The following is a 60,948-nucleotide window of genomic DNA, read 5'->3' as shown; positions in this document are numbered from 1 at the left end:
CCTGAATATTTTAATTAGACGGGAAGGCTCAGGGATTGAGGCCTGGAGATGCTGGACTTAATGGACACTTAAGACGTCTCTAGTACAAAGAGGTTTTTGATGCTGTTTTAAAAGGCCATTAAGTCAAGTTAAATTTCTTAACATAGAAAATGACCGATGTCTTTTTTTTGAGTTTTACTTCATCTGAATTAATATTTGCGTTCAGGTATTTTGGCTCTGGTAAATTAATATCGAAGTTCTTAATGTTGGCCTTCTTGACTTAGTTTTTAACTCCATGGACTCTGAGAGGTTTTGACTTCGCAACTGAACTGTCACATTAGATGCATGTCAACATTTAAATCTACTTGTAGATGAGGCTGGTAGGAAAGGATTGGTCCGATTTGAACCCTGGTCATAAAGAACAAGCTGGAAATTGACTAATTGAAAACGTGGTTGCCTTTAACATCTCGAGACGGTTACATTGGTGAGATGTACTTGAACTTCAGAACTTAACAGATTTTTATTACTTTTTATTGAAAACTGCACTGAACGCTAAATGTCCACCTTTACAATAAACAAATACAGTAACGGTAACTCACACTAAAACAAAACATTTCTGATAGCCATTATTATTCTGTTTGGGACAGTTTTAAAGGTTTTTTTTTTTTGTCACAAAAACAGGAATGTACCTCTACAAAGGCTCAAAATAGGCCATCTTTTAAACAAAAAGGCGATGACTCACAAAAGACTATGAATATAACATGAAACTAGTTGATACAAATCTAATAGGATTTGTTAAAATCAGTCACATCTAATAACACACCTGAAGTGTTCTTGTATAAAATATCACGTGAAGAAAAGAACTTTATCAATGTCTAAAAAAGTGGGTTTGTTCATAGACAATCTGACAAGTTACCATAAAAAGTGTTTCCTGAGACATAAGGAAATGCAACATTATTCTTCTTGAACCCTTTCAAGTTCAAGACTCTCCACTCAATAAAATAGCTGAGGATCTGAAACTGAGAAAATATATTTGAGTACAAACAGCTTGTGAAACTTAATACTTTTTTTTTTTTTTTTTTTTTTTTTTGCATCATCAGAGGGTGTTACTGAACTCACAGCCAACTCGCCCGCTCAGTACGCAGTTCAGGTGGGGAGTTTCTCTGTGCGAGCCCGCACCGGCGCCAGTCCTGTGCTGCCGGAGGTCTAGAACACAGGCAAACAGTTTGCTCCCCATTTCATAGTAATTTTATCTTCCTATTAGCAAAAGAGGTCACCAGCCCCCGTGGACTGAAGGGACTCAAGTCACAGGATGGGGATTTCCTCTTAATATTTTTTATTTTGATGTTTGGAACTCTTGATGCAACATTCTAGAGCAAGGTGTTCACCTGCTGTGCCCCAGGGACCGGTAAAGGAAAAAGATCTATTTATTCTTTGTGATTTGATGCACAGATGAGAAACTTAACACACAATAACAGAAGTTGGTCGTTAATAAATCACGTCCTAGTCTTTCAGCTCTTCAGGAAGCAGACGCCACCTTCAGTTTGCCCACGTCACGGCTTCTAGCTCTCGTAGTTCTAGCACTGCAGCGTCAGTGATGCGTATGTCCAGAATCAGGTAAAAAGCCTGTCACGTTCCTTCCTTCCTCTTCTAGTAGTTCATCTCTTTTCACCGTCTCTTGGTCCCAGGTTTATCTGAATGATACCTTTTGTCACCGTCTGCTATTGCTCGTTGGGGTGCTCCCGATTGTCCCCGTGTTTTGTGGGCTGGTTGGGCGAGGGGGCTTGGGAAGGGTGTGCCACGGTGGGGAGGTTGTGAGTCACCGGGATGCCTCCGGGGATGATCCCTTCCATGGCGGCTGGAAGTCCTCCCGGAGCCACGCCCACGATGCCCGGCGGGTATCTGAGGAACAGGGAGGAAAGGCCGTGACTGCCCTGGCGGAGGAGCAGAGGACTCCAGCTTTTAATCTAAAGCAGCGCCTGCTCATCACAGATGCGACTAGTCCAGTCAGAGTACTGGGCCACCCCCGCTGGCGGGTGCCGTGGCGCCTGGCGGGAGGCACCCCTGCAGAATGACCCGGTGTTTCCGAGTTGCCAGAGAAAAGGATCAGTTCTCACACCGACTGCCCTCATGACTTCCCTAAATACTCAGGGAGGCTTCTCCCCAGGCTGGCGCGCCAAACCACCTCATGCTGCAGCCGTGACAGGGTGCGGGGCTCGGAGACCACCTAGGATACCTGGAGGGGCCCGTGCGCCTGTCTTCTCTCTCAGGCAGAGGCGTCGCTGTGTGTGAGCAGTGGCAGCTGCCACCTCCAGAGCACAGGCTTCCGTGCACCAGTGTGACTCCGTGTGTGGCAACATTGTGGGGAGGGAGCGGTCCTGAGGCAGGTGCTTTGGAATCGAAGGCACCCGGCTGTTTACAGAGGGTGAGGAGATGGCGAAAGCCATCCCGGCCTGTGAAAAACTCAAGCCCTCTCCAGGAGAAACACGGCCTCGTGCATGAGCAACCCAGGGGCCTCTAGAAGGTCACCAGCCTCCCTGAGTGGGACTGGGGCGCTGGCTCCAGGAGCGATACTTGGGAGTACCCAGAGTGGGACCGTCACAGAATGTGCCAAAGGAAGCCACAGCATGGCTTCCTCTGCCGTGGCTCCGTCACTTAAAGTGCACGCCGCCACCCTGCCCAGCTCTAGGTCCAGGTGGCACTGGGCTATGGGCCTGCCTGGGGACGTGGGCAGCCCTCACAGGTGTGAGGTGCAATGGGCAGCGGTGGCTGGAAACTGCTAACAAGTCTACAAAATGCAGGCAGCCCTAGCACCAGCAAGCGCAAGCAAAACTTCCCTCTGGGGCTCGGGCTGCAGCTTCTCCCCTCAATACAGGAGGATCTAGCTCCCTGGCACCCAAATGTGAGAGGAGAGACCCCCGGGAACCAGCAGAGCATCAAATCCAGCTCTGCCCTCCCCTATCAGGGCACCCTCCCGAGATGGGCGAGCTGCATGGAAGCAAAGGCGAACCCTGGCATAATGTCCCGTCCCATCGGAGAGGGGGCACGGCACGCCTCACCCACCCCCTTTCCAACAGGAGCTGATTCCGGACTATACCCCCAAGAGCATATCTGCCCTTGAGCTGAGGCACTGGAAGAACCGCAGTGAGTCTAACTCCCAGACACCGGCCCGGCTGGCTCCCGCCCGCACCTCACCTGTACGTGGCACCATTGAGTTCCGGATGAATCGCTTGCTGGTCTATTACTGACCAGGGGGCTGTGGTGACAAAGAATTCCTTGTTCACACAGTTCCTTAAGCTCTCCGGGATGCGACCTGGCGAGGTGATGAAAAGGCATCCTGTGTGTCTGGACTCCAGGAGCATCGGGAAAGCAACCTTTACGTTTACCCTGCCGCCCGTCTAGCGGCCAAGCCCCTGGCCTGTGAGAAGGGCTGGCCCTTTGATTCTCGAAAAAAGCGAAATATTCCAGGAACCACTCCAACGAGCACCGGGCTAATTCTGCACTAGAAGAGCAGAGGCCGTTGGTCCTCACTCCCGGCCCCTAGCCCCTCCCTGGCTCAGGCGTAAGTTACCTTGTACCTGGGGGAATTGGTTTCCATCAAAATTTAGTCAGGGCTCCTACAAAACCAACTCATTCAAAATTTAAGGTCACCCTTAAAAGGCCTGCCCACAGCAGGCCCCGGGAGCAGGCTAGCCGAGCTGCGCGGGGGCTCACCTGTGATGGCCCGGCGGATCTCGGTGGCGGCGGCCTCCCTCATCTCGAGCGAGGCCTGCTCGCTGTACCAGGCCGTGTGGGGCGTACAGATGAGATTCGGTGCGTCTTTCAAGGGACCCTGAGCAAAGCTAGAAAAATGTAAAGATCACAGTCAATGACAAAAGTCGCGCGCACGGCCACCCCCAGGGAGTGCTGGACCCCGTAGGCTGGTGCCTGGACACGCCCGCGCGGCGGCTCCTTGGCTCGGGAACTTAGGAGCATGCTTGTCAGAGGTGTGATGAGGGGCAGGAGGAATCAGACTCAGAGGAAGTAAGGAAAGTGCTGAGTTGGGGGGAGGGTCCCCTCAGCCTGCAGGCCCACCTGAAAGGCTCCGACTCGTGCACGTCGAGGGCCGCCCCCCGTATCCTGCCTTCCTTGAGGGCTTGGGCTAAGGCCTTCTCGTCCACCAGTCCCCCGCGGGCGGCATTCACGAGGAAGGCGCCTTGTCTCATCTGCGGGGGGAGAGGAGCTGTTACATGGGAACGCTCGCACCCACGTTTGAGGAAGACAGGCCAGGTCTGTCGGTGCGGATGTGTGTTGCGGTCTGGGGGCGTCCGTGCCGGCAGGAGGCCGGGGATCCCGGGGCCGCGTGGCGGGAAGGTCCGCCCTGTGGCCCGTCCCCTGCTTGTGGTTTCTCGGCAGCCAGGCTGAGGCCGGGCCCCTGGCTTGACTCAGCTCCCACGTCTTCCTGGGGCCTTCCTTCTGCTCAGTCATGTGCAGGGGGGCACTTCCCATTCCCTGGGGTCTCCACAGTGGCTTACTCGCGCGAGGGCTTGCGCTGCAAGTTACCTGCTTTATGGTAAAGTCGTTGATGAGGTGGTGGTTATGCTCGTTGAGATTACAGTGCAAGGAGACGCAGTCGCTCTGGTACAGTAAGTCCTGTAGGGTGTAGACCCTCTGCACGCCCAGGGACCGCTCGATCCCATCCTGCAAGTAGGGGTCATAAAAGATGACGCTGAATCCAAAGGCCTTGGCTCGAACAGCGACTGCCTGCCCCGTGCGACCTGTGCAGAGAGAGAGCGTCCAGGTGAGCGCGGCCACAGTCCGTCGCGGGCACTCGGGGCCCCGTGCCCGGCGGTGTGAGGCGCCCCAGCTCTGGCCCTCTGCTTCTGGTTCCTGGGACGCGGAGCCGGCGCCCGCCGTACCGCTGGCTGTGCGCTTCAGGGGCCACGGCCAGCGCCTCTCCCAGTTCGCTGGGCTGCAGCCAGGCCAAGCGTCCTGGTGAGGCCTGCGATGCCTGTCTTGGCCACCTGTTTTTTTCAAATGCAACAGAAAAGTTTGCTGCTCCACCATCCCCAGAAAGCCCCCTTTGTAGCCATTTCTGTGTTTCTGTTTATGCCGCAGGCCCAGTGTGGGCCTGGTTTCCAGACCACGCCCACAGGGAGCCTTCAGACGGGCACACCATGTGCTGAGGGGCGGAGGATAGTGGGTAGAGCACACAGCACATCTTTACGCCAAAGTGCTGCCCACAGGACGCCGCGGAAGGGTCCCCTCTGGCTGGACGGCAGTTTAATGGTGACTTGCTGAGGGCCACGGTCAGTTGTCCAGAGGGCCAACCTAGCCAAGAGGGACAGCTGCAGGAGACCTCCAGCCACGCCCCTGGGAGGGCAGCTGGTGGGCGGGACAGGGAGCTCCTGCTCGTCCCTCATGCACCCTTGGCCGGGGCCTGACGGCTCTGAAGCAAGAATGCGAGCCGCCTGCTGAGCCCTGCGGGTGGCGAGTCTCTCAATTTAACAAACCCTAGTCTTGTCACTGGGTGTCCTCTTCAGACACTTCCTGATCTTAGGCGCCCCAGTGACGGTCTGTGACCTGCTAAGTCAGCACCCAGCCTGGGAGGAGAACCGGCTGTTTCCTTAGACACTGTCACCACGGCTGCCTTTTCTTCAGACGTCAGCCCATGCGCTTGACTCGGAGGCTGTCCTGAGGGCCACCCATCCCCGGCCCCGCCACTGCAGCCTGAGCCAAGCTCGGAGAAGCCAGCACCCCCGGGGGGGCAGTGGGACAGCCAGGACCTCTCCTCTCCCCGTCCCAGCTCTGGCTGTGGAGAGACCAGGAGGAGACACGCACAGCTGGATGGATGGAGGGCCGGGCCGGGCCTCCGGTCCCCAGTGAGCAGGGTGGGAACAGCAGGTTGGTGCTTTCCATCTGCTGAAAAGGTCGCCACAGGACAGATGACAGGGCCTGGCTGAAGGAAGGACCCTATGGGGTTCTGCCTGTGAGCTGCCACCAGGTGGCCAGACCCCTCACAAGCTGAGTGTCTGCATCCTGAGATCACCGGAAGCCAAGGAATGTTCTAGGAATCGGCCTCCATAGTGAGGGGAAGCGTGGGCACCAGCAGAGGGCGCTGTGGCCCCCCCACAGCCCTGCTGTTCTTAATTGCTAGTAAATACTCCATCCGTCCTTGTCAAGGAATCCTTCCCTGGCACCCTAACGCCGGGCACCACCTTCAGAGCACAGAACGACCTGCATGCCTGAAGAAAGCCAGTTCCCCCTCCCTTGGTCCAGTGGCCCCCCCCCGCCTTATGGGGTACTTGTGGGAAACACCTCTGGAGCTTGGCTGGAAGTCCAGCACTTACTGTCCACCCATTTTTCTCAGGCTTTTTGAATCTGGAGAGGCGGCCACGAGGGCCCTTCCCAGTCCCGAGTTACAGCTCGCAGAGAGCAGTCCAATGGCTTCCTCGTGCTCTCGAGCCGGTGAGGGGCGGGCCTGAGATACTGCGGTGACCCCGCTTCAGCCCCTGCCGCCCCCCGCGTCCTGTGGCTTTCCAGCCCAGCCTCCTTGGTATCCCCATCCAGAAGCCGCCAGCTGCTTCTCGCCTTGGGTGACTGACCCACTCCCACTCCTGGCTGGAGGGAGGGGGGCGGTGGGGGGTTGGGAGGGGTTTCAAGCCAGGGACCTCACTGTGCCGCCACCACCCGGCTCCAACCCGGCCGTGATTCTTGCTGCCTCTCCAGCCTGGGCCTCTGCTTAACTGCCAGCGCCTGTGTCAGCCTCGCCCCGGGCAGCCAGTGGGCACGTAGCTAGGCCTGACGGTGAGCGGACAGCAAGTGTCCCAGAGACACTCCTGCAGGCGACGGCGGCGCCCGGGGATGGGCCACCCTGGCGAGGGGGGCCGCGGGCTGCCGTCGCTGCACATACCGAAGCCGATGAGGCCCAGCGTCTCCCCACGGATGCGGGCAGCTCCCGAGGCCACCTCCCGGATCTGCTCGACGCTCTGGACCCGGGTGCCCTCCCGCAGTGCCTGGTACAGCCACGTGTTCCTCCGGTACAGGTTGAGGATGTGGCAGATGGTGGAGTCGGCCGTCTCCTCCACCGCCGCGGACGGGATGTTGCACACGGCGATCCCTGGAGAGGAGGGGGTGAAGCCAGGTGATGAGAACCCCATTCTGTGTGGGGGGACAGCTGAGAGATGCAGGCAGAGTTGGGCTATTCAGTCCCGAAGTGGGGGGGTGGCGCTGGGCAGGACAAGCTCCAGGGGACACGGCCCCTCGGGCTGCGTGCTCAGGAGACTCGGCCCCTGCGTGCATCCCCGGCAGGGTCTCCGCGCAGAGGCCGGGAGCGACGCTGAGGCTGTAAGCAAAGCTCGGAGGAGCGGGTGGGGGGGGAAGCCACCGCCTCTCTGGATGCTGCAACTGGCCTGGAGTCTATGCCACCCCTTCACCTGCCGGGGGCCAGTCACCCCAAGGGGTGGCAGTGGAGCCCGGAAGCACCAGGCTCAGAGCCGGCCATGCACCGTGCAGCTCCTGGAACGACCTCCTCCCTCTTGCGTTGGGGCTGTGTGGGGGCCGCCCACCGCCCACCCTGCACCCTGTACCACTGTGAAAATCAAACCAGACAGCATCACTTAGGCCGCCTCCCACTCCCAGGGTGTCTGGATGGCCCCCCATGCAGCTGGGGAAAGAAACCATTAAAGCAAACCCGGGACTCCCAATCAAAATCCCCGACAAGGCCCGAGAAGCAGCTGGCCGCTGGTCCGGAAGGGCGGCAGGGTGGGGCGTGGGGGCTGCAGCCGGGGGGCTGGATGCCGGCAGGTGTGACCTGAGCTGACCCAGGGGCCGCGGTGGGCGCCCGACTCAGAGTGGGGTGGATCACTTGGCTCCCGGGCCCACCAGAGCCTCAGCACAGTTGGGAGCATGGAGGACCCCCTTACTGTCCCCTCAGGCAGACCCCCTCCCGCCCGTGCTCAGGGCTGGCGGTCAGAGAGGCGTTACCCTAAAAGGGCCTTCTCGGCCCCTCTGGGGTCAGCAGGGCAGCCCGGCACCCCCCCTGCCCCTCCCACCAAGGCTCCGGTGCACGGGCAGGGGCGCAGGGTGACGGGTCCCGGCTGGCCCACAGCGACAGGCGGCGATTAGCTGCGCCCCCCCGCCCCCTGCTGGGACGGCCCCCCGGCACCTGGTTCTGGAGCTGGCCGAGCGTGATGGCCCCGCAGGCACCAGGTGGGGCCTCTGAGTCCAGCAGGGCAGGGGCTCTGGGGTCCACTCACTCCCCGGCGCCGCACTCACCCAGCTCGCCGGCCGCCTTGATGTCCACGTTGTCGTAGCCGCTGCCTATCCGCACGATCACCCGCAGGGCCTTGAACTTCTCCAGGTCCTCCCGGGTGAGGGTGATGGTGTGGTACATCATGGCGCCCACGGCTTCGTTCAGGACCTGCCGCGGGGCCAGAGCACAGGGTTGGGGGCCTGTGGCCGGCCGGGGGGCCCGGGGGGAGCGGCGTGGGGAGCTGCCGGGCGGCTGGGGCCCACCTTCTCGTGGATCTCCTGCGTGGACTGGGCGTCACAGAAGGCCACGGTGGCCAGGTCCTTCAGGATGGGCATCTCCACGGTGCAGTCCCTGCCGTCCAGCAGCGCCACCAGGGGGCGGGGGTGCAGGGGGCCGTTCATGATCTGGGGGCGGATACCTGCAAGGAAGGGGGACTCAGTGGGTACCCCGTGGGCCGCCCCCATATGCTGAACCCGCAGGGCTCCGGCTGAGGGGGCGGCGGGGCGCCTGTGCAGCCCACCCGCACGGCAGACAGCAGGCGCAGCTTGCTGGGGGGAACCTGGGCCCCAACTGCGCCCCCACCAAGAACAGCAAAGGGGCCACCCGCCGGCTCCCAGACCTGAGAGGCCCGGCCCCAGGCCCCGCCCCGCCCTGCCCACACCGGGTGCCCGCCCGACATACGGGGGTGCGGGGCATGAAATCAAACCACACCCCTGAAGGCACCTGTGGCGAGTGAGCTTCCTGGGGAGAGCCCTGGTGACAGGTGCCCCAGGCCAGCTCAGGGCCCCTCATCGGGCCCAGGCGAGGAGTTGGGGGCTGAGGGGTGGGGAAGGGGCTGCCGCAGAGGCTGGAACCCGGGAGAGCTGCCGGGACCGGGCAGGGGCCCGGCTCATCCGGATGGACGTGCTCGGGCAGTGAGACGGGGACCCGGGCCGCTCCCCACGGCGGCACCGTGCGGACCAGCCCCGCCGACGCACCGCGGCTGCGGGCTGAGCGGTGGGCGCGGGGACCCTGCCCCGGGCGAGACCAGGCGGCAGCACGAGCCCCTGGCGGGAGGTGCTGCCGCCCCCTGCCCCGGCGGAACCGTTCCCGTCTCCACCGGCTGCCCCGACGAACGCGCGCCCGCTCGTACCAGCCCGTCCTGGGCTGCGGGAGGGACCCGGGCACTGGCATGGCCACCAGTGGGCGGGGGGCAGGAAGTGTGCGGGGCCATAGAGCACACATGAGATGGCTTTCCGGGCACCCCAAGTTTCCGACAGGCCCCGTACCACGTGCCTGCAAGGTTTCTCAGCAGACGCCCCTGGCGTCTGGACGGCCCCGCCTCCACAACCAGCCCCGTCTTGCCCCCTGCACCCCACACAATCTACTGTCCTCTTCTGTGGCCACCCGGGCCGCTGGGCTTGATGGGGCTCCCATGGCCCCGTGTGGCCACCAGGAGGGGAGGCCCTTTCCGGGCTGCGCCCACCTCGGCTCCTCTCCCTCCGCGGACGGCCAGCCCGGGTCCAGGCGAGCGAGGCTCCTCGTTGGCCGCCAGCCTCATTACCCAGGACACCCCCGCCCCGCCGTGGCCATGTTCCCACCAGCAGTGCACATGGGGGGCGCGGCGAGGTGCCCCCATGACCCGGTTCGGCCCCGCCCGGGGCCCGTGCGCGTACACAGCTGCCGCCTCTCAGGACAATCATCTCTTTGAACTTGGAGCAGAGAAAAGGCTTTTGTCCCAGCCTCAGAAGGAAGGGCAGGGAGACGGGGACAAGTGACCTCTGGGGGCCGTCTCCATCCTGGGCTGGGGCTCGCCAGTGACCTTGGTCCATCCCTGCCCGTGCGGGCAGCTAGGGCCCTACTGCCCACACCCTGATTCCCAGGGCAGGCGTCGGAGCAGGCTGAGCCCCACTCTGGGCGGGGGACACGGCCTGTCCACCCCCTGTCCTTGCTGGCCAATGGTCCCCTGGGTGGGCAGGAGCAGGGCACGGAGGCCATTTGCCTGCTGGCTGGGCTGGCCAGTCCACCCCAAAGGTGGTCCGAGGGTGTGCATGCCCCGCCCCCCACCCTTCCACCTCAGCGGGCACAGGCCAGAGAGGGCGCCCCAGAGGCCGAGGGCGACACGGCCAGAGAAGATGCTCCCTCTGCCCAGCTGCATTAAGGGGATGAGAAACTTCACAGAGTCGCACCCCCGAGCTGTGTGGCCACCCCTGCCAGTGAGGACACGTGCGCAGGGCTCCACCTCTCTCCCCGGGGCCTCTCCTGCCACCCCTTGACCGCGAGGCCCCAGGTGGGCCCCGTGGGGGGTGGTCCTGGCAGTAGACACGCTCACTTGTCCCGCCCGCAAGGTGAGGGGCGCCCAGCGTGACCCCTGGGGCCGGCAGGAGGCAGAGCTCATGGCTGCCGCAGGAGACCCAGGTCGGTCTTCGAAAGCAACAGGGCAACCGCGGCGCAAGGCAGGCCTCCGGCGGCCGGGCCTCCGCAGGGGCCAAGCAGCCACCGGCCGTCCGCAGCCTCTGCGCAGGGATCCCCGTTACCTGGGAAACAAACTCCAGGTTGCCTAGCGATCGCCTCCCTCCCTGCCAGGGTGGCCTTTCTCGCCAGCAAACCCCCCCTTCGCCGGGTCCAGGAGGGCCGAGGCCCCAGGCAGGCGGGAGCCGGGCCGAGGAGCTGGGTCTGCCCTGGGGCCGGGGGCGCACGTCCTGGGGCGGCGCGGGGCCCACCTCCAGCAGCCCCGAGGATGGGCGCCCCGCCGGGCGGCCCGGGACACACCAGCAACTTGGGGTTCCCACTTCACCGCACACGAACGGACCCGTCCTTCGTGTGTCTGCAAATGTGAACGCAAGAAACCTGACACGGCAGCCCCAGGTCCTCCAGGTTAATTAAGAGCAAACGACCCTTCCAGGGAAGGGAGGACCCGGGACTCCCCCTGGTGAAGGCGGGTCACGAGCCTCGAGATCACATTCCCCGGCCCTGAGGTTCCCGTCTCTGCTCAAGCCCTAGGCCCGGAGCCCACGACCCCGAGCAGATTCTGCACCAGCCGCCGCTGCTCCCACGGCACCGTCCAAGGCGGCAGCGAGGGGCGCCCGCGGGCCGGCTGCGGACAAGACGCGGAGGCCGGAGGGTCGGGGGCCCGTGGCCCTCCGGGGGGGGCGACTCCTTTTCCTTTCTACAAGACTTGCTCCCCGTTTCAGCAGCCTTGCAGCTGCCCAGGCCACGGCGGGACGCTCCCTGCCGGTCTGGACCGCGCGCCGGCCCCCTCGCCAGTGCCCTGGTGCCCGCAGCTCCTGGCTGCGGGGAGGCTGAGCGCCCGGCCTGAGGCCGGCTCCCGGGGCGCCCCCGCCCCCCATTGGGAAGCAAAGACAGAACAGAGCAGGGGCCAGACCTTTCAGGGGTCAGTTGTCTGGGAAGGCCGAGTCCAAAGGCCTCTCAGACCCCCAGGGAGAAGGCGGGGTCCCCAGGGGGTCGCTGGTGGCTTTCTGCCTTCTCTGGAGAGGACACCGGATTTCTTCCGGGGGCTCCCTGCTTCCCACCCATTTCCTGGCCTGCCCTGACGTCCCTCACAGAGACCCCGGCTGTTCCGGAAGGTCTGTTGCAGCTTAAGAGCCAAACCGCCTCAGCTGTGACCCCGCTGCCGCCGGCACCCCGGGAGTGGCTTCATCGTCACGCGAAGTGGCCGCGCTGGGGCCAGTGGACAGACCCTGTCCTTGCCATCGCCGGCCGCCCGGAGCGGCAGAGCTCCAGCCCTCAGGACGACGGTCAGGGTGCGCGCGATCCGCTTGAGCAGGGTCGCCCCTCCCTGCCTGCCGGGAACGGGCCCGTGCCGGGCCACCAAGGGGAAGGACCTGCCAACAGGCCGGGGTTGGGGGGCAGGACGGGCAGGGAGGGCTGAGGCACGTTTACGGCGCAGGGCGCTGCGTACTTTCCAGCAAGAGGCCGCGGGGCCCACTGAGCCAGCAGGCGGTCGGCTCCCAGGCCCTGCAAGGTGCCTGAGGTGAGGGGGGGCCTCGGGGCTTCCAACTTCCCACCCGCGGCCTCTCCAGCCTGGACCCCATCGCAAGGTCTGATGGTGTCTCCCAATCCCCCTCAATGCGGCCGCTCCCCAGCTACGAGACTACTTCCCGGAGCCCGCCCCGTCCAGCCCTCACGGCGGGCTCAGCTGCTCTGATTTCTAGAGACACAGAATCAGATCTGGGGGGGCGCGCCGGCTCCAAGCTGACCGTGGGCCAGGGCCTCACGGGGCCTGGACGCAGACCTTGGGGCCCAGCAGCCCCGCCTTACCCCAGACCGTTCACCCCGCAAACCCAGCTGCGCTGGGGCTGCCCGCGGACCCCACTCGGGCCCGGGCAGCCTCTGGTGGCGACGCGCCTGCCGCGCTGTAGCTCCCGGGCCGTTGGGAAAGCGGATGCGGACCCGGGGCCGGGCGCGGTGACCCACCCGCTGCGGGGAGGTCGGGGCCACGGCGGCGCCCTAGGCTTGTGGGACGAGCCCCCGGAGCCGGCTGCCCACGGAACGGCTTCGAGGCCGCGGCTGCTCCGAGCCCGTGGGGGGCTCCGCGCGGCGCTGTTGGAAGCGACGGGCATTTCGGGGATGATTTTACTTCCCGAGTGACTGGCCTGCAAGTGACTCGTTCCTTCCGAGCGGCCACAGTCCGCGGGGCGTGCGGCTCCGGGAGCGACGATGAAGGGACGCGGAGACGCCCCCCGCAGTCTGTGCCTCCCGGGCTGTCCCGGCAAAGGCTGCTCTGCCTCCCCCCGGCTCCCTCTCGGCGCGCAGGCTCCGGGTTCCAGGAAGCCGCCGCCTCCCGGGCCCCCTGCTCGTGGCGGGTCGTGGGGGGCTGGGAGAGGGACCCTTTCTTTCTGGTCCTGTAGCCTCAGCAGCAACGGCCCCCGGGGGCCAGCACTGGACACCTGGGGGCTGAGGGGTGACTGTGGGGCTCGAGGTCTCCAGGGATCCGGCCGGCGCAGAAACAAAGGTCAGGGATGCGAGGTGACCGCTGGCCTCTCTGGAGTGGCCCCTCAGTCCTGGAGTCGCCCGTACCCCATGGGGTCTGGCCCACAGGGACCCCAGAGGAGCTACACTGGCCTCGCCCTGAGAGCTCTCTCCCACCCGAGGGTGCTGGTGAGCGTCGTAAAGGCAGCGTGTATGAGAGTGTGAGAGTGTGTGTGTGTGTGTGAATGTGTGTGCGTGTGCATGTCTGTGAGCGGCGTGTGTGTGAGCGTGTGTCTCCCGATCACTGCGGCTGTGAGAACCACTCGTCTAGCTGGACAAACAAGCATGGTGGAGCCCGCTGTCCTCCGGCAAGACCAGCGCCTGCCGCCCCCTGACCAGCTCCAAGGTGCCGCCCCTGGCTATGGGGTGGCCGTGGGGTGGTCCTGGCAGCCTGAACTGCAGACACCCCCGCACCGCGACCTTGAGCTGAGGAACAGGACACACTTCCCTTGAAATCGCCTGGGTGGAGTTCGGGGGGGGGGGAGCTGGGGTGCTCTGCCCGCGCCCTGATGCTGAGGGAGCCTCTTGTGTCCTGGCTGCATGGAAGCAGCACCCACCAGGCCCCACGAGCAGAAAGTTCCGGCAGCACCAGGTCGCTGCCACCCACTCAGACCGTCCGGACTGGCCGGGCCTGAAGAGCCGCCCAGGACGTCACCACGCCAGGCGGGCCCGGAGCGCGCCGCTGCTAGTTCTGGTAAAATGTGATGGACGCGGCGCGTTTCCGAGGCCCGGCCTCACTCGGTGGTCCCGGAGCACCAGAGGGAGGAGCGGCTGCGCCGAGCGAGCCCCCGGGCAAGTCTAGTTGGATAAACTCGCCTCCCGCTGCCCACGGTGGGCCGAAGGCCACGCCAGGAGCGGGCTCCCCTCCGGCCCGCCCCTCAGCCAGCAGCCCCGGAATCCCCGGGAGCTGACTCTGCTCCCGCCGGGCGTGTCGGGGCCCAGACAACACCCCGACAGTAGCTGAGCTCGCAGCGTTCCTGCTGCTGGCGGCTCCTCCAGAGACGAGAGCTCGGGAAGCAGCACCTGCCGGGACGAGGGGGGCTCCAGGTGACGCGCGGAGGACCCTGCTGGAGGACAGTCGCTGGCTCCGGTGTCACCGGGATTAGCAAACCAAGCCCCTCTGGGAACCTCCAAGCTGACACCCTGCCCAGCGCCCCGGCCCCCAGGGCCTCCTGAAACGTGAGAGGTCGGGGCCCCACCCAGGGGTCGAGAGGACCTTCCGGTTCTCGGCCCAGCCCTGGCCGATGGGCGCTGCACGGCGAGGGTGGTTCTTCAGAACAAAAGACCAATGACCCTCCACGTGCCAGCAGGGGCTGAGAAGGGGCTTTGGGGGGTCTCACCTCATGGGACTTTGGGGACAGGAAACAGGCCCTGGCCCTGAAGCCCCTCCTGTGGCTCCGCAGCTACAGTCCGGGACCAGCCCGCGGCCCGCAGGAGCCCGGAGCCCCAGCCCGCCCTTCTCCAGCAGGCCCTGCCGTGGGTGGGGGCGCCTGCGGGCATCTTTGGGGTCTTGTGGTAGCTTCTCCAGCCTGCCTCAGTTCGTTGGGTTTAGGGTTATCACCCTCAGACCCTGACTCACCCCGTACCTCCCCGCACCCATGGAGGGACACCTCCAAAAAGTGAAGGCTGTGGGGGAGTCCATAGGGATGTGCGAGGCGCAGGGGAAAGCCTGTTCCGATTCGGCAGGACTGAAAGCTGTGGGGGGCTGGGAGGTGCGTAAGAGACTTCCTACCCAGAAGCCCCGGCAGGGGTCCTGGGAACTCGAGCGGCCTGCACTGTTGGCAGGGACAGCCACGGACCCCACCCCACCAGCCAGACGCCCCAGCGACTCGGAGGGGGTCACAGAGGCACGTGTTGCGTTCACTGCATCTGGAAAGTGCCCGGGAGGAGGTGGCGTGGGCGAGAAGGCAGGGCCAGGCCCACACACGCACCTCTCCCCCCGCCAGCTCCTGTGCTCTGGGGACACAAGACCTGCAGTGGCTGCAGCGCTGCGGTTCGCAGGACTCGCCAGCGGCTGGCAGCGCAGGGAGGGCTCGGCCGCCCCGGGCCCCGGCTGTGGGCGGCACCACGTGACACGGGGTGGAGGCGCTGGAGGGTTCATGGAGCATGTGCCAGGCGGCCCGGCCAGCGTGTGGGCAGCAGCCCAGCCCCTCTCCGTGCAGCCCCCCATGCCACGTCCCGCGGGGCTGGTGCCAGGGAGGGGACGCTCCTCGCGGGCCTGCGCACGAGCTAACATGCACCCCTGACTGACACCAGCGCGGCCAGCCAGCACGAAGTGGGCAGTTCTGGACCAAGACGCAAATGTGTTAAAATGCCCCAAAGCACATAAAAATAAAACCAGCACAACAAACACCGTAAACACGCAGACGGCCGCTCTCGAGGCCTCGGGGTCACAGGAGCGCTCGTGTCACGCAAAGACCAAAAGTGAGGATCGTCGCGCACGGTGCGCGTGGCCAGGGCCGCTGGACGAGCGGGCCTCTCCCGCAGCTCAGCTCGCAGCCTGGCCCGGGGGCCGGCACCTCCGGGCTTCAGGTCTGCGGGCTCTTCTCTGGGGAGAGGCCACTGCCCGGAGCAGGACCGGGCTGCAGCAGGCCACGTCTGGCGGCGGGGGGCAGGCCTGCCGCACAAATGCCATTTCCACACAGGCTGGCAGCTCTGGGGAAGCCGCGCTCCTGCCTGGCCCGACGCATCGCCTGGTGGGGGGGGGGGGCGAAGGGGGGTGGGGGACGCGTAACGACGCAGGGAATGTGCTAGGAGGAAAACGGCTGCTCCGGGATCGATCATTCGACAGAGATATTTATTTCCTGGCAGCCTTCCGAGGCAGCTTCCTCGGCACCGGGCGCACTGCCACGCAGAGGAAACCAGAATCCACACTCCCGGGTCTGCAGCCCGAGCGCCCACGGCAGGCTGCGAGCCCCGCTCCCCAGGACCCCGCGCCCGCCCCGCAGCAGCGCGAGGTGGAGCCGCAAAATCAACAGGAAAAGAGGAGAAGAGGCCGTTCTGCAGGCCAGCCCCCAAGACCTTTCCAGGACTTCAACCGGGAGCCGCGCGCTCCGTGATGATGGCCAAACCCTCCCGTCGCCTAGCAACACATAATTAAGGAATATGTTTTCAGATCCGCTTTGCAAGCCCGGCCATTATCAGATGAAATTACTGGAGCAACAAATGTCATTGCCATGCAAATTAGTTGGTTGCAAAGAAAGTATGTTTGACGGGGAGAGAAGGCGCAGGCCTTTGGAGAAATGATCCGACTTTTCTCCTGCCGCACATTAACACAAGTCAAAGAAATTGCACAATCAGACTTAAAAAAAAAAAAAGAGATCCACTCAGGAGACAGAACCAGAACCCACAGCGAGACCAGATAACGCCACCGCCCGGGTGCCTTGGGGTTAACCAGGGAAAGGACAATGGACGTTCGGGTCAGCTAGTGCCCAGGGACCCCCAGCTCCCCCGCCTGCACCCCCGGGGCCACGGCGGGCTCCCAGGACCCGCCGCAGCCGGTGACGGGCTCTGAAAAAACCCACGGCTTGTTTTTCCCAAGATTTCCACCTCGCCGCCTCTACCCCACGGCACTAATTATGAAAAAAAAAAAAAAAAAAGACGATTCTGTTTTCTAAATTGCGTTGGGGAACAGAGGGAAAAAAACAAAAGGCAAAACGGATCCGCAGCTGACCTATCAGGAAAAGATCCCGGAGTGAAAACTTAAAAATCCTGCGTGGCTGCCCAGACCCGCACCCTCTGCAGCACACCCCGAGCCTGGGGGGACACCGCCCCCCAGGACCGTCCCAGGCAGGGCCAGCGGGGATCCCGCTACGAAGGCGGCGCCCCGGCCACCTGCAGTTGGAGACGCTGTGCCGTGCTCTGCGGGGCTTCGGCACACAGGTGCGGACCCCGCCCCCACTCTGCTCTGCACAGGGACCCTCGGGTGCGCCCCCACGCGGGAGGCCGTCTCAGGGCACAGTGGCAGGAGCGCAGGAGAGGCCTCGGGGGGTCTCCCTGCCCCATGGCTGGAGAGAACACAGGCCTCGGCCCCGGGGGTCCCCGTCTGCTCCGAGTGATTCCTGGGTTTACCCCAGAACGGTTGTGCTTCATCACCACAAAGGGGAACCCACAAATCTAGTGAAGCCCAAGTAGGAACGGGGGTGGCAGCGCCGCCCCAGTGGGTCAGCCAGAACCGCAGGCCGCTGTCCCCCAAGAGAACCAGTCACCTGGCAGGCCAGGAGCCGACACCAGGGCCCCCCGTCCCCCCCGTCCTGTGCGCGGGCCCGCCCCGCAAGCCCGCCCCGCCCGAGCCAGGGACGGCGGGGAGGGCGCGTACTTGGTTCCGGAGCGAGCATGGTGGACACGATGATGGGGGCCCCCGTCCTCCGGGCCACCTTCTGGTAGGACGAGGGAGGCGTGTGGAGGTTCTGGTTGGCCGGCAGCAGGGGGGACGGCTCCATGGGGCCCCCGGGCTTCCGGAGGAGCTGGGGGCTGCCGTGGGGGCTGGGCAGGGGACACGCGGCCACGCTGCGCCCCCGCTTCAGCAGCTCCATGGGCACCGTGTAGGCTGTGGAGTAGGCGGTCCTGGGGCCAGGGTTCGTCAAGGCCACCCCGGCTGGGGCGGGGTACGCGGGGCCCAGCCGAGTGGTCAGGGCACAGGGCGAGGGAGAGCTGTACCCAGAGCTGGAGGGCAAGTGCGGGGCGCCCACTCCTGGAGCGGAGTAGGTGGCCGTCTCTAGGAGGTGCTGGGTTGGCGCACTGGAGGGGCGGCGCCCCAGGTCTCCAGCTCGGGGGGCCGCTGCCTGCGGGGGCCCCACAGGCTGGGGCGGGTGGGCCGAGGCACCCAGAGCAGACAGGGTCCCCTGGAGGTCGCTTCGGTGGCTGAAGCTGCTGGAGCGAGCCCGGGGCGCGGACCCACCCTGGCCCTGCCTCCGCTGCTGCAACTCGGCCCTGCAGCTGCTGGCCAGGTGGCCCAGGACGCGGGCCTGGCCCAGGTTGGGAGCCACACACTTGATGTCCGCCTCTTCCATGGTGGCCAGGATGGCCGGGGAGTCGAAGCCTTGCTGCAGCAGGGCCAGCAGCGTGGCCTCCGCCACACCCTCGGCCCGCAGGAGGGCCAGGAACTCGGGCTGCATGCTCCTCTTGTCACCCGGGCCCTGCACGGCGGCCAGGTCCACCTCGAAATTCTCATAGGCCCCCTTGGAGGGGCTGCTCTCCGGGGCAGGCCCGTAGCCTCGACTCAGCGATCCTGGGGGTGCCCCCGTGCTGCCCTCAGAGGCGGCAGCTGCACCAGGGTCCACGACCAGGCACGTGGGGGCTGCCTGTCTGGCGGGATCCAGAGGCTGCAGGCCCACGTCGTCGTAGACTTGGCCGGGGGTGTAGGCGGGTGCCTCTGCCCTGTACCTGCCGCCGGGCAGCTCCCCGGCATAGCGTGCCGGCAACGGGGCCCAGCTCTGCGTCCGCTGTCCCAGGGGGCTCGCTTTACCTCCATCGTCCCAGTACAGGGGGCCGGTGTCCGGCAGGGCAGGCATCCGGCTTGGCACTGGGCCCCAGGTCATCCTGCTGCCCGGCATGCCATAGCCGGGCACTGGCCGGCCTGGCACTGGGCCCCCGGGGGGGCGCGGCTCTCTGGGCACCCTGGTGGCTCCGGCCGGCTCGCAGTAGTAATCCCGCTGCAGCAGGGTGCCCCGGGCAGACATCACGGCCTGGCTGTTGTCGTGAAGGGTAAAGTCGGGAGCGGAAGGCTTCCTTCCCGCGGCAGCCCCCCAGGGGAGGCAGGGCTGGGCGGCGGCCCGCAGCCCGGGGCCCGGGGGATCATACCAAGGCCCCTCTCCGTCCATCAGAGAGCTCCTCCTCCCCGCCGGCCGCGGCGCCTCGGCCAGCGCCCAGGGGCCCTCGTGCCCCCCGGCGGCATCCCAGCTCTGGGAACGGCCGGCACCGAGCTGCCTGCCGCTGGGGATCGGCATGGGCAGGACAATGGCGGCGGCGGGGCTCGGAGGACGCCTCTCGCGATCAATCTTCAGTCGCACTCGGCAGCCCGGCCCGGCTGTGCGGCGGATCCTCCCGGCCAGCAGGAAGAACCAACGGTGGGGGGCCGGGGGGGGGGGTTTTCTATTTCAAAGTGCGGCCTAAATTATTAATCCTCCGAAACCTTAGTAGACAAAACCCAACACTCACGGTAACTTTGCCGCCCTCGCCCGCGGCGGCCGAGGTCTCTTCCTTGCGGCTCGGCCCCAGAAAGGAAGCCGCGCTCCAGCCCCCTCTCCGGCTGGGAGCTCACATGGACCTCGGCTCTCCAGGCGTGCGGATTAGGAGCTAAATAAAACCCCGAAAGCTTTTGTTCCATGTGACATCTCGTTATGCTGATGGAGCGGCTGCGGCTCCAGCCAGGCCTCCCCGTGGCAGCAGGGGCCTGGCGACCGGCCCCCATCCTCGCCGGGTCCTGGGGGATGAGCCCGGCCACCCCCGCCCCCGCCCCCTGTGCCGAAAAGTGACAGAAGGGAAATAGAAAAAGGCCGCTTTAATGTCAGTTCGATCTTAATCCATCCCGATGAAATGTTAATCCATTGCACACGGCTGAGAACACGAGAACAAATTAAATGTGAACAGGCAGGCAGGATAAAGAGGAAAAAAAAAATCTCGGGCAGGGTTCTAGAACCCGCGGGCACCCTGAGGGAGGCCCAGGCCTCCGGCCGGAAGCCGCGCCAGCCCTGCGATCTGCGAGACGCCTTGGGTGAGGAACCAGACGCGCGTCATCACTCAAGTCCAAATGGATTCTTTGTGCTTTATCAGAAAACACAGGTCCCTTCCAGCTGCCAGGGAAAACCCCACAAAAAACCAACCGGTGTAACCTGGAGTCTGTCACTGGAAGCCTGCAGCGGCGGCCGGAGACTGACCCTGGACACTAGGCGGCAGGAGCAGGACGGCGGCTGCGGCTGCAGAGCCTCGTCCCCTGGGTACGCAGAGGAGGAGACCCGGGTCCCGGCAGGTCCTGGGGACAACGCACGGTCCTTCGGGTGAGGGCTTGACAAGGCCCACTAGGGACCTCGGGTGCAGCAATGCTCAGACAGCGGCCCCGCAGCCCGAGGAACACCCCACCGGAGGCCAGGGTCTCCCGGCACACAAGGATGGCAGCCGCGGGTGGGCCTCTGAGCACCACACAAATGTGCAGTCGCCAGCCTCACGCACAGTCTCTCCGTTTTTAAGATTCCATTGGAATAAAAAGAAATAATTTTTTTGATGGGAGAAATACTTAAGATTTACATGAAGGGCCTGGCTGGGCGGCTCCCGCGTCCTGATCGACACCTGCCGGCCTCAGCCGCCAGTCCTGTTGAGCAACCCGGCAGCTGCCCAGAGTGCTCCAGCCCAGGCCTGGAGGACGGCTGAAGACGCAGGACACAGCCCCAGGCCCCCATTTCTGGGAAAATGTCCTGGTAGGTAGTGAAGCAACTTAAATCTGCCCTCCTCCACCCCAACTTCCAAGGTTACAGGGAAGGGAAAAGTTTTCTAGAATGATGCAATTTCTCCAGAAGCAGGGCCTGCCGGCGCGCGTCTGCAACTCCCCTGGCATCACGGCCACGGGGCCCGGCGCAGGAGAGCGAGAAGGCCTCACAGCAGAAACAGCGGGGTCTGGTTACAGCTGGCTGGCCCCTGGGCTGCTGAGAGTGGTGGGCTGGGGGCCAGGCGGGCGTCTCAGGGGTGCCCCTTCAGAGAGGCAGGGCTTGGTGCCGCTAGCCAGATGGCCCTGTCCCACCGCGCCTGCCACCTCCGTCTTCCAGTCTTTTTTGGCCAAAAGGGTCCTTCCAGGACTCCCCATGGGGGTTCAACAGCTGGCCGCTCCCTGGACAGGCTGGCCAGGTTCCTCGGGGCGGGCCGCCCACGCCTGCCAGCACATCTGTTGACTGTCCGGCCAAGGGCCACCCCAGATGCTGGGGACAGGCCAGGGCGACAGGGTGCGGGCCCCTGAAGCCAATGCCCCATTTGCCCAGAATCCCCAGCTGACCCGGGTGACTCCACCTGGTGCTGAAAGGGGCCTTTTTAAATGGAACAGCTGTTGTCCCACGTCCCCGGCCCTGTCCCCGGCCCTGTCCGTCTTCCATTATGTCACTTACAAAACAATCTATTTGAGCATCAGAAAGCAACTGCTCCACGCCCTCAAAACGGGGTGTCCTGGGCTCCTCTCAGAGCTGGGGTGCCCCTTCCAGCCTTGAGCAAATGAATGACCACACCCCGGATCTCTTTCCTTCGTATCACATGCTGGTGGCAACACTGCGAGACCGGACACACCGCGCGGGGTGGGCCGAGAGTCTCCACTCCGTCTTTCTGCAGGGCCGGCTCTGGGGGACGCCCCCTCTGTTCATGCTCTTGGTTTCAGTTCGAATTCTCCAACAGAAACAGGACCACGTAAAGACTGTCCACCCAAGAGGGCTAAGAAACCAGAATCGGGGTTCTGACAGGCACCGGAGGTGCAGGGCTGGGGAGGGGCCCCATTCCACCCAGTGCCAAACCCTTCTGCTTGGCAGCCACCCACACTCACGCAGCCTCAGCTCTGCAATATTGTGACAGATGTTTTCCCGTGTTAGGTAAAAACACCTGTAACTGGACTCACATTTTCCTAAACATTCCAGCATTAAAAAAAATTTTTTTTTTATCTTTTAGCACATTGCCGTCTTTTAGAAAGTGCTGCTTCTCTGAACGTCTTGTGTTGACTAAGAAAGTGTGGCAGGACCCTGTTCTGGGCCTCTCAGACCTGACCGTCTAATCCTGCAGGAAATACTCCAGAAAAGCCACCGGGTTGGAATGTCACGTTCGCCAACCCACACTCAGTCGATCCACGTTCTCAGGGATGAACCCGAGAAGAAGGTGACTGCGGAGTGAATGGCAGGGATGCCCCAGAGCAAACCCACAACTGAGACCTGCACTGGAGCGGCGAAAATTGAGGGGGACGGCTGGGGAGCCCCTCATGGAGCAGCCCTAGGCAGAACACCAGCAAGGCTGCACGGGCTGCCACGGGGGCTGGGAACCGTAAGGCTGGCCTGAGGGTGGTGTGGGGCCGGCCGGCTTTGCAGTGCTGCCAGGCCAGCTTTGCCCACCAGGGCCCTGGGACTTTGAGGTCACGGCAGCTCTGGGAGTGAAAGGGTAATATCCCTCCCTCCTCCCCCACCAATGCTCCACACCCCCTGTGCCCTGAATCCCAGGATGAAGCCACTGCCAACCTCTACCATGTCGGGGGCACTGCCTGGATCACACATTTTCAGGCTGCCACAAGGCGCGCACAGGCCCAGGATACGCCGCTTCTGACCTTGAAATGCACCCACAGCCGCAGGGGCTGTGCTCCTGTCCGCGAGTTGGGGGATGACAATCACACCCCCCAGTGTCTTTCCTGCCTCCCCCAGAGCTCCTGCCAGAGCGACTGGCTTGGGGAGCATGCGGCGCGCATGGCAGGGTCTAAGTATAAAGGGGTGATTTGCAGAATCGTCCAGGCATCATTTCAGTCACCAAAAGCTTGACGTGGCTCCAAACACCCTTGGGTGCACACAGCGGGGTCCCCATCTCTGAGCTCAAGCCCACCCTTGCCAGCAGACACGGCCCAGCACTCCTGTCACTCAAGATTTAGTCACTGTCAGTGAAAACAAAGACTCACACGCTGCCCCCGACTCAGCGTCTTGACTGGATGCAAAAACACAAGAGCCGAGTTAAGAAAATTAGGTCTGATTCCCACGTGTTATGGGGCTAAAACCAAAATCAGAACAACCCCCAAAAGCCCTTTTCCTTTTAGTGCAAATTTTTTAACATGCCCGTGAGGCAGAAAGTGAGAGCTGGGTCCTCGCTGGGACGCAGGGCCTGGGGAGCCCGGGGACAGAACCCCGGGGCGGCCACCTCCTTGCCTGCACACCCGAGAACAGCTCTTCCTGCCAGGTCTCAGCGTCCCTGTGGCCCCAGGTCACCCGGAGGTTGCCATGGCCCCATCACACACCAGTCTTACGTCTCCTGATCTGTACTGAGCTAAGAATATTCCAGAAGTCCTTCATCTCCCTTGGTTCAAGATGCCCCAGTCACTGCCATCACCAGGCTCCAGTGCAAACAGCGTCCTCCCGAAGAGTCCTACGCTCACCCTGTCACTTGGTCCTGGTCCCTGGCAAGGTGAGAGGAACACCATCCAAATAAGCCGGGAACACACCGTCTCCAGGCAGCCCTCCCTCCGGACACGTCCTCCCCCGTATTTAGCCTGGGGGCTGTGACGTGACTGGTCAAGTCCGACACTGTCGGGGGCACAGGACTTGAGGTGACAGCCCTTCCCTGCCACCAGGCATCTTAGCCATGACCCTGGCCTTGAACCCCGCCCACTTGCAGGGCCCTGCGTGCAGCGGGCTGAGCCCAGGCAGGGAGGGTGCCAGGCTGGGCCCCCGCATGCGGCCCTGCACTGTGCCACCAGACCAACGGGCAGGTGTGAGGGCGAAGGGACAGCGCTCGGGCATGGCTGAGTCCTCCACGGCACTTGGGACCGAAGCTATTGCAGGCTCCAGCCCCAGTGGGGAGCAGGAGACACGGCAAGGGCTGAGGGAGGCGCGGCACCCAAGTGTGCAGGACACTAGGGCCCACAGGGCCACCCCCGGAGACGGCACCCGGGACCTGCACCCAGGACCCAGCTGGGCTGGATGGGCCCGAGTCCACCCAGAGCCTCATAAGACGCGGTGAGATGGACCGAGAGTGGCCAGTGAGCGACGGCGCTCTCGTCCCCAGCAGGTCACATGCAGGGCAGACACGGGGCGAGAAGCTGGCCACCACCTGGGGGGCCTGGGGGGCCTGACTTCAGTTACCCCAAATTCCTGTAATCAAGGTGAGTGTGTCCGAATCTGCGTGGGGCTCCCCAGGAGGGCACTGTCCCCAGGGACCCCCCGGGAAGGGGCCAGGCCAGCAGTGTGGCGCCCTGGTTCCCGGGTGGCATTTGCTGTGCCGAGAGTGTCACCCAGAGGGAGCCCCAGGAGCCAGGTGGGGGGCTGGCTTCAGGCCCATGGGGGACTGTGATTCCCCAGCACAACCGGGTGCCCCGCTGTGCTGGGGGGTGACTACGAAAGCAGCGTCTCCAAACCAGGTGTAGACAGCATCGAAGCCCCGAATTCCAGCCAGTGACCACACTGGCAAGGCTGAGGGTTTAGAGACGGCGCCAAGTGCAGGCCCTCGGCACCCCGCTCGCGCGGACACCACGTCCCCACTCCGGGGAGCAAGGACAGAATTTACGCAACTCGAGCCCCAGCCGTGCCCCTCCCCTGGATGTGGGGGTGTCTCTGCTGGGGGTGTCTCTTCAGACCGTGGCCAGGAGGCAGCCACAGCTCTGGATCCCTTGCCAGCAACTCCCGTGAAGCTGCCGCTCGACCTCCTTCCTCCCTGGCGATCCCTCACAATACTGTCACCCCCGATTCCACGGCGGCGTTTTAAGTCGCGTCTGGCTGACTATTGTATATTTACATAGCTAATGTAATTATCGCTAATCACATAATTGCTGGAAATGTGCATAATTGCTTGATCCCAACTTATAATTATAATGTATAGCAACATTACAAATCCCATTTTAAAAATTCACATTTTGGGGTGAAAACACTGATTGGAAGCGATGGTGGACGGCCTCGCGATGACCAGCCTCAGCTGTCTTTAAAAGAAGCTGCCCCACAAAGCATACAAACACAAGACGGAACGAGGCCAGCCCGGCGCCGGGGGCGCCCTCCCGGGGGACAGGAGGGCCGGCCCGTCCACGCCGGGGCGCCCTGGGTGTGAGGGAGCCGGGAAGGCTGCCCTCTGGGAGCCCCCAGGCCCCGCGGGGAGCACTCGCTGGCCCCCGGCCCCCACCTCCACCACCGTGATAGACATCTGACTCCTCGGACCGTCTCCCACCCGGAATGGACTCATGGGGCGCCTCATCCCCAAGGACAGTGGCGGCGGCTGTTTCCTTCGCTGCCTGCGGGGGTGTCTTGTCCTGGACTTTTCTCATCCTCCTTGGGGACCGAGTCCACAGGAGCCTTCGTCTTGAACAGACCCGGCCAGTCTCTCCCCTTCCTTGAGGACACCCCGGAGAGGACAAAGGTTGAACTCCATCGCTTATTTAAAAGGGGGTTCCTATCACCCCCCCTTCTTTCCTGCAGAGGGAAGGAAACAGTCCCGAGTTGCTCTGTCACGCGGATCAGGCCCCTCCCTCGTGGACGGGGCATCTGAACAAGCGAAGCAAAATGAAGTATCTACTTTTTTTTTGGATTACGTTGTCCAGAGCCCCCCGAAAGGATGGCGCCGGCGGTTTACCCCGCCGGGACCCCCGGCAGGACACCCCAACACGGGCCATCGGCCAAGCTGCTGTGCTGGACGCCGCGCCCAGGCCGGAGGCGCAGTGGGCGGCCCATGGCCAGCAAGTATCGGGGGCAACTCGAAGGAGTCTGCTGCCCCGATGTGGGGCCACGGCCGGGCTGGTGCAATTCCCAGGCATGGGAGGGGGGGGGGTCGGTTCTGCCAGCCAGCTGAGCGGGGGGGGGGGGGGGGGGGGGAGACCAAGCCATACACCCAGCGTGGGCGGGGCCTGGCTCTGCTCCAGAATCGTTCCCTCACGCCAGCACCCCAGGGTGCTGGGGGTCAGGCGCCAAGAAGCAGAGGACGAGCGAGAGGCATCCAAACAGAAGAGCTGCTTTAAAAAACCACCACTTGCCTTTCGCGTCCACGTGACTGGGGGAGCCCTAAGCCCGGGGCTGCCGTGAAAGCTACACCGTGTGGACCCCGCGCCCCCCAGCGGTGAAGCAGCCCCGGTCAGATCTCGGGCAAGGACAGCATCTTAGGCCGCCACCTCCAGGCCACGGAGACCAGGGCGGGGGTGGGCGCAAGGGGCCTGGAGCAGGGCTGGGGGGCAGGTGGAGGCTGGGCGCCGCGACTGCGGGGCTGACCCACCGGGCGGCTCGGCCGCAGCAGAGAGGGGCGGCCAGGAGCGGGTGGGGAGCAGGCGGGCCCTGGGGAACCTGGGGCTCCGGGGCGGGGATCCCACAGCCAGGGGTCGGCACTGGGGTGGCGCTGCAGGGGAGGAAGCGGGCAGGCAGCAGGGGAGGCTCAAGTGACGGAGAAACTTCTGCTCTAAACAATGGGTGGACTCTGCGAGCGTCCCCTTGGGTGGAGTCCACAGAACGGCCAAGGGCTTTGGCCCATCGGGTTTCTACGGTCTGAGGAAAACAGTCCGGCTGCGACTCTCGGCTGCGACTCTCGGGGCTGCTCTTCACTCGCTAAACCCAGGCGTTGTCAGGCCCGACCCCGCCATTCCTGCTGGTACCTAGAGGTTGAGCCCCAGGGCTTCCTAGGCCGGGAAGGCGGCACCCTGGCACGCTGCCCCCCACCAGGGTCAGTGTAACAGCCCCCTGCCTCCCAAGAACATCAAGACTGGGGTCCTGCTACAACCCACGGAGGCCCAGCTCTTCCTACACACGGCCGCGGAACCTCCAGATGGCCGGGATGTTTTAGACGAAGAGACAGGACAGCTGGGCACAGTCCGCCTGCCCGCAACGGGCTTCTTACTCGGCAAACGGGCACAGAAGCCCACACGGCTCAAGGCAGGTGCTTTGAGGGGGATGTGGCTGTGCACCCGTCAGACAGGGTGCGTGCATGGGGTTCAGGTCCTGGGGCCACGCCGGAAAGGACCCTAAAGAGGCACAAGCCACAGGACTTAGGAGCAAACTCCCACCTACACCTTTCAGAAGGCTCTAGAAAAACCCATCCGTCCTGTGCCCACCCACTCACGCTCCCACTCCGCTCTCCGCACGCCTGCAGACAGCCCAGTGAGGACAGACAATGCACCCGAGGGGCTGTTGGCGCCCGCTGTGTGGATCTACGGACCTTTTTGTAGATTCCAAAAGTTCAATGCCTATTTGGGGGAAAAAAAACAACCTTGAACCCCCAACTCCTGACATGGGATCGGAGGGGACAGTCACTCAGTAGAACACACCTCAGCTCTGAGGAGGACAGAGCCCCCGAGTGCGGCTGGGAGGTGCGGATTTCCGCCCTGGAGTCAGGGGACCAGCCCGAATGCACACCAGGTGGGGTGGGGCAGCAACAGACCTGCGTCCCGTGAGCAGAGCCCCCCGACCAGGGCCCCCCAAACCAGGTGCAAGCTCTGCTCTGCCCAGGGGAGGACAGTGCTTCACCGAAAGCTCTGCGTTTGTCCCCGGCTTTCCATTAGGTTTTAATTACGTTTATTTTTCTTTTCATGAATAAAACACTTGCAGACATTTTCAGAGATACCAGGGAATAGCACACATCGCCAGGGCAACGCTGGGCTCTTCGGGAGTATCTGGGAAGCCATCTTGGAAGGATCTTATTAATTTGAAACAGACAAGGCCCAGAAACTTCAGAAAGTCAAAAGATGGTCCTAATCTACCGGGCATCTTTCATATGCAAATCGGCCGGGGCCTGCAAGCCCAGGCCCTCGACCCCCACCCCTGCCCAGGAGCTGGGCTAGAGGTGCACAGGCCCCCTGCGACCTAGGCCCAGAGATGGTGAGGGCGCAGTCCGCCGGCCAGCAGGTCCCGGGTTCCAGGGCAGCACCCCCCGGCTCGGACAAACCGCCCAGCCCGCTGGCTCTTACCTTCGCAAATCCTGTCCAATCGCTGTCGCTTGACTTTGTGCTTATCCACAAGGGCCATTCTTTATGGAACTTTGCAACTCTGATTCAAAAGGCAAAGCGGTCCTCTAAGAACTTAGGGGAACTCGCGGGAGTCTGCGGGCATTACGCCACTATGAACCCTGAAACAAGGAGAAAAGAATCCTTACTCTCTGGAGACCCGGGACAGGACAACAGGTCACGGGGCGTTGCTGCCACTTCCTACCACGGGGCCTGTGGCGGGGGTCTCGCTGCCTTCCGGGGAAGGAGCTGCCAAACCCCCCAGCACCCACCTCCTGCCCTCCACGTTGGAGCAGGAAGCCAGCGAACGGCCAGAGACAATTGTCATTCGTGTCTGAAAGCAGAACGGCAGCATCTGGGTCCCCTGCTTTTGACTTCTGGGCTGCAGCACCAGCGGCCAAGCACCTCAACCGCGATCTTTGTTCTGAGGTGCCAGAGACCGGGCGACGGCCAGCGGGCCAGCCCTTTGTTTCTGTGACCACCGAGGGGGGCAGAGCAACAAGGGGGAAGCTGGAAGACCGAGCTGGACCACCGGGGGAGCCGCCCCAAGCCCATCTGCACTAAGACGCAGACCGCCAGTCGCAGCCAGGTGGTCAGCCGATGCCAACATCGCCCCATGGGGTCCAGAGCCCAGCCAGGGCCCAGCGCAAGGGGGCAGAAGTCATGCACACGCACCACGAGGGTTGCCACAGGCTGGCGCCCAGCAGAGCAGCAGGCAAGCCGGCCGGCCCTGACACGGGGTCTCCTGGCTGCCTGTTGGGGAGTGTGCGGGCTCGCTCTCGCCCCGCTCACGGAATGTTCCAGTTGGGGTTACATGTCTCTCCCAACCTCCGCGCTGTGGACTCATTGCTTCAGTCTTGCTTTAACCACAGCGCCATCACCACGCCTGACACACAGGCCAAGCGGTTACTCAGCAAGAGAGGAGACCCCGGAGCTGAAGTGAGGCTGGAGGGTTAATAATGTGGAAGATGCTGTGTGGTCATCAATTATGCACAACGCTGGCAGTTACTTTATCAAAGGTCAGGATGCAGGGCTGACTGTTAAAAGGTAGGCGACTTCCTGGTTGTTAATGGCTAATTTCCCAGCAATGAGCCTGAAAAAGCACCCCAAAGATTTATGGCAATAATTATGTGATTGAAAAAAAAAAAAAGTCAGGAAAAGAGGCACAGTTTCCAATCACATAAATAATTAATGCAACATCCTGCTAAACCTGGGCTGGTCCCCCAAACTGGGAATGACCCTACTGGAGGGCAGGAGAAGACCCAAGGCCGCCTGGCCACCACCGGGAAGGTGGTCAAGGTGGACAGAGATGGGGGATTTGAAAATCCAGTTTGGCTGGGTGTTTGGAGAGGCACCCACGCAAGGGGCTAGGGCAGGGGGCCGAACTCTGGGGGGCTTAAGACGAGGGTAGCAGGGAGCCAGGAGACCTGGGGGCTGGGCACTGGTCCCCGGAACCTCTCGGAAGCTGGCCCTGAGCTCAGCCGGCATGTTCATCTACTGGGTTCCGAGCTCTGGACACCCACCCAGCCACCCACCCAAGCGCCACGGAGCTCTTCCTCCCGACCCCACCCCAATGTGCGGAGAGCCCCCATGTTGCCACCTCATCCGAAGGGGGAGAGAATTAATTACTTAATATTTGTGAAGTGCTGGGAGATGAAAAACGACAGCATTATCGTCAGAGGCAAGGCGGGTCCCGCAGCCCCCTTCAATTCCCCAAGTGAGGTGCAATCACTCTTTTTTGCTTTCCTTTGAATTTTAATTTGTATAATTAGATGGCTTCCTGAAAAATTGATAAGCAGAATCTCGATTATGCAATCAAAGGGAAGCTCGGGCATCAGACACACAAATCGTCTGTGTCCTATTATATTTAAAGGGGAAAAAAGAAAAGCCATCGACTTCCGTGTCTGGCTGGAGTGGGGAATCCCCTCGACAGCCGGCCCTGCCTCGGGGCCCCGTCTCAGGTGGCCCATGCCGACGGCAAATCCAGATGCCAGGGCTGTGTGCCCTTTGGAACTTTCTGGCAATTATTCGTGGCGCCTCAAGCCCTTTCCCCACAAATGTCTTTTGATGCAAGAATGTCTGAAATGTGCCACTTTCCTCCTTTGCCCTCCTAGGAGCAAACTGTTCATGAGGATTAACTAACAGGCCTCCAGGAGGGACAGGGCCAGGCCATCCTCAGAGCTGGGCATCCCTCGTGGCACCTGCCACCAAAGCCAGCTCTGCCTCACTGGCGCCCCAGATCCAACGGGGTTATCTGCAAGATCACCAATGCCCACGGCGCTCCAGTCCGTGCTAGACAACAATGAAATAAAGTTAGGAGAAGGAAAAAACTGTCCAGACGGTGAAGCTTCAGACCATGGTGTTGGGGGAGAGGCGGGAACAGCGCCCAGGACCCCGCACACGAAGTGGCCAGGCACATGCTGCTCCAGAGGTGCCTCTGGTCTGTCCCCCAGGAATTGGGTGCAGAGCGCCCTCGAGGACCGGAGAACACGCAGGAAACACGTGCAGGCACAGCAGCCTGCGAGAAGCCGGCGACAGGCCCCAGACAGGGCCCCTGGACGACCCGGCTCTGCTGAGGCTGCGAGGGTCAAGCAACCTCAGCCAAGCGCCAGGAAAACCCGCGTCTGCCCCCAAAGAGTGAAACCCCACGCCAGCCCTGGGGAGCTCTGCCATCAGATCTCCGTCCCGGAGCTTCACTAGCTGGAAACGTGCTGGGCATGATCTTGGCTGAAGGTGTGGTGCCAGGGAATTCAACTGGTAGCAGAGGAAGAGGCTTTGCTGGGGAAGTTTCCTGGAGACCCCTGGAGCCTGAGAGCAGCTGCAGGCAGAGAAGGTTCCCTCTGTGCGAGGCAGATCAACTCGAGATTTAAGAAAAGGGAGAACAAAAAGGAAAAGCAACTCTTGACGTTGCAGCCAGCAGCAGGGGTGCCAAACCACACCGACACCCAAAACCGCGGACAAGAGAAACAGGGGTCCCTGCAGCCACGAAGCCTGCACCCCACTGGCCGGTGGGTTTCAACCGATGACCATTGCAGCCCACGTGACCCCACCCCCGTCAGACCCCGTCCCCGGAGCTCTGAGGTGCCCTCTGCTGCTCTCCACCAGCGCCTGCCTCGGCCAGGCAGAGAGTGGAACTCGCCCCCACGGGGAACGCCGGGGTGGCCCTCACATGAGGACAGCATGTCTAAGACCAGGTCAACACGGTGCTGCCTTCCACACTTCAGGGACACGCGCTTTACCATCGTCACTGCAGAGGGACTGTGCTGCCGTGCGTGGGTTTGTGCCCGGAACCTGAGCCCAGTAAATCGGAGTATGTTTCTTAGTTAAACCCCCACGGGGTGGAACAAAATTTGAGGCCGAGAAGCTCCCCAGGCTCCCTGGAGCGCAGGTGGCTGTGTGCACCTGCCCCCACCTTCCTGAGCCCGGGAGCCCCAAGGACCCCGAGGGCCCCTCCACCACAGCTTGCAACCTGGCGCGGCGCCTTCACCAGCCTGCTGGGAGCGGGTGCACGCATGTGAGTATGTGGGGGTGGGGGGTGTCCAATGTCCACAGGGTCACTGCCTTGTCTCAGTGCCCAAGAAGCCTGTTCTACCAGTGCCACCACCCAGAAAAACCCCACCTTCGCCTAGCCCCCCAAAGCCACACGTCTTCAGGCAGCCACGGAAGAACCCGCTGCTGAACCCTGAGCCCAGCACGGCACAGCTGCCTTTCCTCGGAGCAGGCCGGGCCAGCCCGGAGCAGGCTGCGTTCTGGGAAGGCTTCGGATGCGAAGAACCGGTTACCACCCAGACAGAACAAAATACATGTCCCCCCAGGGCTCAGGGTCCATATCCTTGGACAAATCACTGGCATCATCACAATTAATAACAAAAGCATCACAGCCGCGCGTGAAGGAGAGGACAGGAGCTTTGGGGAGGACCGGCTGTTGGTTTTGTGAATGCCCAGAAGAGAAGGTGCTTCTTGACTGTTTCCTCAGCAGCTTCTGGGCAAACCCCTGGTTCTGGCATCAAGTGTGTAAGAAGGAGCTTGGGGGCCCCGACCCCTTCTACACCAGCAGGAAGCCCAGCAGTCCATCCCCCAGGGTGACCAAGCCAGCCCCGGCCTACGAACCGTCCCCCGCCCCGACATGGACGTGCATGGTGACCAGGTGCTGCAGCAAGGCCACGCCCACTGCACACCTGGGCGGTGCGGGCCGCCACGCGCTGACCGCCACGCTGACGTGAAGCGGTGCCGGAAGCGCCCACAACAACTCAGGTCAGGTCAGAGGCGGCTGCCAGCTGGTCCCCGAGGCAAGGGGTCAGCCAGTGTGGAGTATGAGGCTGGGCAGCTGTGGGCCTGTGACTTTATCTGACCATGACTGCTTCGACTGAAGCCACACTGCACCCTAACAAGATGTAAGCTTCAGGGGTGCACCAGTGAGAAGCAACTGCTGTGTCTCCCGTGCTAAGTTCACCAAGGCAGCCCAAGTCCACCCTTCCACCTCCCGTGCTTCCTGTGAGATCTCACTGAGAGTCTTTGTTGCTTTGAAACAGGTAAAAAAATCAAGAGTCAATCAGTGTCGTTATACGGAGCTTGCACAGTCCAGGCCACGGCGAGGGTGAGTCCCGTAGGTGCCAGGCTGCCCGGCTTTCGCCGAGCCCCAGTCCCAGGCCAAGTGGTTTGGGGCTGTGAGCACATGAAAATACATTTTCTGGTGTTGAATGCGAAGCTGACGAATGCTAAATATTTTCTCTGGCTAAAAGCTATCATCAAGCACAGCGGACTGGAGCGGAATCCAGTATTTTCCTAATTGCTTGTTTTGTGTCATACTGAAAATTAAGTGTGGTCTTCCCAAGCTAAAAGCAAACATATTCCTGTGTGAAGAATTTTCACACATTTTTAAAGCAGTTGACTTACAAATACGATGTGAAATAGTTTTCATATAACTACTCTTAAGAATAAAAACAGAGCAAAAAGGAAAAGGCAAACAACCAAATTTTCCTTCAAATTAAAAAGCAGCAAAACGACAGCTCTTAGTCCCCGTGTTGAGACGGCAATCGGAAACACGGGTCAATTTTTCGACGCCGGGTTTTCTGACCTGCTCCTCCCCACAGGCCGACTTTGCGCGGTAGCTGACGGGTTGGCTGAACCTGTAAAGGATCAGCAGCGCCAGCTCTGTGGACAGAGGATGTGCTGACCTGACCAGAAAACCCAGCTTTTATTAATAGTGTGTGCAAGAAGTTACTGCAGAAAGCTTATTATCTGAGCAAGTAAAGGGACACCCTATGGAGGGAGCTTCCAGAAAGTTCTCATGAAATGCTCCAGAGGGGCCTGGGCCATGGCGAGGTTGCTGGGACGGCCCTGTGGGTGCCCCCGAGGTGCGCACTCCCAGGAGACAGCTGTCTGGGGGTCGAAACTGTGCTCAACTCTACAACAGCCTACAGGATGGGGCGGCGCAGGGAGCAGCAGGGAAGCATGAAAACTTGAAGCCAACTTTGGATTGAGTTTCTTTAGGAGGAACTGCGCTTGTATTTAAATATCTAACAAAGGCTCTCACAGGAGTTACTTGGCTACTAATCAAAGAAACTGGGCATCTTGGGTTAGCTTCCTGAGGCCTTGCACCAGGAGGCCCTGAATCCTGGGGTGCCTGGGCGTGCCCCCATCTGCAGAGACACAGCTGCCCCCCGCCCTCCCTCATCCCAGCCGTCTGTCTCTTGGCCCCGTGGTGGCTCAGAACCCGCATGCAAGCACATGCTCCTGACAGTCTTGGTTCTCTCAAAAAGTCTGTGCAAACCACCCCCGGGGTGGGGGCTGGACCTCGTCCTGGTCCATTTCTTCGGGGAGCAGGCCCACCCAGAGCCCCTGGGTCTGGCGATGAGGCCCTGTGGCCGGCAGAGGGCGCTGCATGCCCTCCCTTCAATCTCAGAGCAGACACCCCCAAGAACCCAGAGGATGGGGAGAGGAAGCTGGAAGCCCGTCTCAGCATGCAGAAGGCAGATACCCCCTTCTTTAAAGCAGCCGTGTCCATATTTTAGCGAGAGGACCAGCCCACAGAACTGACCTCTGGATCTCCCGGGCAGGTGGTGACATTTTCCCCTTCTAGGGCTGAGCGAGCAGAGATGCCCAGGTCAGGGCTTGGGGTCTGTGACCCAAAAGGGGGCAACCCCAGGGATGATTTTCCATTACGCACAAGCATCTTTTTCAACCAACAATGAGCCACATCGATGAAAAATGAAAACAACTTGGCAGAGATGAAACGGGGGAACCAAGGTGGGGCGGGGAGGCACGCCAGGGTTTCCATTGCAAGGCTTGGCTTCTGGGGCACGGGGCACACCTGGCTAATTGGAGATTGCTCCATCCTCCACACCCCCCACCCCGGGGTCCTCTGTTGTGAAACACGATGACCTAAGCGTGCACAATGGATTTGGTAGGCACGGATTTGGAGAGGGAGGTGGAAAAAGGTGGATTTTTCCAACATTACTTAGGAACTGGGGCTGGCCGGAGGCTGGGGCCTTTGCTCTGGGCCCTTAACCTGGACCTGACCCCTCATGGCTGCTGGCCACTCGGAGGACCCCAGCAGAGGGACAGTGGCCGCTGTCTTTTGACAGAGACCCAAGGCCCAAGCGGCCAACCACACACACACGGGCGCAGCCGGTGGCACCCGTCTTCCCGCACCTGCAGGGCGACAATGGGTCAGGCTGGGGAAGGACAGGAGGGGCCGTTTCAGGCCGAAGGGGCTGAAGCAGTGACGCCCCATCCAACTCCTCGTCGCATAGGAGACCCAGCCTCATCTCTTACCAATGCCCAAGCCAAGGCCACCACAGCAGCAGGATGTCGCTGGGAGGCAGGGCTCACTGCTGCCCCAATTTGGCAGGCACCGCCTCTGGAAGGCCCCCTGAACCGTCTATACGCACAGAGATGCTGGGGTGTCCCACCTGAGCCCCCTTCTCCAGGAAGACTCTGCAGTGAGCTGAGCCTCTCCTCCCTTCATGCTCTGCCTGACACCACAAGCCCCTCCCCATCTTGTTCCAAACCACAGCAAGTGGTGGATGTGCTGACCTCCTGGGAGGGGGCCTCCAGACAGCCTCCTTCGGGTAGGGGGGTGGGTGGGTGGAGGGGGGCCCCCTGGTGATAGGTGTGGGCCTGCTGGTGGCTGAGCACAGACTGCGGCCCCCACAGAATGATGGCTGGCCCAGCCTCTCGGTCCATTTTCAGAAATAAGTATCTGGGAAGATTATCTCAAAACTAAACAGAAGCGCTCACCCCAGACCCACCCTCCTGCCTGGAGAAGGAGGGCTTGACACCACGTCAGCTGAATGCCCACAGCTCACAGCCTGATGGGACGAGCTGGGTCCCCACCGAGGCCTAGCTCCTCCCACAGGACCTCAGACAGGGACTGCATTCGGGGGAGTCTCAGAGGTGACTGCATTAAACTGAGGTTGCTGGAGCTACTGACAGCGAAGACAGTGAGCAAAGACGGTCGCCCAGAAGCGCAGGAGGCCTGAGCAGCCCCTGCCCTCGGCCCGGAGGGACTAAGCCTGACATCCCACACTTCTCGCCTCCACACCAGGCGATGGGTTGCTGTTGCCGAGCGGCCCGGTCTGTGCACCCCTGTCTCCTGGCTCCAGTGCGCAGCAGACAGAGATGCTGAAGGCACAGCCCCAGAGATGCTGGGGCCCAGGACCACCTTCAGGAAGCCTGGTGCTGGGGTGGCCCCGAGAGGCCTGTGTCAACAACCCTGGCCTGTTAAGAGCAACACGTCAAGCGGCTTCCTGCCACGTCTCCAACAAAGCCATATGGAAACATCCCTGTGCTGTGGAAGGACGTGGCCATGACGCTGGCACCAGAGCACATGGGTAGGAAAGCGGGGCGGTGGGCCAGCGGTGCATGGCACGCAAGTGCCTGACCATGTCCGTCTGATCCCACCCGTGCCAGCAGCCTACTGTCGGGCACACAGCGTTCTGGAGTCACCACCACCAGGCGGGGGCGGTGGGAGGGTCTACAATCAGGAGACAGGGGCACCTTCGCCCACAGAGGTAGAGACATGGCCCGGCTAACACTAAGGGGGTTATGAGAGGTGCCCCCAAGTCTGTGGGGCAGGACGCCAGCATGATGGCCTCCATGTCTGGGACAGGGGAACCAGGGGCCCACACGGGACTTGAGCCCATGCTGGATGCCTGGCTCAGGGGCAGGGGCTGGGTCAGCCCCAGAGTCCAATGATGTGTCGAAGACATGCCTTTGGTGGGTGCTGCCTCTGAACAGTGGCCAGGGGACATGATTTGTTGGGGGACTGTGGAGGTTCTCAACGCCAAGACTCCTCCCAGGAGGCCACTGTCTGCACTCTCTCCACTGGGGCACATCACACCTTGTGAAAGCTAGAAGAAGAGCTGACAGAGGCCACCTGGCCAGAGCTCGCTGGGTAAGCAGGCCTACTTGCATCTCCCTCCTAGACGTTGGCCTTGAGCTGCAGCTCCCAGTAAATCTGAGGTCTCTGAATTGGACAGGAGAGGATGCTGGTACCCAGGACTTGCCTACGAGTGGTGGGAGTAGAAACATTGTCTCTTCTGCCACGGGGAGCGATGGACAGGTGCTAAGAGATACCAACCCCGCCCCCCCAGACCCAAGCAGCAATAAAGTCTAGGAGTGCAGCTGTGGGTGTGTGTGCACACATACACTTACACACACATGTACCCACAGCTGTATGCACTTGTGCCTGTATGGTGGTCATGAGACCATGGCATTTCTAGAACCTTCTGAGACCTGGGAACTCAAAAACCCATAGGCTGCCCCCACAGAACCAGAGACTCAATCACTATGGTCACCCCTAGTCCCATGTCTCTGCTCATTCCCCAGGAAGCCTGTGTCCCCCGAAGCAGCTCTGCAGAGGCGTTACTGCTGCAGAAATCTGGATGCCCCGGAGCCAGCCTGAACCTCAGCAGCAGCCTGGACACATGACAGCACCCCCTCTTTTAGCTGAACCCAGGCTCCTGACCCACTCAAGCACCTGCGCTCACCCCCATCCCCACGGGGGACGCACTGCAGACCAAAAAGGCAATCCCCGTGTAAGCAAGGAGGCAGACCAGCAAAAGGAGTCCTGGTGGAAACACACCCAACTGCTGGCAGGGGCTCCCGGGGTGCAGCAGGATGCTCACCTCACACCCCAATAGCCAGAGTGCTTCTGACCTACACGTGTGACCTGGACACCAGGTAACACACCTGTGAGCGGCTGGCTCCGGGACGCCCGGGGTTCTGCAGCTGGTGACACCTCCACAGAGCTGCTGGGGGTGGGGTAACGACGCGACACAGGGCCCCAGGGGACGAGCCGAGAGGACGTGGTGACCGCAGCGGTTGCGCCTCGGGCTCCTGAGGGCAGCGGCTGGGAGTTCCGACTTCCCGTCTCGGAAGGCCGCGTCTCGGTCGCCGCATCGCGCTATGACTGTTTGAGGAAGCCGCAGCTTCCCTGTCCCGGGCTCGGGGTCACTTCCGACTGGGATCCTCCCAGTTTGCTGGAACGGGGTGCGGGGGTGGGGGTCGGCCCCTAGACCGGGTGCCTGCGGCAGGGACGGGGGCCGGACAAGCTCACGTGCACCCTGCGAGTCGGAAAGGGTTAAATGGCGTCTTAGAAACAAAACTTATGAAAGTGGCCTCAGTCTGATGAGGTCAGCGGGTAGACAGGCCTCATGTCACTGGTAAGAAAAAACATCTGTCGGGGTCGGAAGGCCAGCAGGAAGTGAGCGGGACTCGCTGGGGCCTGATTGGCCAGCCGATACTCCTCGAAAGAGACACACACATGTCTCAACTTAGCCCAGAGGACAACAAAACCCCCTTTCAATTGTCCTCTGACCAGCCCCCGCCCCTGGCCACGTCAGAACCCGGCTGGCAACTGCCCTTTGTTCATGCATGGAGCAGCCAGGGAGGCGCAGACACCCCTGGGGGCGGCGTCCTGGGGAACCGCTCCTGCCCAGCCGGGGAGCTGCCCGGGGCCCGCCAGGTCCCGGTTCCCCTTTACTGGTGGGAAACAGCTTGGGTCACTTGTATCGCAAACGTTTCAATAAATCCATCGTCACAAAAAGCAAAACAAGAGGTTTCTCTGGAAAAACAGGAAGTCTGGTACAAAACTTGGCTTAAAATAGGGCCAAGTTCACTTGTTGACAGAACCTGCCTCCAAAGCCCGCGGCCGGTGGCTCCATTTGTTGGGCTCCAACTCACCTATTAATCCCCCCCAGTATAAGGCCCCGCTCCCTGGGGGACAGGCTGGCCTGGTCTTTGTTACTGAGCCAGCGCAGGTCACAGGCCAGGGCGGCCCGGCTCGTTTCCTGTGCACAAGCCCCGGGACAAGCCTGGCTTGGGGGCGGTGGGGACAGGGCCTGTTTCAGGCTCCGGGTGGGAGCACGGAAAACCTGGACGCCTTCTGGAAAGTGCGTGCTGTGGGTTCTTCATGGATGCACAGGAGCACTCACCGCTAGGGCCAAACTCCGCAGGCAGGGCCTGATCGGACCCCCTGTGTGGGGGGAGGTCACAGCCACCACCCACGGGGGCCCGGGCAGGAAGGAAGCAGGGACACACTGCGTCCCTCTTCCCAGTGGCCACGGGCACCAGGAAACTAAGGGTGCCAGACTGGACGGGGAGCGCGGGCCCAGCCCGAGGCTAGCCCAGCCCCGTGCCCAGCTGGCCATCCACGGAGCCGCCCACGCCGCTGGGCCAGCTCCGCTCCTTCCCACTAACTTTAGCCTGTTCCTTCCCAGGCACCAGCACAGGACGGCAGTGTGAGCTCAGCCGACCCGGCGCACATCGCCTCACACTCTGGTGAAAACACGAGCCCCGCAGTGAGAATCCGCTGCCGAATCCCTGCGGACTGCTCGCCCCAGCCCTGCTTGCTGGCCGGCGCCTGCAGGCCCCTTCCAAGCCTCTCCTGGCCGCGGGGAGGGCAGGACTCCAAGATCACCGCCCCGCACATAGAAGCTGGCGGGAGCCGTGCACCGAAGCGCTTTTCTAGGAAGCTGCTACACCAGAGGGCACGGGGGATGGGGAGCAGGCTTAGGTGGAAAAGACCAGAAACAGGGGTTGCAGGTTTTGTGGGTCTGCAGGGGGCGGAAGTCGGTGGCTGCTCCGGGACAGCAGGTGCTCACCATCTCATTCGAGCAGCGAGAATTTACAGCCCAGTTTCCAGTGTCTAGACACAGGACAGCAGTAAACAGTAGGACGTTCTGATGGAGCTCAGCCGGACCCGGCACTCCGCTGCTGACCCTCCTGGGTCACCGCTGCCCTGGGCCCTGGGGAGGGGCGGCTGCCTGGGGACACACGTGGGCCCCCCGACCGTGCAGGCTCCAGAGCCGGAGAGGCCCCCCGGCACCCACCCGCCGCTGTACCGCGCAGGGTGTGGGGCCGGTGTCCGCGCCTGGGCGGGGCCTACTTCTGTCTGGCACAGACACTTAAGAAGAAATGGATGGACACGGATCACCCCACCCACCCCCGGCTGATCACGAGGCTCCCCACCTCGGTCCATCCGTGTGGGGCCCCGGGGCCCTGCAGCTGGCGGGGCTGGGTGGCGCCATCTCTCTGCTGTGGGGCGGGCCAGGCGGAGGCTCTGAGCAGTGAAGGCCGCGCATGCTATTTTTATGCTCCCCGAACACTGCCAAGGGAACCCACGAGGACGCGAGCACACGCAGGCGTGACCACCGCTTACACGCCCCGAGCAAGCACGCCCGCTCGGCGGCGCCTCTCCCACGCGGAGGTCGGGAACCGTCTGCGTGCGGGGCCTGTTTTTGTATTTAAAAGAAAAGGTTACAAATGACTTTTGGGTGGAAATGCAATTTTCTCATCTCTCCTGGCTGGGACGGGCCCAGCCCTGGCCACGGCAGGGCGGGGGAGCGCGGGCACAGCTGTGCGTGCACCTGTGTGGGCATGCGCACACTCGCCTGCAGCACCGGTTCTGAGCAGGTGGGTCTGTCTGGCCTCTGTGCAGAGGCCTGGCGGACACTTGGGCCCCAGAAGGAGACGTTCTGGAACCTTGATCTCCACCTGCAATTATGTGCGGGGCAGTCATGCAGAAGGAGGGTTGAGTGTATCCTGTGTGGGCAGGACCGTGACGCCAGGGAGGGCGAGGAAGCCAAGAGATTCCAGGTAGATAAAGACATTTCTCAGTCCTGGAAAGGTTGCCCCCTGCTGTGCACCCAACTCAAGGAGCTTGGGGTTCCACACCCTGGCTCCCACAGTGAAGAGAGGGGAGGGGCACGCAGGCTGACCACAGTACCCGCTCTTCCCCATTCTATCGGTTTGCCTAGCAGCTAGGTCCCAGGGCAGCAGCCCCACGGGTCCCCGGTGGAGGCCATGGTCCCAGCACACGTAACAACTTATTTTCACTCAAAACACCTGCCCTGAGCCCATCACAATTAGCAGAGCAACTATTTTCAGCTGAGAGCCTGGCATGGCCCAGCAGTGTTTTGGGAACTAAGGAGGCTGCTGGAGCAGGCATCTTCTTATCCTCTGCTAGGACAGCAGCAAAGCTAGTTGCAAACAGGACTTCCTAGGAATGGCCCCGCTGGGGGCCCCGCCACACCAGACTCTCTTCAGGGAAACCGCTCTCACCCCCACACCAAGTGGCCTGGGGAGAAGCCCACAGGGGGCCTTGTCGCCTGGAAGGTTGGAGAGACGCCTCTCCTCCTTGTTCCCAGCCCCTGGTCAGACATTGCAGGGCACCACAGGCCACTTCTCCCTAGCTCTGCGGGAGAGGCCTGGGCCTCCACCACCCAGCCTCCGGGAGAAGTGCATGGCAGAGGAGAAGGGGCCCACAGATGCCAGCTGGGGTCGTTGGAGTCCTGGTGGCACTAGGGCACAGCGCTGCGGCAGGAACCACAGGCTGAAGGCCCCGCCTCCATCGTCGGCTCTTCCCAGCAGTCTCAGGGCACAGGTGTGTGGCCCAAGGTGTCAGCGGCGCCGCCCTGCTCTGGGCCCCCGGCCACGTGCACCTGCTACACGGGCGTCAATGGTGGGAGCAGGAGGGAAGGCTAGAGGCCCGAGCAGGCTGCTCCTCATGCCAGCTGGGGCCGGTGGGGGTGCAAAACCCAGTGGAGGTGCAACAGCACTGCCAGCAGAGGAAAATGGGGGTGTGCCAGGAGTGGAGGCCTGGATCTGCAGCCCTCTGTTCTGGACAACTAGAAAGGTCACCCTGAACAAAAATGGGGGTGTGGGGGCCGGCACAGGAGTCACTCATAAAGGTCACGAATTGTTCCTTTCTTGAGGCTGATAATGCCGTTGGTGCTATATCATTAATCGGAGTCTCTGCCTTTTAGGGATATGAATGGGATTGGTTTGCTGATGCCGTGAAAGGGCTGGGCTTTGCTTTCGAACAGCCTGGTTTGGGGGTGCACGTGCAAGGAGGAGGGCTGCCAGGTGCTTGCCACGGACGCTGGCTGATGAGGACGTGGGTGTCCTGTACACCATTTTCTCTCCTTTTGTGTATTTCAAAATTTCTGTAGGTGTTCTTCAAAGGTGTCCATCTGTTAATGGGGGACCATGGCATCCACACTGCAGAGAAGAGGGGGGGACGGCAGGGGCAGACACGCAACACAACAGGAGGGCAAGGAAGGCGGCCCCTACTGCGGCTGCTATGAGGGCAACTGTGCACCCCTTTCCTCCTGGTGGCCCTGGGGGCGCGGAGCGAACAGGCCCCAGGACACTCCCCCATCAGCCCTGAGCTCGGGCAGCTGTGGCCCTGACCTCTCACCCCCACCGTACAGCCCAAACTGAGTGAACCAGGGAAAAGAATGAACAGTGACCGTCACCTCTCTCCGTACGGAGCAGCTAGCTCGCCGCGGGCTTCTCATGGCCTGACTGTTTCTGACGGGGAAGCCGGGAGCGGCCCCGCTCGTGGGGAGGAACACCACGTGAAGAAATCTGGACCATGTGCTGGTCCCTAAGCCACGGGCACAGGTGCCACCCTGCGTGACCAGGCCCCTCGCACCTCTTAGGGGTGAGCACGAGGACCCCAAAGATGGTGTGGGCAGCATGAGTCACCCTGTCAGGTCAGCTTCCTTGGCAGGCGCTGAACAGAATCCTTTCTTGCTGTGGCAAAACTACTGCGTTCCTCTTGAAATACACAAAACCGGGGTAAAAATTCCAGGCCTCTGGCTCCCTGCCAGTAGTAAAAATTAATTGCCACATAAAAATCGCTGATTCCTACCAAATGAAGCTATACGATTTATCAACTCACGGACGGCGCAAACTCGATAGTGGTTTAACTACATCACCTGAGTTATGGCCACAAGGTGTGGCAGCGACAGCTTTACTGGGAGTCTTGCAAATCCAGGTCAGACAAACTTCCAAAGGAAACGCAGGCCAGAACAGACAGAGGCCCTGCCTGGGGACCCTCAAAGCCACAGGGTCTCTGGAAGGACGAAGTTCTCCCAACCCAGGCCGGACCCTACCTGGGGGTGTGACGCCTGACACCCTGAAGCCATGGCACCCCAACCTTTGGAGTCTGTTGTAATGTAATTAGCCAACTCTGCCTTCCTGCAGAAAACCCAGTTATTTAAAGTGCATTAAAAAATAAACCACCGCAATTGCTTTTTTATTTTCAGCCAGGGCAATGGATTTATAAATAGCTTGCACGGCGCACAATTACTGTAGATGGAGGGCAACTCTGGGAGGCGCGATGACAGTGACAGCAGGGCCGGGTTAACACCGCTGGCTGGGGCTGGAGGCGTCTGCTGGGCACCGGCTTGGTGGGGGCGAGCCCCGCCCCTGCCCTTATCCCCTGCAGCAGTGGGTTGGTCTTTCTCCCACTTGACATAGGCTGGGCACGAACCTGCTAGTTTCCACTCAGGGGGACAAGCACCTATCACTTCCTCCAACCCCCACCCTTCCTCCTGGGGGAAGAACACCTTTGGGGACACGCTATGGGTGGGGGAAGAGCACAGAGAATGCTGCAAGGACCCCCAGTTTGTCTGCAAAGGAAGCCAGCTCTGTCAGCGCGGAGCAGCCCAGCCTTACGTCTAAGAAGACCAGCTACACCGAAAACCACTTCTGCTGCGGCGCTGGTGAGCACAGCCAGAGCGGGCGCGCAGCCCAAACGCCCAGGGACAGGGGTGCATCTAGGAGACAGGGCCTGGCCACACTAGGGGGGAGACTCGGGCGTCGGGAAGAAGGAAAGGCAGCCATTTTTAGCACAACGGAGGGAGTCTGAGCAGATGAAGTGCAGCGAAGCCCGTCGGAAGGACCAAGATGGAGAGTGGGCATGTCGAGCAGATGACATGACGGAGAACAGGACTCTCGACCCGCGGGCACCGGGAGGGCTCTGAGCTAAGAGGAGGGGCAGGGAGAGAGGTACAAGAGGTCGGGGGTTGGGGGGGGAGGTGGATGGAGAAACCAGAACAAAAGCCACTGTGTGGATGACTGAGTTGGCTGTTTTGCTTCCACCTGGGGAAGGGGTGGTGGGGGCGCGAATTTAGAGTCTTGGTGAGAAGAACTTGAGACAAAACTCTGGGCAGTGACTACCCAGCCTGGTGATGATGTGCCCCCTTGGTCACCTGGACCCCTCCCTTCCCGCGTGGGGAGGAAGTGGCCAGGCAGCAGGGGCCGGTGGCGACCTGGCAAGAATGAGGCCTTTCTGGTTTGGTGACTTAGCTCAAAGCAGGTTTTGTTCTTTTCTTCTGTCTTGGCCAAGTTGTGCATATTTAGGGTTTTAGTTTCACAGGTTTCCCCACCTCACTGGTTTTACTACTTAATGAGCAGAGAATATTCTCTAATGATTATCTTAAACACCCCCACAGGTAACCACAACTGCTGCATGTCAGGCAGGAGCTGCTCTGAGGAGGGGAGAGCAGCTGGCGGAGCAGGAATGGTGGCCTCGGGCCACCCGCCAGGGTCCCCAGCGCCACCTGCACCAGCACCACAGAAACCCAGACACCCCGAGCAGAGAGCTCCCGGCCTGCCCACCAGCGCTGGGTGGAGAACAGGCCTCGCGCTAACACGGGGCTCGCGCGAGAGCCACTCAGCCAGCCATGAGCTACGTGATCTGGAATGTTCTTGGACTTTGAGGTCTGCTCCTTGAAGGGGGTAAAGATAACAGCGGGAAGGGAAGTGGGGGAAGGTGGGGCTCTGCTCGAACTCAAACCCACCAGAGCCAGGGCCCGCGCCTCTCTGCAGCTGTCACAGGGAGAGCAGGCATTTAAGTCAAGCCCTGCTTGGCTGTCAAGGAACTCCAGTCCCTCAGGGAAGGAACCCTGGGCCGGCTCTGCTTTTCCGGAAGCCCCAGGGGCTGGGAGCTTGGGAGCTGAGGCAGGGGAGAGGCTCACACGCTGTGAAAGGCCTCTAGGACTACCGAGGCATCAAATACAACCTCCGGAGCAACCAGCTACCCAAGTTTCATTTCCACAGGTCTCTGAGCTGTGAAGGAAGAGGGGGACCTCAGACAAAGTGGGGAACTGAGGCCAAGGAGCAGTGCAGCCGGGCCTGTGGCTGCCCCGTGGGAACAACCTCTCCCCCAAGGCTTAGGACAGGACTGTTGACTCATCCTCCACAGAAGGCGCTGAAGTGCGTGGTCTCCTGGCCCGTGGCCCAGCCTGGCCTGCCATCAAGGCTGTCGAAAGAAGGGCCACTACCCACCTGGCTGCCAACTCCCTCTAACACCCAGGCTGATGCCCTGATACCAGGCCAGCCTCCAGCCGCTCTGGGCAGAGGGACCTGGGAACTGAGCTCCCCACTGCAGCCTGTGCACCATGCCAAGGGCAGGCCTAGCTTGCAGCTTCCGATGGGCAGACCCGACCCTCGCAGAGCAAGGAGGGGTCAGGAGTGCAGCAGGACAGATCCCAAAACCTCAGTGTCAGACACAGGGCCCTGGGTGGCACCTGGAATTCACATGCAGGGGGCAGGCCCCCTGGGCTCAGGGTACAGAATTAAATGGGCCAGGGTAGCCAACTGGCACCGGAGAGTGCTGGGTGCTGTGCAATTGTGGACAGTCCTTCTGGCAGGCCTGAAAATTCTGGTCACCTGGACACACACGGGGCCACAAAATTCTTAGAAGTCTGCAAAGACGTGGGGGTGCCAGGGACCTGAGGTTGGGCCAGCGTGGCCTGCATCCTGAGGACCCTGCCACATGGCAACTGGTCATTGGCTGGCAAAGCTTTGACAAAATGTTCTTCACTGAGAAAGCCACAAAAAGTGCTTCCACAGAACCCACAAACCCATGTAACCACAAAACCCACCAAGACAAACCACAACAGGGTGGCGGCTTCGCAAAACACAAGAACTGCAACTCAGCCCCGTCCTGTTGTCAGCGGAAGCCAAGCCTGAGACACCACAGCCGGCAGGAGACCACACGCCTGAAGGCACCCGTGTCCCGACGCGTCCCCGGACAGAGAATGACATCGGTCCATAAAGATGGACTGGAGTAATAAAACCCCAGTCACAATAACTGGGTGTGGGGTACGTGCAAGCCTCTGTCTTTTCACCTTCCCTGAGTGGGCCTCAGGCCACCTGCGTGCCGGGGCCACCTCTTCAGCCTCATGGGGATGCTCCTTCCTCCTACCATGGGTGCCTCTCACCTCAGCTGTGTGCTCAACAGTAAGAAAACTCAGCGAGGACAATGACCTCTTCAAGGTCAACCCCACCCCGGGCCACAGGCCCTCCTGACCCAGTCTGGGACGTCCTGGAAGGTGGAGGTCACATCTGTTTCCCGACTGCCAGGCTGGGCACCAGGCAGGCGCCAGCTCCCGGGAGCAGCAGCCCTTCTGGCAGTGCTACAGCGTTGGACGGGCTTAAATTCCCAAACTGGATGCTTTACTCTGTACAACATCTTCCGCAGAGCCTCGCCCAGGACAGCCTCCTCCAAGTCTTCATCTGGACAGTTTTGTTTCCCAGTGCGATCCCCGCACCAGGACACGGTCACCTCCGTATCGCAATGTGATCGGGACGTGGAGACTTCTGCTGACCAGATCCTCTTTTCAGCGCAGGTTCTCACCTTGTTGGCTGCCTCTTCTGCCTCCCCTCCAAGTTCAACAGAGATCAAAGGTATGGAATAAAAGATTAAGGAACTGCGTAAAATAAAGGTTACCCTTTACATACACTCCGGACTTAACTGCATAATAATGTACCCACGGCCTCCACATAGCAAACGTGTCACACGATGGAGTCAGTTCAAGTTGGGGAGACTCGGGGTACAGGACCGACGGGGAGAGTTTGTGTTACCGTCTCAATTTTCCTGTGAATCTAAAATTATTGCAGGATATATATATATATATATATATATATGAAATGCAATGAAGAAAAAAAACCTGAATCCAAGGGGAAAAAAGTTATAGGCTCTCCCCTGCATTCCTGTGGAGATCAAGTCCCCTGCTGGCAGCCCAACCTGCCCTGCCATGTCTCACCAGCTTCCAGATGCTTCCACGGAGCAGTATCTCCCTGGCATCCAGATGTTGCCAGGGTCGGTGCATGCGCAGCCCCCCTCTGAGAGGGGAGGGGGCTTACCAGGGCTTGAGGAGGGCAGGTGAGGGGAAGGACCAACGGCCATCCCGGGCCTCAGGGCAATGGATGGGAAAGTGACGGAATAAAAGAGGGTGCCCCGGGTGAGGACGTGGGGAAGCCGCTAACAGGCCTGTCCTCTGTGCGGTGAACCGGCACCCGTATGGGACAGGAGACAACCCAGCACGCTGAAGACTCGAGGTCCGGTTCTTGTAACGAGGCAGGGAGGACCCACACCAAAAGGGAAGTCAGAGCAGAAAGATGGCAGCAGAAGCTGATGGAGGGGACAGCGGCCCAGGCTCTGAGCCCGCTGGGAAAGCCAGGCCCCCAGAACCCCAGGCGAATGACGGCAAACAAAACCCTCGCGAGATCAGACACGAGCTCTCTGAAACCACAGCCTGCGGTCCAATGTTTTCCCTCAAATTTATTTTCAGTCACGAAGCCATCAACAGAAATCAGCTTCCCAGATGCCCAGGAACGGCGCCGGCCGGCCGCTAACAGAGACAGCGCGGAACGCGACGCCGGGGCGGGCCGGAGAGCAGGACACGGACCTCACGGCGTCCAGCCCGGAGGGAGCGCCAGCATGGGCGGCTGCGCAAAGTGGGACTCAGAACCCGGGAGACGGGGTCAGCACAGGCACCTCCCAGCCCCGAGGGCGCCACCCGGGGCCGTGCCCCCTGGACACCAGAAACAAACCCTGGTCCAGTCGCCCTGGCCTGCAAGAAAGTGCAGCAGGGAGGAGAGCAAGGAAGTCTCAGGAGCCCAGGCACTGGCACATCCTGGTCAAGTGGGGGGCACCCCACTGTATCATCCCTGATGGCCCAGTTACTCTCGGAAGTCCCCAGAAGGACACACGGAGTGGACGTGGGGTGACAAGTGTCCTTCCCACGCAGCCCAGCCCGAGGATGCAGGTGAACCCCAAGATGCAGTGCAGTCGCCTCAATCTGTGCCTGGCGCTAATGATTTCCCAAGAAAGCCCCGGATCATTAACAAAAACGTTGATTACAGTTTTGGCAATCAGTACTTAAGCCATTACTTAAACTGTTGGCTGCAATAAACAGAGATGACAGCATGGCGAGCAGCTGAGCTCCCACCTCCGAGAACACAGTGTCAGGAAGGAGCGGCCTCCAGCCCGCTGGGGCTGCAGCGTCGCCTGGGGGCGCCTTCCTCTGGCAATCACAGGGGCCCAGGTGCTCCCTTTCACAGCCGCCCCCTCTAATCTCAGGGTCCGGGCAGATGCGCAAAAGCACCATCCTCCAATGGCATCCGCATCTCTTTCGAAATTGTTTCCATGAAATGAGCATCTGACGGGCCTGGAAGGAGGTGTGGATGTGGCTTCATGGGGCTACCTGGCATCACTGCGCTGACGTGCAGATTCCGCCCCAGAAAACTAAATTGATTTTCGAATACAGGTGTGGGTGCAGGGGGTTGGCACCCACAGCAGGCAAGGCAAGGACCAAGCGGGGCTGGTTATGGGGGCGACTCAGGTGACCCAGCAGAAGCCTCAGTGCGTACAGTGGGCACAGGCTGGAGATGAAACGTCATCGCACTCAGACCATCTGCACCCCCCCAAGGTCCAAAAGTGCAAACGGCTTCAGAGAGGTTTCAGGGACTTGCCCGAGCACTCCGGACCCTAATCCTCAAGCCCTTCCAACAGCAGCAGATGCCGGGGGTGGGGTGTGCCTGTAAGTGCCAGCTGGGCCACTGCTGACTCCCCGACCTTCCACTGTCAATGGGAGCCCCTGGAATTCTGTACTGTGGGGGGCTGGTCTGTGCATCAGTTGTGTAGCAATACTCCTGGCACCCTCCTACTGTAGCATACCCCCCTCCAGAAAACAACCAAAAGCTTCTCCAGATGCTGCACAAGTCCCCAGTGGCCTGGGGTTGAGAACCAGGGGGTGACTTTGACACCCCCACCCCAGCACTTATGCTGTACGGTCCATTCCAGAGGGATCAGATGCCTAAATGACAGGTCAGCAGCTTGGGTGGGCCAGAAGACCGAGACTAGAGCATCAACTGCAGGATGGCATTTTTGGAACCTTTGTTAAAATTGTCGCTCATCAAAGAGTGGCCGCTGAGAGAAAATGAAAGGGGGCGGGGAGATCTCAGCATAAATGGTGGACACAGCACTTGCACCCCCAACATACCAGAATCCCTGCAGTTCCGGGAGAAAAAAATCCAAACCAACTTTTAAAAAAGAACAAAAGAACTGACAACCACTCCTTCAGAGAATAGTGAAACGCCCGACAAGCACATAAAAAGGTGCCCGACACTGCAGTCAACAGGAAAATACCAGCTAGAACACACGGTGCTGCTACAAATCAACCAGATTCACTAAGACGACACGGGATAAGCCAGGAGTTGGTGAGCCTCTGAGACCGGGACTTTCAACGTGGCCAGGGGGAGTGCAGACTGGTACAACCATTCTGGAAACCTCCTCAGGCCACTTCTACCTGGAGGCCAGAGGTGCGCCAAGGACCGGGTCTGCCAGCACCATTCCCAGTGGCCCAAACCCTCGGCAACAGCAGAGCAGAGGTGCAGTCAGGAGTGGTGAGGGACCTCGCTGCTGTGCGCGCGTTGCCGAGGGCACACAGCCCGGATGGCCGTATACTGGCTCCTGTGACCAGCATCGTGGACGTGGTCCGCGGCTGGTGGAAACGTCGTGTGACAAGAGACTGTATCTGCCCTAGTCCTGCAATGGAATAGTACACAGCAGTGAAAAATGAATCACCCACACAAAAGAAATGTCTCGGAGACACAATGTAAAGCGGTGTGATACTGGGTATGTGAAAAAGAAGCTGAGGGAATTGAGCTGAGATGGTGCCTTGGGGAAGGGAGACACGGCTGGAGGGTTCTGAAACGTGTGAGGGGCTGGGCCATCTAAGAACTTGTCCTCGGTGAGGGTTAAACAGGGGTACTCACTGTGTAAAAATGCATGGCGCTGAACAGTCAAGATTTCTTTTCCTGATCTCTGATCCCCATCCCCCAACACCAGAGGTGGCACCCACCTCCCCGGCCCACATGATGACCTGGGCAAGTCTGTCTTAGACTCGAACCACACAGCATTGCTCAGGACATCAGGGGAGTTGTGTCCGTGGGGACGCCAAGCCCGTGCAGGCTCCACCCCCAGCTCTGGGGCTCCTAAGTCCTGTGTCCACCCCGGTCAGCTCAGCCACTGGGAGTGGGTGTGTCTCAGAGTGAGCGTCACCCCTCGCCCACCCTGACCCCACCGTTCTTCTGCTCTTTCCAGGGAACTGGGCCACCCCCCCCCCATGTTTATGCTACCCACCCTCCCCCAGACCCCTCCATTTCTCCACAAAGTCCAAACCCACTTTACCAGCACCTCCCACTAACAACTGCACGTTAAAGACACATTTGGCACAGGAGAACCTCACAAAACCCAGTGCCAGCCGGTCAGCCCTGCTCGAGCCGGCAGAGAAAAAACCAGAAACGGAGCTGAGCTGCGGCGGAGCTGAGAAGGTCGTTCCCCGCGGGCCGGAGAAAGCGCATTTCTCAGGAACTGTGCGCGGATGTCCAGATTTCTTCCCAGGAGAGTATGAACATCCAGAAAGGTTTCTTCCTTCCCAGACCCTCTCTGCATCCTCCCCCCTTTAAGTGATCATTTCTGCCAAGAATCATCCATCTCCCAACTTCCTGCTGCTCCATTAATTACAATAACAAGAAATAACCCTGCAGTGATGTCATCCAAACTTCTACTTCCTGCAGCCAAAGCACAGGTCAGCCCAGTTGCTCCATTTTGGAAAGGAAAAAAAAATAAAAAAGGAAAAGAAAAACCACGCCATGGAAGCTTCTATGTATACAGAGGCACGCACCCCAAAGGTTTTATTAAGTTAAATAAAAATAAAACATGTGTCGGGCCCCACCGCCACCAAAATGCGGCCATTGTGAGGGTAACAAGCGTCGGTTTGTGTGTGGCTGTGAATGCAGGTTTCTAGACATAAAGAAAAGCCACATTTTCGAGACACGCGTAAGAAGACGTGGGGCACAGAAAGCGCCCAGTGTCTCCTCCGGAGTGAGTCTGTCGTTTCTGACATCCGCAGGGATGCTGAGGGGCCGTGGGTGACGTGCCATGCGTGGGGAGGGGCATCTCTCCCCGCTGAGCTCCTCGGAAGGAACTGGACACACGGAGGAAACACCCGCGCGGCCCAGAGAACAATCTTAACTTGTCTCCTTCCCCAGGCCTGGCAGCCGACACCCACGGGCGGGTCTCATTTTCTGCCAGGATCAAAGAATAAGCAGTGTTGGGGACACATCGCGGAACATTCTGCGCTTGGGGTTTCCAACAGAGAGCACTCGGTGCGGAGAGAAACAGACGCCCCGAAAGAGCGGCACGGGGCAGTGCCCAGGCTGCTGCTTCCCACCAGAGCCCCCACTCATCTGCACTCCGATGGCCCCACAGCTCCCCTCTACGTCACCGAGTCTAAACGGGCCCATCACCCCAGTCTGTTCTGTGACTCTGCCGTCGGGGTCACTGCCTTGGGTTCTGGCTTGACTCTGAATCCAGACGCAGGGGACAGGTCCGGGTGAGGCCAGGACGGGCGTGGAGGGCCCTGGCCGGGTCACATCGCCACTCCTGCAGAACAACACGGCACCTTCTCGTGGGAGGCCCTGGGCTGTGTCAGCTCCGGGCTCCTGCCTACTCCGATGGCGAGAACAAGGCCCCAAGCAGCTGGAGGGGACGGTCTTTTGCTCCTGGCCTGCGAGGACAAGGTCTCCTCACTGTCCCCACAGCACCTGCCTGTCGTGCTCACCGCACACGCCCCACCCAGAGCGACCGGGCCACAGCCGGATGCCGGGACCGTCTGATCTAACCCAGGAGGACGGTGTGAACGCAAGGGGCCTGGCCCTAACGCACTCCTTCAGGGCCATCCTAGAAACCGGTTTCCAGGTCACTGGAGGGCACCGCTGGCCAATGGGCAGGGGCAGCCATGCTTGCTGGGGGGGACTGTGGACCCTGAGGCAGCGTTATCTCGGCGGGGAGCAGACCAACCACGCGTTTCTCAGAGCCAGGCCTTGTCCAGCAACTCAGTGACAAAGTTCCTTCTGATCAGGCCAGAATCCACCTGCCAGGTCAGCCCAGAAGGTGGGAAAAGGTGCCCTGAGCTGCAGTCCCAGTTGAGCCTGAGTTCTCTGGCCTTCTTGGGGAGTTTGTAAGTTGTGAGAAGGGTCCCTGCATCATGGGGTCCCCTTCTCCCCAGCAGGGTGGGGAACCTTCCCCAGTGAAGTGGACTGGGGGAAGAATTTTCTTAACCCATCGATGGTCTGCCCACCGGACCCTGCCAGGCGTGGGGTGCGGCCCACTCAGTCCCGGGACACCACTCCCTCAGGACCCCCTTCCACAGACGGAGATAAACAAAGAGTGGCCTGGTTTCAATAAGATACGAAGAAACAATGAGGAAAGGGCATTTTGCAACAGCCCATTATATATAGAAAGTTAAATCGGGCCCTGGCTCCAACAGCAGGGCGGGTCACCGGCCCACACGCCATTAATTATTAATTCCCCTCTAATGTCCCAAATATGAACTAAGTGGCCATTCCCACAGGAAAACATAATCTCATTGACAAAAGAAGACCGAAATAGCTGTGATGGTCGCTAATTTGAATAGAATCAGTTCCCAGGCGAAAGACAAGGGACTCCTTCAAGGGTGAGTTTATTTACAAGGCCGGTCCTCGGATGACATGGGGGAGACGGATTTGGAGGCACCAACCTTTTTCCCTGCGATGAAAACCGCCTCCAGCGTGAGGCTGCGGCGGAGAAGGCGTCTCCTACCTGCTTCCCTCTGATTCTGAGCACTTCGGGCAGAATCCCGGAACTCCCGGACCCGTGCTAAATGGTTCCAATACTGTACCTGAGCATCTGAATGATCTTGTCAAATAAAATGTTCTTCCAAGTTAACTCTGCTGTATATTTATGCATTTAATATCGCAGCTCACTGCCAAGTGCACAAATCATTTTAACAGAGTGTAAATTTCACTACCATGAAGGCGTTTTATACTCTGCTTAAGTCCTCTAAGGGGCCCATATTTTGGGGAACAGATAAATCATTGCTTCCATGGAACTCTCCTTAAGGGAACAGCAGTCGAAACTTCTGAGAGAACTAGCAAGGATGGACTCACACAGCCCCATCCTTAGCCAAGAAGCCTGCTTCCTCCCTCTCCTTACCAACAGGGGTGCAGCCAGCCCACACCTGGGCAGGGCAGGTGGGGTAACGGGGGGGGGGGTTACCTGTGCCCCTGGAGGCTCTAGAGCAGCAGGGAGAACACTCCACATCACGGGGTGACATCTGTGCCATCTTGCTTGTCACCATTAGAAATACGATCTCCCAAGGATCTTTTCTAAAACGACCCCCACGCCCATGCCAGAAAGGTCTCCAGGCGCACACAGGCATGTTTGAAGATGGCAGAAAGAAGAAACCCAGGCCCGCAGCAGCTGACGGCCTGAATTATTTATCGCTTACAGGGGACCTTAGCCGTGGTCCATCTGGAAGGGCCAGACTTTGGTCTCAAACTGGGCCCAAAGGTCGGCACCGGGAGGCTCTGATGGCTGTGAGGAGCCAAGGCCACGGCTTCTAGCTGACGGACCCAGGAGCATCCTTCAAGGCTCAGAGCTTACCAGCACGCAAGCACCCCAAGACTGCCAAGCCCCCGGCCATGTTCAGCCATGGATGAGAGTCACAAAATTCTGTTTAGGAGGGTTTGGGGGAGACTGGGCCAGAAAGTAGGGAATGCTCAAAGATGGGTGTGGGTCAAGGGTCTTTAAGTCTGTGTGTGTGGGGCGGGGGGTGTAAGGGGAAAGGGAAGCTTCTCTACAGAAGAGGGGTGTGAACAAGGTGTGCAGAAGAACCCACGAGTCGAAAACCACCACTCAGCAACCCTCAGAGTAACTGACTCAGACGAGAACTACCCCTGGATGCTGAGACCGGGGAGGAGCGCCCGGGACGGCAGGAGAGGCAGCCTCGGGGCTCTGCTTGGCGCTACCATTTCAGAGGCAGAGACGGGAGTTTTACAGACATGTCATTGCCAGTGACTGGAGGAACCCTGACGCACCTCAGACACCGTGTCCTTCTGACGGGAGGGCCTCGAGGGCCACCACCTGCTCGCGTGCCCAACGAGCTGGGGGTCTCCTAAGCGGGACACAATTGACCCCAAGTGGGACACAGCCTGCAAAGGGCTGGGTGTGGCCTCTTAGGACATTGCTGCGTGGAAAGAGGAAGATGAGGGACTGAGTCAGAATAAAGACGGCTAAGGACACTTGGGGACTAAGGGCCATGTGGATTCTGGAACTTTCTTTGGGCATAAAGGCTACGATTGGGACAATTGGCAAAATCTATATGAAATTTCAAGATAATTCTGTCATCAATGTTCAAGTCCTGATTTGTATGCAGCCTGCGTGTCAGAGAATACGCTGGTATTTAGGAAAGACTCACTTCTTTAATGCCCTAAGTACCTGTTACGTATTTGCAAATGATTCTCAGAAGGTTCGGGGAAAAGACACAGCGCTTGAGTGTGTGTGAGAGCAGAACAGGTGAGAGTGATAACATCTCACTCAGGGTGTCCAGGGGAAGGCACCGAGGGATTCCTTGTCCCACTCTTACAAATCGATTACCTGGGATTGCCCCCCATGGCCTCAAACGTTTATTTTATGATCGTCAAAGATGAACTCTCCCAATGGAGACTCAGAGCATGTCAGGGACTGTGAGTGCAAAGGCGAGGGCAAACGTGGCGACTCCCGGGGGGATGGCCTCCGCCCCACTCTGAACCCCAGCTTTGGTGCTGAACTGAGACAAAGGCAGGAGAGGCTCCCCCCGCGGCCATCACGGGTCTCAAAGGAACCAGCGGGCTCTGAGGAGGTCCACGGAGAGCAAGCACACCCTTCCTCCTGCTGTCTCGCTTCTGCTGGAGCTGGGACCGGCCACAGGGTACCAGAAGCAGCCCGACGGCAAGTGGGAGCCGCAGCTGGCTCTGGGGGTCCCACTAGGCCCCTCCGGGAGTGAGGAGGACACTCCTGCTGGGTACTCCCCTGTGCCAATCCCAAGCCCCTGCCAACTCACCCTTCCCCACCAACACGCAGCCACTGGCTAGTCTCCGGAAGACAAAAAGCTGTCAGTAGCTTCTACAATGCACTTTTCTGGAATGAACCTTGACTTTCTATCACACCATCGATCCCATGAAAACGTAATATACCTCTTGCCTCAGGTAGTATTGTCAGCTGATTTTGCCTCTCCCCGGGACTGGAGAGGAGTGGCTGATGCACCATCACTCTCCTTCCGGCCCAGCTGAATCCCGGGTTTCTTCTTCTGTTTTGCTGCTAGAAAATTCAGCTCAGAAGCTGCTTCTCCAGAAGGGCTGGAGAAGAGCGCCCAGCCTGCAAGGTTAAGTAAAGCCCCGTCCTGTGCCAGGCGGCAGCTCTGCTAGCACCCAGGAGGGACATCTCTGGGATGGCCAGCCTTGCCTGGAGGGCCTCGCCAGGAGGGCAGGCACCCCATCCCCTCTGCATCCTGGGGCTGCTGCCCAACACCTCTGGACAAGGTCAGCAAATGCTGCTGCTGAATGATGCTGACCAGCCGCGTCTCTTCAAGCTCCCACCTGACAAACGCCGGCACTTGTGCCCAAGCCTCTTCCCTGCCTGGAAATGACTCCGGAAACACCCTCTTGATTAACTCCTGGATCAGACGCCAGGTCCCCGCCTGGCCGGAGGAAAGTGGCTACGGGGTGACGCCAGAGGCTAATCACTGGCTCCTGGGGAGGCCTGGGGGTCCTGCGCCAGGGCAGCCCACGTGGTGCTGCTAGGTGCCCAGTGGGCGAGGACACCAGGCCACCCACTGCCCACCAGCTCCCTCCTGGAGGAAGGACTGAGCTCCTGAGACACAGGTTCCTGCCTGCGGAAGCAGAGGGAAGACCTCACCGGCAGGCTGCCACTGGGCAGAGGGGACAGGCTCCCTGTTCTATGTCCACCCCGAGCCGGAGCTGCTCAGCAGCCCCAGGGTTGCACGTGGCTGTGGCCCAGGTATGAGGACACATGGGACACAGGTCCCTGGTGGATTCAAGCCCACAGCAGCCACAGAAAAGGAGACAGGAGAGCCGACTACGAAAGGCTACCTGCGCCCCCCAGAAGGCCCACCTCTGGCTGGTACTGGCCCGAAGCTGCCGCCCTCAGTCTTGGGGGGGGCCCTTGATGGAGGGCTTCCCTAGGCCAGACAGGGGTGATTCTACCCAAGGAGCACCCCATCATGTCCACTACATCTCCCCCCGCCTTCCTGGACCTTGCTGGCCACAAAGCCTGCTCCCCTCCTTCCGCCAACATGCCTCGTGATCCTGAAAAGCATTTCCCCTGTGGCTGCCCCAGCTTGCCCCGCTTGGTGCAGACTTCTCCACCTGTTACTGCAGGCCTTGTGCGTGCACGGACACACACACACACACGGGACACACACACACACACACACACACGAACGCGCACGCTCAGGGAGACCTGCCCTGCCACGTCAGCATATCCTTGCCAAGTGCACTTGCCCCTGAACATTCCCAGGCCCTGTGCAAACAAAGCCCTCTTCTTAGCAACTGCTCGCGGGCAGAGCCCAAAGCCGAGGCTTAGAGTCGCTCCACAATGCGGGTCTCAGTGCAAGCCCAGAGCCAAGGCAGACATCACCCCCGAACCCATCCCCACCCACTGCCCGGCCCCCAGGGGGAGCCAGGTGGCCGATCGCCCACTGCCTCAAGCGGAGTTATAAGTTTTATCTTCAGGCTAAGGGGAAGCAGAGGAAGGCGCCAACAGTCCTATTGACAGCACTCCTGCCCTCCTCTCAGCCCCTGCATGGTCCTGGCGGCAGCCGGCAGCCGCGAAGCCACAAGGACAGGGCAGCCACGACGGGGCGGTTCCTCCCTGCATGTCCGACCGTGAAGACGATGACGGAAGAAGCTGCCGTCACCTGGCAGGGGCAGCCCCCCCCACCCCCCCAGCCAGTCACGGGATGTGCTCCAGGCCGCGCCCTTCAGCCCCAGTCCCACACAATCCCCACCCCACGCTCCGGGGCGCAGTTCTGGGGCTGCCACCCTCCAACCAGGAACCTCGGGGAAGCCCACCCGTGGGTGCCCACATGGCCGAGTCAACCCACAGGGGCGTCTTGACTGAAATAGCAGTCACGCGAGAGGGGCGTCTCGCGTCAAGCTAAAAGGCCTTATTTCTTCTGCTTCTGCCTCCTTCCAGCCACACCTTCTTTTGGACAGGAGAACATTTTTTCCAAACGTAATCGGGTCCTGTCATGGTGCTGAAACTCTCCAGAGGACGCCCAGACAACTGGGCGGGCCCTCACGTGGCCTCGGCCACGCTGCTTGCTGCCTTTGAGGTGCACTGCCCCCCAGCCAGAGGTCCTCTGCCCAGATCCTCCTATGGCTGCCCTCTGGGTACCCTCTCCAGGGCCCACGCACCCCAACACTCCCACTAGACTGGACCCCTAAGTCGGGGCAGGACACTCCCAAGCCAATGTTCCACAGCTCCCAAGCTCGTCCCCTAGAGCACGGGCCTGCCCACCTCAGAGCCTCCAACAGCCCCCACGCACACACAGCCTGGGAGTGAGGCACGGAGCCTCAGACAGGGGAGCTGCCTGCCCCCTTCAGCCCTGGCCTAGACGCCCTGCAAAGATGGGCTTGGGGGAGCCTTCTCGGGGCAGCTCATGCAAGGGCCCCGGCCCCTCCAGGTTAGGCGAAAGACACCTCTGGAGCTGGGCCCTCCCACCCTCCAGCCTGCGAGCAGCCTGCGGGCCCCCAAGCCTCCAGGCTCAGTCATTTTATACCATCACCCCAGATCTTATTCCCCCCCACTATTTTTCCCAGAGTCTTTCTGTTTGGCTAGCAAGCCAGACCCCACATCTGGGAATGGGCTAGACACCGCGGAAGGGTCTCAACACAGGAGGTCTTCGGGCACTTCAGTGGACTCCCACACCCCGCAGTGACCCGGGGTGGGACGGGTGGCCCGCCAGCAGCACAGTGGACAGCGGGTGCAACTGGAGAAATTCTTCAGGTTTAGGAGAGCTGTGTCCCCACCCAGCTCTTCCCTCCAGAACAAGTCACCTCCCTCCGTTCACAAGACAATCCTCCAGCCCTGCAGCCCAGCACCCCAAGTGCCTTCCTGCCTCCCCGCATATCTCCATGTGCTTCTGAGTACTGGGGTGTGGTTGACCCCTGGCCTGGGGATTGACCCTTGCTCTGACCCTCCGGGATGGACACGAAGTCTGCGGAGAACACCCTATTTTCCTCCTCCAACCCCCCTCCAGCTCAGTTTCTAGAACCCTTTCAGAAGAGGCGAGTTAGAGGGACTCACGAGGTCCTGTCGAGACACATGTGAGCCCCACCCGCTGCGGATCTACGACGAAGCTCAGGCTCCTGAGACACTCTCCAGCTGGGGCAGCATCAGTTAGCGAGAGTAACAGAAGAGCTGACCGGAAGTTGGGTTCACTGTCACTGGTTACTGGGGGACAGTGGCAGGTTATAAATCCGCCCAAAGAAGAGGCACCCTGGCCCACACCTGGAACCACCAAGGCACTCACTGCTGGCCCCTTCTGTGGTTCTCGAGGTCCACTGTGGTAGCTGTGTCTGTCCCCAGCTAACTGCCCACACGGGAGGGGCCAGCCCTGCCGGCCCTCGGGGTTACTCCCGCATGGGAAGGAGTCTTGTTCCTGAAAACACTTTCTCTTTCCAACTGCTGGAAATCAACAGCTCTGCTGAGGTGAGTGATGTTGCGTCTCCTTCCGGGCCACACTAAAAGGCGGAGCAGGGGATGCGCCTTGTGGTTCCACGTCTCATCACCCACCCAGCACCTGCAGGAAGCTCCCATGAGAGGAGCCCCAACGCTGCAGCCTCGGCTCCTCCTGCAGAGCCCAACAGCCAGCGAGCGAAATGGTCGCAACAAACCCCAAAATGGGGGAGTCAGGACTCGGCCGGGAGTGCACCAGGGATCGGGGGCTGAGGCCACGTTGTCATTGTTCCTCCAGAACATCCAAGACTATGAGCAACAGGCCTTGGGAGAAGCCGAGGCCACAGGAGACCTCAGAGGCTGATGAGGTGCTGCAAGGCATTTGCTCTTGACAGCACGTTCTGGGCTAGACTGCAAGTAGCTTTTTCACAAGACTATTCAAAGAAAAACAAAAATGACCAGCGGGATTGTGTTCTGAATCACTGGAGATTCTGATCTATCACGAGCTCGTGCACAACTTTCAAATGCGGGTAACTGAGATGCCCGATAAAATCAGTGAAAGCAGACCAAATCTGATGGCAGGCGAACTTGAGACGCAACCGCCGACGGGGGTGGAGCAGCACAGGTCTAGGCGCGAGGAGTCACCGGGTCATCCGAGGACGGCACCGCCCACCATGTGGGCCTCCTGAGAATGTCCCCAGGCACGGCACACCGCAGGCCGCCATGCCCAGAGGGGAAACTGGACAACCTCCCAGTGAGAGGAGCTGGGTGCAGGCAGAGGGTCCACACCTGGCTGGAGTAGGGTAGTCCCCAAACATCCACATCCTGCAGGGTCCCAGGCCTTTGCCGACACGCAGCAGGCACTTACTAAATGGCCCCCTCAAGGGAAGAAACCAGTACTGCAATCTGGGCTTAGGGGTACCCCACAGCGGGTGGATTACCATGATGACCTCTGTTGGCTCAGCTTCTGGAGCCCATAGGTCAGCAGTGGCTTTGCTTGGATACCCCCGGTTGCCTCGCCTCCCCAGACCCTGGCAGCGACTCTGCCATTGGGGGGGCACCTGGGGTCCCAGCAGCCTCATCAGTGAGCTGGTCATAGGGGCAGCTCCAATGCAACAGTCCTTGAAGACCACACCCCAAACCACACTTGCTACAGATGGGACCTGCCTTTAATTTAAAAGCAAATAGTCTCTAGGTTAGCCGGTAACTCAGAGCATCTGAATGCAACAAACAGGCGTTATGACCCTAATTATATGCTAAAGCATTCTACTTGTGCACGTGATTGCAAATGGAGGAAATAAGGAATAAAACCAGTTGTTTAAGAGCCGGGGGAGATGAGAACAACAAATAAAACCAGCCAAGAGGGCCTGTGGCATTGTGAGCACCAGCTCTGTGCGCTGCTGTCTACGGAACTCACAGGCGTCCCTGCGATGGTGATCGCTAACTCACTGATTCCTGCGTGCCTGAACACGGCCACTCTAGACCCCATGCGGACGGAGGAAACTGAGGCAGAGAGGACCCCTCCTTCCCCCAAGGTCACACCCCCCACCCCTGGTGGGCAGCCGGAGGCCAGCGCACACTGTTCCGCCAGCAAGGACAATTAAGGAGGGCTGACTTGCAATCAAGGGGGAATATGGGACAGGCACCCCGATTTGCAGAGACATCTGTGCACCACCTATTATGTCCAGTGGAGCGCAGGGAAGGCAGGACTCTTTTTGGAAAACCAGCACCCGGATGTCCAGACACACACATCTTTAACAAAAGCAAGAAACCAGAAGGTGGGCGGAGTCTCGAAAGCTGGGGAGGGAGACTTACACCACATGGCTTCCCTCTTCAGCAAGCCTGTGACCCTTCTGGAAACACCCAGGCAACCTGCAATTTCTCCCCGCATTAAAAAAAAAATCCATATGTATTCATTATCGATCATTTAGGGGAACAGGGACAATCTCCGAGTTTACCAAGTAAACTCTGTAAGGTCTTCACCAGTGTCCCCCAGGAGCACTTTCTACGGGATTATTCACAAGCACGCATTTAGCACTGGACCTGCCACTGCGAGACAAGTCTTCTGCTTACGTTATCTCAAACTGTGAAAACATCATTTTAGAAAAGAATTAGCTACCTCCCCACTGCTGGTGCTCGAGGCCTCCAGCCATCACTAACCGGGATGCTACGCCCATTGGATGCAGGCTTCTCGGACCAGGTGGGAAGTCTACCAGGTCAAAGGGCAGGCTCGCTGTAGGGAGGGGCCCTGGCACCGCTCGGAGGATTCTGAACCATCACGTTGCTGTCGTGATCTCTGACAGTATATTCCTGGCCTTCCTGCCAGACACACGCGGAGGAAGCGCTGCTCCTCCTGGGCAGAGCCAGGCCCCTGGAAGGCCTGGAGAATAGGGGGCGCCATGACCTGGACCTCCACCCTGCAACAGTGACGCAGGCGTGGGTCTGTGACCAGGAGTGGGGACGGGACCCCCACTCGGCGCCTGTACAGAGGGGCAGTGCCGGCTGCTCAGCGGGCAGGGTGCTGGGCACATGCTGTCAGAAGTAAAGGCGGCTCACGGCCCACTCAGCCTGGACTCAGGAAGGGCATGAGCTATGCCTGGAGTGTGGCATTGCACCCAGGGGCACTGGCCCCTGCTTCTGCCCCGGGACCCCTGCTCAGGCTGACCGCCGCCCTCACCCACAGCTGGAGGAGCCTTCAGGTGGGGCATCCTCTCGCCTGCAGCGTGCACACCCTCATGTGGGCTGGCACACCTTCACATTTTAGAAGCATGGGGCTGCTGTGTCCAGGATCTGAAGGAGGACGTGGGCGCTGGACCCCGGCGTGGGCACAGGGCTGTCCACATGAGTTTGTGCCAGCCCGAACCGTCCTCCCCACCCCCACGTGTGTATGTGGGGCAGCCACCGCAGCCAGGCCTATTTTAGGCAGATTTTCCACATTAGAAAGCAAATCAGTTAAAACAGCAGCGTGATACACCTCCACGCGTGACT

At 60.7% G+C, this 60,948-nt stretch overlaps 1 protein-coding gene across 1 annotated transcript; it reads right to left on the bottom strand.

Annotated features, from left to right (window-relative positions):
• Window positions 1-1,700: 1,700 nt before the first annotated feature.
• CTBP2 (C-terminal binding protein 2) lies at window positions 1,701-27,831 on the bottom strand (the record flags this gene model as incomplete). The annotated part of the gene is made up of 9 exons (XM_084244972.1): window positions 1,701-1,881; window positions 3,175-3,292; window positions 3,694-3,821; window positions 4,054-4,184; window positions 4,522-4,736; window positions 6,872-7,078; window positions 8,236-8,380; window positions 8,476-8,630; window positions 27,774-27,831. 9 exons carry the CDS (start codon window positions 27,829-27,831, stop codon window positions 1,701-1,703), a joined length of 1,338 nt encoding a protein of 445 aa, XP_084101098.1.
• Window positions 27,832-60,948: the final 33,117 nt, after the last annotated feature.

The sequence above is a fragment of the Talpa europaea genome (assembly GCF_964194135.1).
Source record: "Talpa europaea genome assembly, chromosome: 10".
NCBI lineage: Eukaryota > Metazoa > Chordata > Mammalia > Eulipotyphla > Talpidae > Talpa > Talpa europaea.
This window is presented reverse-complemented; position numbering and strand designations above follow the sequence as displayed.